Genomic DNA, 72,089 nt, shown 5'->3' on the forward strand with positions numbered 1-72,089 from the left:
CCCATGACTTCTTTTTCTAAGGGACCCTCTCATCTGAACCCAGGTACAAGACTGGGTTTTATTTGTATCCCCTTTACCATTGTTACCATTGCTCTGAAATGGGCATTGGTTCTTCGTAAGTATCTGTCTAGGAGGTAGGAGCTAGGGATATGGAGATCAAAATAGGGAAACCTAGAAAATAGACTCCATTCATCAGAAGAATCAGGCACCTAGTGGTTCAACAGGGAGACTACTTGCTGCTTCCTCAAGAGTAGCCCCAACTGTAAGAGGGAGTTCTGGAAACAGATGACCTGTGCTTCCATGTCCTGTCTGGATGTTCAAGAATAGGAGTGGACTGAATAAAACAGTTCTCCTAAAGGTAAAAAGAAAGTGGGAAGAACATGAAAGAAAAATTTCCATCATTTGTCCTGGGAAACTCTGGTCAAATTGAATTTCAGAAAAATTCCCATAGTCAAGTGAGGAAGTATTAGTATTGACTGAGCCCTTAGAAAGTCTGGGGCTCAATAGGACCAACCTGAATGATGACTCTAGCAGCTTACTAATTCCAGATTCCCAGGCAGGGTCTGGAGGTATAACTATTTAGTTCCCTCTGCAGGAAACTGCAGGTGGTAACGGCATCAAACCTCAAATGAGTAGGCACCATGAGGGCCAGGTTATTTCTTTTCCAGACCAAGTCAACAATTGTTCCTTCCTTTCTACTTCTCCCTCTCCATATCTCTCAAGTGGGAAGAATGATTCTAATGATAACAACTACATTTATTTCAAGGAGAAAGTGGCATTGCATAAATACCTAGTTGTTTCCCTATTGCCATCTCTGCAATTTTCTATCAATGGAGGAATTTTGTTATTATTCAAGAAAGTGACATTTAATCAGGGAAGCAATGACACAGGAGGCGTTACAAAGAACAAGTCAAAATCTCATACTTTTTTTCTCAATTCACATTTCCCTCATGCTCATCACTTATGACCACACTGAGAAGAGTGTGCTTTTTTTATGCAGCACCACAAAGACTTTCTACAAAGGTGAATTGAGCTTAATCACTGGTGCTCAGAGCTCAAATTATATTTTTAGAGACACAGTCTTTTCTTCCTTCTCATCGAACTATCATCAACTCTTCCACTCATCTGGAACTTTAACATCTAAAGAGCCCTCACATGAGTTAACTCAGAGCACCCCCAACCCCAGCATGGCTTGACCTTTCAGAATGAAGCTGGATCTGCATATGACAAAGCCAGTCATGAACCTTGCAGGGTTCCTGTGTTAGCCTGCTTTGTGCTGCTATAACAGAATACCACACAATGGGTAACTTGGTAACTTGGAAATAACAAAAAGTAATTTTTTCACAGTTCTAGAGGCTAGCAAAATTGGCATCTGTTGAGGGCCTTCTTAGTATTTTACCCCTTGTTGGAAGGTGAAAGAACAAAGAGAAGATATAAAAGAGTGAAAGGGTGCAAACTCAACCTGTAATTACAAACACAATAAAAAAAATGTCATTCATCCATTCATGCTACTCTCATGATTTGATTACATTGAGACAACTGGGATAATCATGAAAAGAAAGGGAAAATGCACCAGGACATCTTTGCTGATAATATATGACCCATTAGAGGTAAGACAGGTATAATGTAGAGGCTAGGATGCCAACGAGACTATTGGGGGTCACCACAAAAGGACAAAAGGCAAACACCTCCTGAGGCCTTCACATGGTACTTATAAAAACATGGCATGTGCCTTCTTCCACTCCCACCTTTACACTCTCTGAGCAATTACAGTCGTATCACAAGGCCAGGATGTTTGTGCAGGATGGTAGTGCCAATAGAAGGAAATAAATGTGAGTCCTGGGATAAACTGATCGCTTGTTCCTCCAGAATAGGATTTGCACAACAAATATCTTTTGGAACAATTTCCCATGAGCAGTAAAAAAAAAAAAAAAAAAAAAAAAAAAAATTACCAGACCCTACCCTAGCTACCACAGCAACCAGATAAAAGGCCAGACACTTCCTTTGTTTGGGGAATAGCCTGATTCCTCTCTCAATATATGTTTTTACCCTTCTCCAAGTAAAACTCCACTCTTCACTAAAGCCTAGCCTGTATATTTATGCTCACTAGACTTAATTTCATTTCTTTTTTATTTGCACTGTAATTATCATTTTTATTTCCTGACTTTGATGGTAAGCATCTTACTCATGAAGAACACAATGTATAGAAAGAAGGGGGATCATTTCTGTTGTTCATGTCCACCAATTCCTGGAATACATCAAGAGTCACCACTTTAATCTCATATAGGATATGCACAATATTATCTTACTCTCACAGGAGAGAAAATATTGGGAAGTAAATGAGGTACTGGAGTAACTATAAATTAATTGCAGAATTATGAATGATTTTTCATTTATTCTGGAAACTGCTTTGTGCTCCCCTTACTTTCCAAGTTTTCTATATGTTCCATATTTTTGTTGGTAATAATGATGATTGTACATAATGATAGGATTCATTGTTACTTATTTTATGCTTGGTTTTATTTCTACCATCACTGAGTAAGAAGTTTTCATCTCTTGTATCAACTTCTAATTAGTCCCTACCTCCTCACCCTTTTGCGTTGAGGACTAATTTTCCAATATATGCTTTTGGGGGACATTTTAAAACCATAGCAGCTCCATCACCCAATATTTAGCTAACATAGCAGATTCTGAACCCACTTCCCAGAGGGCTTCATAGTATATGCCAGAGATATCTCACTGCATCCTTACAAAACCTGGAAGTAGTTTGTGATGGGGACTTAGGTGTTGTCAGACTAAAAAGGCATGTAGGAACAGCAGAGAAACCTGAGCCCTACTTCATAAACTTTCTGCCAGACAGATACATCTGCCCAGAAAGAATCCCTTCTCCTAATCTGGACTTGCAAAGAGATCACTTTTTCTATTTCAATCAAAGGTGCTTCAGTGTTGACAGTTTAGGTTCCTGGTCCTAGGCTTCTGACCTTGAGAATTTATAATTGTGTGAGTCTTATATGATTTGAATGTTTCCTTTAATAAAAGCCAGGAGATATTCATCCAAATATGGATAGATTATCTATCTAAAAAAAGCCAAGACCTTTTGCACAAGACTGTGGAAAAATAATCTCTAAGGAAATTCAGAAATCATCATTCTTTTCTTTATTCCTATTTCTCAGTTTTGGAATGGGCATGTCTATTTCATGTCTGCCCCACCATTATATTTTGGAAGCACACGACTTGCTTGATTTTGCATGGTTTCAGATAGAAAGTAGTTTGCCTCAACATGAATCACACCTCTGAATCTCACCCACATCTGATTTAGATAAGATTTTGGGCTGCAGACTGAGCTGATGCTGGCACAAATTAAGATGTTTAGAGTTATTGGAACAGGATGAATACATTTTGTATTAGAGAAAAGCGTGAATTTTAGGGACCCAGGGACAAAATGCTATGGTTGAAGGTTTGTGCTCCACCAGGGCTCCTATGTTTAAATCTTAACCTTCAATGTGATGATATTAGGATGTGGTCCTCAGGAGGTGATTAGAACATGAAAGCAGAGTTCTTATGGATGGGATTAATGTACATATAAAGGAGACTCCCTCCCCTTTCTACCATGTGTGGACAAAGTGAGGAGATACTATCTATGAAAAAAATGAAGACAGCCCTCACCAAATTACTTGATTTTAGGTTCTCCAGTCTCCAGAACTGCAAGAAATACATTTCTGTTTACTGCACCTTACATACATAAGACATACAGAGGCTTGTGCCTGGCCAGACATTAATGCTATGGTTCAATATACCTATTGAGCACTTCCCAGGGAACACACCGCATTCTAAATTTTAAGGTACAAGAAGATATGCTAGCTAGCTGTAGTAGTGCACACCTGTAATCCCAGGGGTGTGGGAGGGGGGTTGAGATAGGAGGATGAGTTGAAAGCCAGCCTCAGCCACTTACCAATACCCTGAACACTTGGTGAGACCCTGTCTCAAAATGAAACACAAAGAGTTGAAGATGTGGGATGTGGCTCAGTGATTAAGCACACCTGGGTTCAATCCCTGGTCACACACACAAAAAAATTATTTTTTTCTTTTTAGATATACTTTACAGCAGAGTATATTTTGACATTTATACATAGAATATAACTTATTCTAATTAGGAACCTATTCTTGTAATTGTACATGATGGAGTTTCACTGGTACTGTATTCATATATGAATATAAAAAAGTTGTATCCAATTCATTCCACTGTCTTTCTTATTCATATCCTCCTGGTCTTCCCTTCATTCCCCCTTGTCTAATTCATTGAACTTCTATTCTTCCCCCCAGTCCTATTGTGGTGTGTTAGCAAAATTGTGCTCATGGTAGGAAGTCTTGGACATCACATTCTCCACCATCTAGATGTTGTGCTTTAGATAAGAGATGTCTCCCAAAAACTTATGTGATAATGAAAGATGGCTCAGATGTGAGTTGACTGAATTATGAAAGTTGTAATTGGATTACAACTGGTTGGTAAGTTTAGGCAGGTAGTGTATGACTAGAGGAGATAGATTACTGAGGGTATGACTTTATGGTTTACATTTTACCCCTAATGATCAGAGCTCTCTATTTTCTTGTTGCAATATCCTTAGCTGCTTTCCTCCTCTATACCCTTCTGATATAATATTCTGCCTCACCTCACGCTCAGAGTTGTGGACTCAGCTGTCTATGGACTGAAACCTCCGAAATCATGAGCCAAAATATACTTTTCCTTCTATATGTTGTTTTTGTTGGGCATATTGGTCACAGCTACAAAGATGAAAAAATTGACTAAAACATTAGGTTTAAACATTGTTGGGATTTGGGGAGAAATGTTAGGATGGGTTTAGGCAGGTAGGGTTTTGTGAATGGCATGCAGATTCACAATCTAATTCAACAAAGTGGGAAGAATATAATTTAAAAAAAAAATAGAATGAAGAAGCCACTTCCTGTCAGTGGTCTTTCTTTTCTTCCCAAGAACACCTTTTTAGATACTGGAGTCCTCTCTTCTCTTTTCTTTCTATCATTGAAATTTGATATGAATAATTTACATTCTTAGTGCCTGAGCTTAGTGAAAGTATTGCTGCTCCAGGTGAATTTACCTAGTTCATCTTAGGTCTGTGCCTTTTGTAGGGTTCTAGACCTTGTATGCTGTAGTACCTGGGAGACTGCCTGAGACAGAGGAGTACAAAAAGCCTAACACAGCTAAGAGAAAGAAAGAGGGCTCAGGCTTATGGGGACACAGATTTTTCTGACAAATATGTGAGGCCCACTGCAACAAGGGAAAATTGATGAGAAGTCATCCTGTCCAGGAAACTTCAGGGATCTAGGAAAACCCTACACCCAAACAGGCCCTATGAAACTAGTGGGAAAAAGTTTGGTTGCTTCCTGTGAAATTAAACCTGTATTTTCTCTATTGCAAAGCAATTATGCTTCAGAATATTGACCCAAAATAAAATCAAAGTTATGTGTAAAAAGACTTGTGTAAGAATGTTCATAACAGTTTAATTTCTATCAGCCCTATATTGAGTTTAAAGATGTTCCTCCAAAATCTGTGTTCACCTGCAACCTCAGAATATGAACTCATTTGGAAGTAGGGTCTTTGTAGATATAGTTAAGTAAAATGAGGTCATACAGAATTAAGATTGCCCCTAAATTCAATATTCCTGGTATGCTATGAAAGCATTTTTTTTTCTTCAGAGGGAGAAAAACCATAGTAACATCTTTATTCCAGACTCCTGGGCCTCCAGAACTGTAAGAGGTTAAATTTCTATTGTTTTAAGACATCAAGTTTTCAGTCATTTGTTATAGTGTCATTAAAAAAATAATATAAGTGACAAATGATAAAGAAACCAAATATCTACCAATGTGAATAAATAAATTATGATGTAAATACACAATGGAAAACTATTTAACAATAAAACCCAGAAACTTACTAATATAAACAAACTCATATTTGTATCCCAGAGAAAACATGATGAGTGACAGGAGCCAGTCAACAATAGCACATGGTATGGTTCCATTTGTACAAAATTGGGGACAAACAAGATTAATACAGGGGACTTAAAAGTTAGAAAGGGGGTTACCTGGGAAGGGGGGCTAGAGATTTTCTGTGGTTAAGTGCTAAGAGCCATAGCCAAGTAATATGATGCATGGCATTTTTGGTTGAAAGGTGACGCCAGCAAGCCACTGAGATGATATGATTATGTTAAGATTTGCATTCATATGGATATTGGACTCCTGCTGTCCACCTCGGCCTGCTACGGGACTCCTGAAGAGTTCCCATTGGTTGGGGAAGTGCGGTAGGAGGGAATTCCAGAGGAGGAACTTCCTCTTGGGATCGGGGAGAACGTGGCGTAGGTCGATTGGCAATCTTCCCGGACGTGTACGGAGCATTGGTGGCAGTTTCAAAAAATAAAGTTTGTTCCTCGTGATTTTGTGCCCAGCCAGACTTCGGCAGTTAAGTGTTTTCTATCTTAGTATATCTTAGCATATAATGAATGGTTCTACTTACATAAAGTAGAAAATCTCCCAATGCCAGTCCACATTAGTAGAAATCTTGGTAAACCTTGGTAGGGTGTGTGATTAGGGTGTGGGAGACTTCTTGGGCAGAAGTAAAGTTCTCCTTCTCCCACTGGGATCTGATTGTAAAAATTTAACAAACTGTGAAGTTTTCTTTGTGTTTGTAACACTCAATAAAAGTTTTATATTAAATGTTGAAGGCATATAAATTACATTATTTTATCCATAACCTCAGTTTATATAACTCTATGGTGCATACTCCCATCTTTGGAATAATGTAATAAAGGATTGGTAAGAAATGTCGAAGATATTTGGGGCATCTTCTTTTGATCCAAAGGGATGTGAATGATTTTCTGAGTATCTCAAGGTATCCCAAACTGAGAGTGCTGCCTCTCAGTGGAGAGGAATATATGCCTGGAAAAGTAGCTGGGCCTGCTCTGCAGGCTGGGTGCACAGAAGTGGCTGAGGTCCGGCAGCAGGAGAGATGGGGAATGGAGGAGAATTCTGCTGCCACGAGCTGCTGAGTTCTGAGCTTCATGACAAACCTCTGATTAAGGCACAGAGGGCAGTTCAAGGTGGAGGTTCTTAAATCTGGCAGTGTTCTAACTATGAGTAAAGGGCTCGCTGCCATTCTCTTTACTCTAGGGGTTCACCGACAAAACAGAGTTGCTGCTTTCTCAGGTCAAAGGCATAAATGTTGTTGGCTGACATGGAAGGATAGGTGAGAGACACCTAGTCCCCAACCTCTGAACCCCACTTTTCCCTAGAAGTGACCATGCTAGAAGATAGGACCTACTTTTTTCCATCCCTACAACTTAGGGGGAAACGTAAGCCCCAGAGGCTCCGTAAATCAGAAGTGGTAGGTTGCCTTAATAAGTATAGCTCCAGTAGATGATGGGCCTCATGGAGATTGACAGTTTGACCTTCATGACAAATTAGGTACATATCTTAGCCCACTCTGCAGGTCAAGAAGGCAAGAGTAGAAAGTTCACTGGAACTCCAGACTCAAGATTGGCTTCTTTCTACCACTGGTCCTTCTGCGACTCTTAGATCACACTTCCTATGAGGCTTTGCTATGTGTCTGGAGAGAGGAGGGCATCAGATACCTGACGTTGCCTTCCCCTGACAACCTCTTGTTGCCCAACTGAACCCAGTCACCTCTCCTGTCTGAGGTGCTATATTGTGAACCTAAATGTCTGTAATCATTGTCCTTAACACAGACCAATTTGATCTGTCCTGCCCATACAGACACCCTCTTCTAGGTTCAACGATTTTGTTCTCTTTTTAAGACAGGTAAGAATTTTTTCTATGGGTAGGTAAATGATAGCAGCATGTAAAGCTGATGAGAGAAACTTCCAGCAGTTCTGGAGTACTATCCCACATCCCTGTACCCCTAAGACTCTGCCCACCCCCACCCTGAAATTCCAGGTTTCACTACTGTTCCCCAAGTACAATAGTATAATGAGGCCTGCTATTCATTACGTACCTTTAAGATGTGAATGTTCAAGTTGCTTATCACATATGACTATCTACTCTTAATTAGAGGGTAAAAATACACCATCTTTCTTATACCTAAAACAACAGAAGGAATTGAGTGATATTGTGCCCACTTTATGGTTGAGGACACTGAGCTGATGGAAGCTGGCATGGGTCAGAACAGGGGTAAGTCTTGTTGCTGCTCCATCCCACTCCAGCCATGGTGTCTATTTTCCATCTCTATCTGGACAGGTCAGCTTATGAATTTTTTTTATTATTATTTTTTTCATCTTTCATACATTTTATTCAAGTGAGTTATGCACTTCCATTTTTACCCCAAATACAAATTGCAGAATCACATCAGTTACACATTCACAATGTTTACATAATGCCATATTAGTGACTGTTGTATTCTGCTGCCTTTCCTATCCCCTACTATCCCCCCTCCCCTCCCCTCCCATCTTCCCTCTCTACCTCATCTGTTGTTGTTCAGTTCTCTCCCTTCCCCCCCCTTCCCCTCGAACCTCATATATGTGATTTCGTATAACGATGAGGGTTTAGGAATACTGCCACATCAATGATCATAGCAGCACAATTCACAATAGCTAGACTGTCGAACCAACCTAGATGCCCTTCAATAGATGAATGGATAAAAAAAAAATGTGGCATCTATACACAATGGAGTATTATGCAGCACTGAAAAATGACAAAATCATGGAATTTGCAGGGAAATGGATGGCATTAGAGCAGATTATGCTAAGTGAAGCTAGCCAATCCTTAAAAAACAAATGCCAAATGTCTTCTTTGATTTAAGGAGAGCAACTAAGAACTGAACAGGGGGAAAGAGCATGAGGAAAAGATTAACATTAAATTGAGATGAGTGATGGGAGGGAAAGGGAGAGAGAAGGGAAATTGCATGGAAACGGAAGGAAAAGCTTATGAATTCTTTATACTGGGTTTGAGCTCTATCACTATGGAATTCTAGGCCTTTTCTGTTCTGCCTCTTGTTCTAAAGAGAAATTGAGACAAATGACCAGAGATTCAGAAAACTTCTGCTTTAGGCTGAAGGGAGGTCAGTGGGGAAAACAGGGGTGGAGATCAGACTTTGGGAAACTCAGACCCCCAGTGGACCCCCAGAGATTCATTGAGTCCTCTAAACTTGCTCAGTGGGGTCTCCCAAAAAATGGAGACATGAAAATCTACCTTTCTCCCTCCTCCTGTTTAAACAACTTTATTGAGGAGACATGTGGTGGCCTTAGGCTTCTCCCTTCTGTGGAACCATGTGAACATGATGCTTTCAAGTGGGAACTGTTATAGAACTAGTAATGACCTTATGGAACATGTCATCTAACACACTTAACTTCATAAGAATAAACTCAGCCTCAAAAAGGTCGATTAACTTGCCCAAGGTCCAACAGTGATTTAATAGTAGAGCTATTATAGCCAGGTACCGATTGGATGTCCTGCCATGTCTTAAAGATGTCTTCCATGTACTCCTTGGATTTTTCTTCTGATCATTAAACTTGTATAAGCTGGATAAGAGTGAAATGATCAAAGTTTTATGAAAATATGTCTAGTCCAGGTATTTACCCTGGACCATATAATGAAGACCAGGGATAAGAATCCTGTCACCTTCCAGAAAGCAAATATCAGAAAAAGAAAAGGAACTTTTTATGGTGTCTGAAGGCCCCCTAAGCATCTCAAGTCTTGTTTTGGAAGCAAGAAGGGTTAAAAATCTTGAAAGGATTTCAGTGGAAAGAAAAGCTGCTTCCATGCTTGGGCAAAGAGCCCTCAGCTGGAGATCCCCTGTGCTTTCAGAAAATAGATCACCCAGGGGTAGAAAAGTGTTATACGGAGGGTTCTGACCTATGATGGTAGATGGTTTGACTTACAAATTTTCAACTGTGCAAAGGTGAAAGAACTATACACAATTTTGAATTTTTTCTTTTCCTGAGCTAGCAATACATTCTAGGATATTCTGTGTTGCTAAGCAGCCAAATTTATAAATTTTACCTATTTATGATAATTTTATCATAAATAAACATTTATAAATACATTTATAAATAAATGAATATGATACATATTTATACTATTTTCAGTTTACAATAAGTTTATTGGGACATAACTCCATCGAAAGTCAAGAATCATCTATATTTTCCATAAAGAGAAATAGTACAATCCATACATAAGTCTCTCCTTCAACTCCAGGTGGTGCTGCTTTTTATTTACACTTCAAATTTGCTGGTGATTTACTCTCTATTTTGCAAGTACACCCCTAACTTGCAGTCTGATGACCATGCCGATTGCTGACTGCTTTCTTCCAGAGGCCCATGTCAATTGGGCTGCTTGGGACATTCTTTTTTTTTAAATTAATATATTTATTTTAATTAGGTATATATGACAGCAGAATACATTTTGATTCAATGCATGCAATGCAGCACAACTTTACATTTCTGTAGTTGTGCACGATGTAACATCACACCATATGTGCAGTCATCCATGTACCTAGGGTAATGATGTACATCTCATTCCACCATCTTTCCTGCCCTCATGCACCCTCACTTGTTTTATTTATAATATTCATGGGAAAATATTTAATTTTGCATCGTTAAGAAAAATGTTAGCTGTAGGTATTTTGTAGGTGCTCTTTATCAAATTGAGAAAGTTCCCTTTAATTCTTATATTTATGAAAGTTTTTGTCAATATGAATGAGTAATGACTTTTGCCACATGTGCTTTCCTACATCAATTGATGTGATCGTATATTTTGTCTTTAGCATATTGATGTGATTAACTTTTGAATATTAAATAAACTTTTCATCCATGAAATAATTCCCACTTGGTCATAGTGTATAATTATTTGGGGTACTCTTAACTTTATATTCCATTTTTTTGTTTAAGAATTTTTGTGAGCATGGGACATTAATCTGTGTTTTATTTTTGTATATTTTTGTTTGATTTTGATAGCAGGGTGATAGTAGCTTCATAAAATGATACTGGAAGTTGTACTGCCTTTTCTATTTTCTGGCAAATATTGTATAGATTTGGTGTTAATTATTTTAAAAGTTGTTGAAATTCTCCAGTGAAACAATATGGACCTGGATAATTGAGTGAAGGGGAACTTTTAAAATTGCTATTTCAAGCTGGGCATGATGGTGCAGGCCTGCAATTCCCAAGGCTGTGGAGTCCAAGGCCAGCCTCAGCAACCTAGCTAGACCCTCAGAAATTTAGTGAGAACCTGTCTCAAAATTTTTATGAAGATTAAAAAGGAGGGTTCTGGGCTTCGAGCTCAGTGGTAAAGTGCATCTGGGTTCAATTCCCAGTACCAAAAACTACATGCACACATACATACATACATAAAATTGCTATTTCATTGCCCTATTATGTATCTGAATATTCACACTGAGTGTACTTTATTAGTGGTATGATTTTTGAAAAATCTGTTCAATCTATCTGAATTGCAAATTTGTGTGTGTAGAATTGTTCATAGCTTTCCTTATTATTCTTTTGACATCCACAGCTATCAAGAGATATAGTGCTTCACTTCTGATATGGTAGTTTGCAACTATTCTGTTTTTATCAGTATCTTTAGAGATTTATTAGTTTATTAACTTTTAACAGTGCCACCTCTTACATTCATCACTTTCTCTATTGTATTTTATGCTTTTAACTATTTTCTTTTTGGATTTCCTCACTTATGTTTATTATTTCTCTTTTTTCGGCTTCCTTGGAGTTTATATTATCCTTTCTCATAGTTCTTGAGATGGGAGTTTAGACTATTAATAATAACTATTTTGCATTGTTTTAAATTTCCCTTTCAGAACTATTTTGTGCATCCAAAAATTTTACTACATTCTATTTTCATTTTCATTCCATTTGATGTATTCTTTATTTTTAGTTGTGTCCATTCTCTCTCTCTCTCCTTTCTCTTCTCTTTCTTTGTCAGGCAGGCATACTGAGGGGCAAACCCAGAGACACTTTACCACTGAGCCACTGAGCCACATCTCTAGCTCTTTGAGACAGGTTTTGGCTAAATTAAGTAGGTCCTTACTAAGCTGCTGAGGCTAGCTGTAACCTACCTCAGCCTCTGAGTGTCTGGGATTACAGCATGTGCCATGATGCCCAGCTTGTTTTTCTCACTGACCATAGGTGCATTGAATTGTGCTTAATTTTCAAGTATTTGGATTCATTATCTTTCTTGTTACCTTCCTGTGATTGATTTCTACTTTTATTGTCCTTTGTTAGGAAAATACAGTCTATGTGATTTAATATATGTGAGGCTCATTTTATGAACCAGAATAGAATCTATTTTGTCATATGTTTTTTGAAAAGCACTTAAAAAGATTGTGTACTCTGCTACTGTAGGGAGATGCATTCAATAAATGCTGATTAAATTCTGTTGGTTATTTTGTTGAGTTTTTTATGTTTTTTTAGTTTTCTTGGTGTAAAAAGTGACTTTTTATTAAAAAACCAAAAATTTTAAATACTATGTTGTGAATCCGTGAGTCTTATTTAAACCATTCCTTATGAATGTGGCAGGGCAACAATTTTTGTTTCTTTCAGTTTGGGGCTTGCAATAGAGTTGTTATTTTCTAAAATATTTTTTAAATGACAAGAATGTTCCTTGTTGTTTTAACTAGAAAGTGGGGCTCTTTTATTTTAAAATAATTTAATTTTTTTTTTTTATTTTAAAAGTTTTGCATTCTTTGTTTACATTTGGTTTGCCAATATTTTCACCACTAAATCTGGGATATATGGTGAAAAATGAAGACCTAAACTCACCAAAATATTTTTTCCTTGGTTCATGAAATTCCCAAACCATTCTTCCTTTTTCTCTCTAATTGCTTATATTTGTTTCATACAAAGTTCAGGGCTTAAGAGAAGAGGGTGTACATCTATTCCATATTCTTGCATTTTTATTCTCTGCTAGACAGTTGTTTCTTTCAGTGCCATTGCTTCTTATGCCCAGGGATCGCTATTTCTGGCTAGTCCTTTCCTGGACAGACTCCACTTCAATATTTTCTCTATGGGTGGTTAACATTTCAGAAATATTGCCATAAAAATTCCAGCAAGCTCTTGAGGAACACAATGTTTGAGTATGTGCATTACTCAGGTTCATGCCTGTCTTCAGCTATACTGCCCAAAACAAGCTTTCTGGTATTCTTAATTCTTAATTCTAACATCTGCAAATCGGGGATAATCATAATTCATAGGCTTTTTGTTTATGCTAAGTGAGATATTGTAAGGGGATACATGCAGGCCATGATTTATACATTTATAACTACTGTTGTGGAGAGAAAAAAAAGCATCTCCAAGATTTTTTTTTCAATGAAAGAAAACCATTATATGTTTCTAATAATTCCCTCTATTATTTAAGAATCCCCATCCACATAAAGAATTTTTAATAATACTGTGTGTATAAGAATTCTGTGATGAGTAATATAGGCAGCGCCCTGGCCTCACTGAGCTTAAATTTTACTGGAGGAAATATACAATTAATAGGTAAACAAAAAGCTAAAAGAGATTGTCATTGACTGTGTTAAGTATTGTGGGAGTTGAAATGCAATAGTTAATGAAATAGACTGGTGGTGAGGAAGAAAAGTTACTTCACATAGAAAATGAAGGAAGAATGAAAGAATCTAGTCATGCAAAGACTCTCAGAGAACCTTATATTTTCAATAGGAAGAGCCAGTGCAGACATCTTAATAAAGATCTTGCATTCCTGAATCAACAGATCTTTTGGGGAAATTGTCAAATGTTTCAGTTTCATCTCCCAGAAGAAAAATATATGTTAGATAATGAATTGTGGATTTGTCAATTGAGAGCTAGAAGTTGAAAACTTTGAAATATATTCCTAAGCTAATAAAATACTTTTTATGTCTCTTATTCCTTATAATTATGTCCTTTTTCTCTTTATCCTCATATTTCTTTCACTAGCAAGCAGTACTAATTGCCATCTATCTATGCTAAGAGGTAGGAAAATCATTCACTAGCAGAAATAACCCAGAAAGTGGTATTTAAGTGAAAAATAAAATTCAATGTCCATGGAAAGTGAGAATAGATGGTTGGTTTCATTTTCTCAGAAATAACACTCAGATGACTGCACACTGTCCCTGTCCTGATAATGCAGAGATGGCTTTCATAATCTATAATGAAAATTTAGTGTAGTTCAGACTGAGAAGTTGAAATTGAGAATAGTAGAGCCAGGAGGCTATAGGTAGAGCATGAGTTACAGACTTACTGGATTTTTTTTTTTTAATTTTTCTGCACATGACTCAGAAAGTGTTATTTCAGCTTAGTTTTTTCTACCTGCAAATGGTTCCTACCTTAATTTACTTGATGCTTGAAAATGAAATCATGCAGTTTCAAGAGAATATCTGTCTAAAAGACATGGCTGAGTCAATCTCTTTACCTTCACACTAAAATGGCAAATGTCTCGTGCTTCTAGCCCTATGCTCCCTCATCACGGATGTGCCAGGCAGCAGCATTTAATAAGCCCTGACATCCCCCTGATTGTTGAGTCTTTTAAATATAGCATTCCAGGAAAACCATTATCAACTGATTCATGTAGGCTCTAAGTACAAATTATTCACTATAGCTGCTTTATTCCTCTATTCCAAATTCTAAATTTCTCCCATGAATCCTACTAAAGTTGCTTCATATTTAATATGAGGAAATCATATGAGTTCCTAAATGGCCTCCTTGAGAAAACTTACTTGACCAAGAACTCATATCAAAAACGTGTGGAAAGAAATTAATTGTGTTAAGAAAAATACAAAACAAACTAAAACTTCAATTAGGATGATATTTCTTTATCCTACAGAAGTACTTTAAATCTTGGACAGAAACTGGGGAGGCAAAAACTTTTCAGTACACATTTCTCATTCATACCAAAGTGGAGGCTGGGCCTTGGGTCCTCGGATAAAGCCTTAGAAATGAAAGCCTAGGCAAAACCCATAAGGAGGCAATCTCAGAAGTGAAAAAGAAAATTACTGTGAACTTCCAAGGGAGAGGATTTGTTGATTCTAAGAAGGCAGGTTTTCTGTTTGTTTGTTTGTTTGTTTTTTATGAGAATAAGGGTGGATATGACATCAAGAGGTATAATTCTGCTGGTGACTTTCTTTGTAGATACCACTTGAAGAAGTAATGTAGATGTGATTGTTTAGTGGGTCTGAAGTTAGCGCTGGGAAAGGGAACGTTATGAAGATGGCTCTCCTTGTTCTTTTGTGAGTTGTCTGAGTCCAGTGTTAGAAAAAAGGGTCATAAATTTAATAAATGCCACATATTCCCTTCACTGAAACTCAATCCTCTTATGAACAATCAAATTAGTACAAATGAACTAAAGGGCTATGTGTTTGAATCTTCCTGTAGAAAGATCATTTTGCTGTACAGAGTATCAAATATTACTAATGTAAGTAGTGTGCTAGTTCAAAGCTAGAGCTTCTCTATCAAATATTTTCTAAAAACTTTAAAATCTGGAGACAATCCTGGAGTTTTTTTTCAGTTTTTATAAAGATATAAAGATGACTTCCTGAAAACTACCCCACTAGTTAGTGATTAAACTAATACTTAATCCAAAGTTTCTTGAATCCCACTCCAGTGTTCTAAGTAGTGAATCAGATTTTCAGGATCCTTTAGCACAGAGCCAATACCTATAATATAAGAGAAGAACAAAAGCCTGGAGGTTATCTCACAAGACTAGGGAAATATTCCTTCTTATTTAAGCAACTGTCACTCTTCCATTAGATATAGCTCTCTCCTAACCCCCTTTTTATACCTGAAGATGTCCTCTGGGAAAGAAAACTCAAGAATGTTCTATGTTTTTATTTTTATTTTTTGAGACTTCACCCAGCCCCTGTCCTCATCTCTAACATGTATTGTAGATTTATTATCCTCTAATATCATTAAATAAAAAAGTGAAAGTCATTGCTGTCAAATATCCACCCTCCTAGCACACTCAGATTTCATACTCAGAGACAGCACTATCTTAATCTGTGGATCAATATTTCCCACAAATACAAGAGATACTATATTGCATAATGAATGGTATTTGGGGGATAGAGTTTTTATTCTCTCACAAGCATTCTAACTCCCATTTTGAACTATCTTTTCCAAATACTCAGCATGAAACCACATGGTCAGGTCTAAAATGCAATATTCATGTTTTACTACAAAGTTCTAAGTCCAGATTTTCTAGGCTTTTAGGGTTGAATGCAACTTGCTTGGTCATAGTTCAGGACCCTGGCTTACTCTGACCATCTTAGGTCAGAGTCAACAATGTTCAGGAAACAACTGTTTTTCCATTACTTAAGGTCTGGGCAAGAGTCTGGGGAGTCTAGGAAAGCATTTGGGAATAAAAACAACAGGAAGAGAGAGAGAAAATTTCTATACATGTGAGTTGTTAGAGCGAAAATTCTTATGATTATCAAAGGGTAGCTTTTGTTATCATATAATACATGTGAGTTGTTAGAGCGAAAATTCTTATGATTATCAAAGGGTAGCTTTTGTTATCATATAACACATTACTTGTCTGCACCTCAGGATTATAGGAAATATGACAGAGAAGAATTGTGATGCAAGGGCTGGGAATGTGGCTCAAGCGGTAGCACGCTCACCTAGTATGCGTGCAGCCGGGTTCAATCCTCAGCACCACATACAAACAAAGATGTTGTGTCCGCTGAAAACTAAAAAATAAATATTAAAAACTCTCTCTCTCTCTCTCTCTCTCTCTCTCTCTCTCTCTATCTCTCTAAAAAAAAAAAAAAAAAAAAAAAAAGAATTGTGATGCAGGTGGATTTCCCAGTCTTCAGAATAATGAGCAATTTGTCTATAAATTGCCCATTCTAAGGTATTTTATTGTAGCTGATTAAATGGTCTAAGATAGAAATTGTTACCAGTAATGGTATATTATTCTAACAAATGGTTAATGGAATTAAGAAGTGAGGCCTTTGAGAGGTAAGTAGGTCACCTTCACAACAAGGTTAATGCCCTTTATAAAAGAGCCCTGAGACTTTGATTGTTTCCTTTCCTCTTCTACCGTGAAAGAATACAGAAAACATGCCTTCACCAAACATCAAATCTGCTAGCATCTTGATTTTGGACTTATCAACCTTGAAAACTATGAGCAATAAGTTTCTGTTGCTTATAAATTATCCAGTTAAAGGTACTTTTTTATAGCAACTCAGACTGAAACATGGGAATATCCCAAGTAGGATTAGTGGGAAAAGAAGTTTTATATATGTCAAAAGGAAAACAAATCATGAAAAGAAGTATTCATTAGGTTTTCTTCTCAAATTTTAGATTTTTTTTATGTGTAGAGCCATTCCAGTGACCCTGACTATCTCTCAAGATGGCTCCTTCTGTACCTCTCAACATCATTAGAGATGCCATTTATGATTGGTAGACAGCTGTCGTAGACAGACTGATGCCTTGCCCATACTTCAAAACTTTAAAGAAAGAGTTCAGATTCCTTAAGTGGACCCAGTTCTAAGGTCTAGCATCTTTTTCTCTCTAAAAGGTTACATGTTCTTTTTTTTGTCTGACTTGACCTAAATTCCTTAAACCGAAATTATTCATTTTTTTCTGAATATGGATATAAGATAAGCACAGTGATAGAAATAATGCTCAGCTGTTCTGGGCATATGGTTTAGGTATTAGTGTGAGAAGGCTATGGTTTAAGAACTGGCTTTGCTATTTATATCCATCAACTGTAAATAAAAAATAGCACATAATTTTTATGGTTGCTAAAGCCTCAAATAAAATAATACTTATGGAATCACTCTTTCATCTGGAAATCACAGATGGGAAATATTTTTTGTTATATAATTTGACCTTTTTATAGGAGTTCTCCTAGACTTCAGAGCCTTTCCAGGATGGGGAATGCTTCTTCCTAGCTGAAGTCTTCTTAGGGAGCATCCCTGAGGATTCCCTGCAACCTTGTCATTTCATTGACCCTTTTGATGCAAGAACATTGACATATTTTGATACAGCTATTTTCAAGCCTAAAGGACTCAAAAAAAAGTCAAACTTTCAAAATTCATTCATTTTATGTTGGTTATACTGCAGCCAACAGGGTAAAATAAAATATGGAGAGATTTTCTGGGTTCTGCATCAAGGAATATTGAAGTAAAAAGGATTTAGGACAGCAGAACATCCTTGTGTGATGTAGGAAAATACAACCCATTTTCTCTCAATACCAAGTGACTTTAAGGAGCATAAATTCTTGGCAGCAGGACAAGGGTCAGAGTGAGAAATTACTGGGATCCCCCTTGCTCAGGCTTTGTACCCCATTCATTTTCCTTTCTCAGAAGAATTGCTTCAGCGTACAGGATGCCTTTCCATCTGCCCCTCCAGATCCAACCTTGCCCTTGCTTCATTTTTATGGTGTACTCTGAAATTGACCTGAATGAACTGCATTGATGGGATTCCTTGAACTCTGGTTTCCAAGAGGATTCTACATGAGAATTATTGGCTGAATATCACTGGGAAGGTGGAAGATGTGGTCAGCACACTTGCTCCTGTTTCCATTAAAGTGTGTACCTCCTAATAGGCAGCCCTTCCTCATGTTGTTCTCTCCTCCAGTTGGACACCTCCCTTTGGCCTTCAGGCTAAGATGTGGAAGTCAGGCACTAAAGTCCAGCTGTTGTTAATCCCAAGGATTCTATGTTTTTTGTTTTTTACATAATAGTCTACACCACCAGCACCATTATAAATAGAACCTTTATGAAAGTTTATGGGAGTGACGTCTTTTCTGCCTGATCCTCATTAATTCCTAAAGATGACCTCCTTTGAGGTGGAATTGTGGATGTCATTTTGATTCCGTGGACTGAAGAAGGCAGGGTTATCCTGGGAAGAAGGGAAAAGGGTAAATCATACTACATATGGCCACTGTCAATACTCGTTTTCCTCTACTCCTTCCTTTTCCTTTCCCTCTACCTCCTCCTCCTTTTTCTTGTTATTATAATTATTTGTTATACCAACCTGGCATTTTCAGTTAGCCATGGCCATCCCAGTAAGGTAGGAATTTTAGCCATGGAATTAATTTAATTCTCAAACATCTGCATCTCAATCCTGACTTTTTATCTTCTGGTGACCTTTCAGAGATGATTTTCATTTTCTCCAGACTTCTGTTACCTTGAATACTTCCAAATCAAGAGGCAAAACTTATTATTTACCCTTTAATGAAATTAGTAGGTATTTAAATATAGGCACAGATGACCTAAGCTCTGACATAAGGAAAACAAACAAACAAAAAAACCCCAGCAAGTTTCTATTTTTCTTTATTTTTTAATTTAAAGCTGAATTTTTGTTGGGGAAGTTTATCTGTTTTCTGATGACTTGTGCTTAAGTGAGATTGAGATATGTAAACTCTTTTCCTCTCACTTATTTGTGGGTGGCAGTATTCACTGGAAAGCCATGTGGTTAGCTTAGTGGGAAGTTAGACAATATTTAATCTTCTCCTGAATGGCCTTTAGCATGAGGAGTATTTTCCATCCCAGCTGACTCTCAACCCTGGCAGTGGCTACACTTTCTTCTTTTTCTCATTCAGTTGCTTCTCTCAGAGAGAGCTTTCAGAGACCTCGAGACCTCTACCTGAGTCTAGTTTAGCTCTCTAACATTTTCCTGACTGCATGCATTTTATCTATTATATTTATTTGTTTAGTGTGTCTTGTCCACTAGAATGAAGTAGTTAGGATTTTGATAATTTGTTTGCTCCATTATTCTAGATGAATTATCATATCCATATAGATATGCTAAAAGTCCTCAATTTACTCCCCAAGATTCATTCTCCTGCCTTGATATGTACACCAGCATTTTCTTATGGGTATGGAACAGTGGGTACATTTTTGGATGGGTTTGGCTTATGTGTAGTTTAGCCAGGAGGTTGAAGGACGCAGGAGTATGTATCACCAATTTCTACCTCTGTGTTCTAGTAACACTCCCTCTTCTTCTATCCTAGTAGAAGTTACAGCACTCCCCCCTTCATATCACTAGCCCCAGGAAAATGTGTCAGCTCTTACTGATGTTCATAAATTGAACCCAGGCATTTATGAAACAAACTTTTTAAAAAATATTCTCAATTTACCTACTTCCTTTATGCTTGTGCCCTGGCTGTTAGATCCTTTATTTTGCACATGAAAAATATGTTTTGAATGTTTTCTAATAAATAGAAGTTAGGTATGCAATGGAAAACTTATTTTGTCACATCTGTAAGTTTAAAGTAATATAACAAAGGGTGAAAGATTATTTTAGATGATAGAAAATATTGACCTGCAATAAGTTCCAAAGTTTTTCTAAAAGTTTAGAAACATGGGTTTAATCCTCAAAGCACTTTGTACTTTAACAGATCAGGATGTAGAATAAAATTAAGATTTATTAAGAAGCTCTTAAATTTATCCCTCACTTTAGTGATTTATATGTTGTCCACATGACTATTTTCATTCTTATTCTGTAACCTTTGTCCTTTGGTACCTAGATAGTCTCATCTCAGTTCCTTATAGTTGAGAGAATACCTTGTTTCTACTGTTACACTTTATATCATCTGACAACCCCCAGTATGTGGGATTCTTTGGTGTTAATTTCTGCTTGGTTAACAGCTAGTCACCTTTTGTACACTAATGACATTAATGTGTCAGTTCTTTTACTAAAGTGGGTTGTAATGTATAAGGCACCACTTCTTGAACTGGGATCTCAGCAGATAATCAAGTTAAGCATCACTACCACGTTACTTGAGGAAATGCAATGGTGTAGTATCATCTGTGTCTAGAGGGAGAATAATACACTGAAAGCATCATCCTTCCTCCCCTTCATTTTGGGGATCTCTCAGTGAGCATATCAAGTTATACTATATTTAAATGTGAAAATTACTGCTTCCTGAGAGAACTCTGGCATTAAGGTAATTGTGAATCTCACTGAGTCTGCCTATAAATAAATTAAAAACAGGTAGGACAAAAAGGCAAAACAAACAAAGAAAACCAAAAGCTTAAGAAATGTCCAAGAAATCAAATGCCAGTATCTCCTCAAGAATCCCAAGGTATAAGCAGGTGGGGTCTGATTTCTAACAGCTAGAAGATCTGTATAAAAGAAAGTGGAGGGGACCATGGTGGGTCTCTAATATAGCTGAGCTAAGTGAGCCCACAAAAGTCAACCATCATGGGTCACTGCAGAATAGTAGTTAAAACTGGGAGATGCTCAGCTTCTGCCTGTTCCAGAGTTCACACTGTGGAGCAAAGCATCTGTGAAAAGTCAGAAACATTTTAGCAGGCTGTGCTCTATGAACTCTGAAGAAAACCAGGTGATTATATATATTCCAGGACAAAACTAAACTGAGCTGGAGATACAGACCAAATGGAATAGTACAGGGGAAGTGGGGGCAAAGAAAAGTAATGACTTACACAAAAATGAGTTATGGAAATTGTGCCAGGAAAACACAGAAATGTGGGTTTATAGCTTTCAAAAACTGCACTGACAAAAATCACCACCATGTGATTTTTGGCCATGATGGAGTAAATGGATTGGGTCTTGCCATTCCTTTATAAACAGAACATAATTTGAGAGAAAATATTTTAAAGAGTAGGCATCAAAGACCCTTGAGACTGACCATTGATCATTCCACCTTCTTACTGGGCATTTTTCTCCAGGGACACAAAAAAATAAAGCCTAAGAAGAATGGGTGAGTGGTCTCTCACTGAGCTCAGGAATTTAGTATCAGAACTCCAGGTTACTATAGTCCCTGGAAATTGTGAGGTAGGGCCTCCAAAAGGAGGATACTATATACCATTGAGGGCTCAGGAGTTGGCACAGGGACTCACAATTAAGCAATCCAAGAAGTTCAGGGAACTGTCCACAGGTAGGATGCAAGCAAACAAAATCACATCTATGCACATCATAAACCACTAAAAACCAGGGTAAAAATAAATATTTTTAAAGTTATTTTTTTTTGGACCTTAATTTTTTTACACAGATTTTTCTTCTTTTAATTGATATTTTTTAGAAAATTAAATGACAGCAGAATGCATTACAATTCTTATTACACATATACAGCACAATTTTTCTATCTCTGGTTGTATATAAAGTATGTTGACATCAATTCGTATCTTCATAAATGTACTTTGAATAATGATGTCTATCACATTTCACCATCCTTGCTAATCCCCTGCCTCCTCCCTTTCCCTCCCATCCCTCTGCCCTATCTAGAATTCAGCTATTCCTCCCATGCTTCCCCTCCCTACCCGACTATTAGTCAGCCTCCTTATATCAGCGAAAACATTTGACATTTGTGTTTTAGGGATTGGCTAACTTCACTTAGCATTATCTTCTCCAACGCCATCCATTTACCTGCAAATGTTATGATTTTGTTCTCTTTTATTACTGAGTAAAATTCCATTGTGTATATATGCCACATTTTTTTTTATCCATTCATCCACTGAAGGGCATCCAGGTTGGCTCCACAGTTTAGCTATTGTGAATTGTGCTGCTATAAACATTGATGTGGCTTTGATACTTCTTTGTTAGTATGGTCATTTTGATAATATTAATTCTGCCTATTTAAGAGCAAGGTAGATCTTTCCATTTTCTAAGGTCTTCTTTGATTTTTTTCTTTAGGGTTCTGTAGTTTCATTGTATAGATCTTTCACCTCTTTTGTTTTGTTGATTCCTACCTATCTTATTTCTTTTGAGGTTATTGTAAATGGGGTAGTTTTCATCATTTCCTTCTCAGAGGATTTGTCACTGTTATACAGAAATGCCTTTGATTTACGGGTTTTGATTTTATATCCTGCTATTTTGCTGAATTCATTGACTAGTTCTAGAAGTTTTCTGGTGGAAAACTTCTGGTGAGTCTTCTAGATATATAATCATATAGTAAGAAAATAGTTCTAATTTAAGTTCCTGTTATTACTAGTTTTTCTAATGTTTTGAACATGAAAGGGTGCTGTATTTTGTCAAATGCGTTTTCTGCATCTATTGAGTCTATTGATGTGATGAATTACAGTTATTGATTTCCTTATGTTGAACTAACCTTGCATCCCTGGGATGGATTCCACTTTATCATGGTGCACCATCTTTTTGATATGTTTTTGTATTCAATTTGCCAGAGTTTTATTGAGAATTTTTGCATTTATGTTTATTAGAGATATTGGCCTGAAGTTTTCTTTATTTGAAGTGTCATTGCCTGATTTTGAGATCAGAGTAATATTGGCCTCATAGAATAGTTTAGAAGTGCTGCCTCTAAAAAATTATTTTATACAGAGACAAAAAAACAACAAAAAGCTGACTTCTTATTGTAAATTATGGAGATCAGAGAAAAAATAGAAAAACATCTTTAAAGTTCTGATCAGTCAACTGCATTACTTGGGGTTGGGAGATACGTATGTTTGAGGTTGAAGGCTAAAGACAAAAGTAAATGTCATATGCACCAGTTCTGCATAGCATGCAATAAAACATATAACACAAGTTGACATAGATGAAAGTTTCTTACCATATTGTACCCAGAACATTAGCTCCTTCTTCCAACCCAGTGGAAAGAAGAATCATGCTTAGAACAAAGAAGTCAATGGAATCAATTTTGCATCAATCCCAGTAATCTTCCTTATCAAGATCATTGTTGGAAGAAGGTAGGTAAGAATCTGCTCAGATTTACCAATGCTTACTGCTTACATGGCTTGATATGAAGTTTTTTTGTTTGTTTGTTTTTTAATTTTCTTTGAAACACAACACCCTCATCATTATACAAAATACATGTATGAAGATGTGAAAGAAAAAGAAACACAGCAATATATTCATATGTATACAAATCTGGATTAATTTTGAAAAATGAGTACATCCCTTTGACCACCACTCAGAAAAAAGAAACAATATTACCAGCAATTTAAATTGAATTTCATGAAAAATCCTTATGTTCTTTTTAGTCATTAAGGCCTTACCCAGAATGACAGTTATTCTGAACTTAAAATCACATACTTCTTTCTGAGTTTTTATAATAAAGAATGTATCATTTATATTCCCAGCTTTCTTTTTTTCTCATAATGATGTATTACCGATTATCCCATGTTGACATATTTGTAATTTATTCATTCTCACTGATATATAGTACTCTGTTGTCTGCACAGGTCACAAATTATTTACCAGTTCCTCTACCAATGGACATTTGAATTTTTTCCAGCTTTGAGCTATTACTAAAACTGCTGTTGGTGTTTTGCATATCTTTCAGTATACCTATGCAAATATTTCTGTTGTTCATATATGTAAATATGGAACTAATGATTGTGATAGTGTATTGTACATTTGGTTTTAATATATGCTATTAAATATTTTTGTGAAGTACTTTTACAAATTTACAATTCAAAGTGTAAGATATGGAGACTTCAATTGTGTTGATTAATAATAAAACACATGTAATAGAAACTGTTATTGATTTTTCTGTTATTTCACTTTAGCCACATTGATCACTGTGGAATAATGTCTTGTTGTGCTTTAAATCAATATTTCCCCTATGACTAAGAAATTTGAGCACCTTTTCATATACATACTAGTCATATGGGTAAATTTCTCCTGTGAAATCCTCATTTAAGACTTGAAACACTTTTTTTTTTTTTTTGCTGTGTTCTCTGCCTTTTACTTACTGATTTGTAGAAATTCTTCATATATTTTCTTAAAGTCCCTTGCTCTGTGTGTGTGTGTGTGTGTGTTTGTGTGTATGTATATTCTCTCCTTATTCTGTATGTTAAGCATTTTCATTATAATGTGACTTGGTGTATATCAGTTGTGATTTTGTATGTTTGGTGTCCTATAAGCCACTTGTATTTAATTTCACAATTAATCCTACATGTTTGGAAAATATTTTGATATTATTTCATTGAATAGATAGTTCATTCCTTTGGTTTATGATAGTTCATTCCTTTGGTTTATAACTCTATGCCTTCCTTGACCCCAATAATTCTTAAATTTGGTCTTTTCTTGTTATCCCATAATTTTTGGATGTTCTGCTCATGGCTTCTTAACATCTTCACTGAGTGGTCACCTTTATTTGTAAGATTATATATTTTGTCTTCATTATCTGAGGTTCTGTCTTTCAAGTGATCTAATCTGTTGGTGATGCTTTCTATTGAGTTTTTACTTTGGTTTATTGTTTCCTTCATTTCAAGGATTTCTTTTTCTAGAATCTCTATCTCCTTATTGAAGTAATCTTTCCCTTCCTGTATAACAAAGGTGTCCCAAGATGGAGGTGGACATTTTCAGAGTTGGGGCATCTGGGTGGGCTGGGTGGTGTCACTGGGCGGTGTGCTCAGAGATGCAGCTCAATGGCATGCAGTGCTGTGGCAGGCAGCTGTCTCCAGACCCTGTCCAGTGTCCCCAGGTACAGGCTATTGTGTAGGGGACTATACAGTGGCTGCAGTGTCCCAAGATGGAGGTGGCCAGGGGAGCCCCACATTGGTATGAGGGTCCACATGGGAGTGGTGACTGGGGGTCCTACACGGGTGAGTGGCCAGGTGTCCTGCACAGGCACTGAATGCTGGGAATCCTGCTCAGACACTGGGGCTGAGGGTCCTGCATGGATGACTACAGATCACCACTTTATAATATAAGAATATATTTGTTTAATTTCATTAAAAAATGACAAAATCTTTCCAAGTGATTGCTTTCAACAAGAAAAGCTTGTTCTTTTCTGTTGTTTTGCTTCATCAGTAGCACTAGTTGTATTATATTTAATTTTTATTATTCTTTTATTTTATTTTATTTTTTTCATCTTTCATACATTTTATTCAAGTGAGTTATGCACTTCCATTTTTACCCCAAATACAAATTGCAGAATCACATCAGTTACACATTCATAATGTTTACATAATGGCATATTAGTGACTGTTGTATTCTGCTGCCTTTCCTATCCCCTACTATCCCCCCTCCCCTCCCCTCCCATCTTCCCTCTCTACCTCATCTGTTGTTGTTCAGTTTTCTCCCTCCCCCCCCCCTTTCCCCTCACAACCTCATATATGTGATTTCGTATAACTATGAAGGTTTCCTTCCGTTTCCATGCAATTTCCCTTCTCTCTCCCTTTCCCTCCCATCACTCATCTCAGTTTAAAGTTAAACTTTTCCTCATGCTCTTTCCCCCTGTTCAGTTCTTAGTTGCTCTCCTTAAATCAAAGAAGACATTTGGCATTTGTTTTTTAAGGATTGGCTAGCTTCACTTAGCATAATCTGCTCTAATGCCATCCATTTCCCTGCAAATTCCATGATTTTGTCATTTTTAGTGCTGCATAATACTCCATTGTGTATAGATGCCACATTTTTTTATCCATTCATCTATTGAAGGGCATCTAGGTTAGTTCTACAGTCTAGCTATTGTGAATTGTGCTGCTATGGTCATTGATGTGGCAGTATCCCTATAGTATGCTCTCTTAAGGTCCTCAGGGAATAGTCTGAGGAGGGAGATAGCTGGGTCAAATGGTGGTTCCATTCCCAGCTTTCCCAGGAATCTCCATATTGCTTTCCATATTGGCCCACCAATTTGCAGTCCCACCAGCAATGTACAAGTGTACCCTTTTCCCCACATCCTCGCCAGCACTTATTGTTGTTTGACTTCCTAATGGCTGCCAATCTGACTGGAGTGAGATGGTATCTTAGGGTGGTTTTGATTTGCATTTCTCTGACTGCTAGAGATGGTGAGCATTTTTTCATGTACTTATTGATTGATTGTATGTCCTCTTCTGAGATGTGTCTGTTCAGGTCCTTGGCCCATTTGTTGATTGGGTTTTTTGTTATCTCATTGTTTAATTTTTTGAGTTCTTTGTATATTCTGGAAATTAGGGCTCTATCTGAAGTGTGAGGAGTAAAGATTTGTTCCCAGGATGTAGGCTCCCTATTTACTTCTCTTATTGTTTCTCTTGCTGAGAAAAAAATTTTTACTTTAAGTAAGTCCCATTTGTTTATTCTTGTTATTAACTCTTGTGCTATGGGCATCCTATTAAGGAATTTGGAGCCTGACCCCACAATATGTAGATCATAGCCAACTTTTTCTTCTATCAGGTGCAGGGTCTCTGATTTGATATCAAGCTCCTTGATCCATTTTGAGTTAACTTTTGTGCATGGCAAGAGAAAGGGATTCAGTTTCATTTTGTTGCATATGGATTTCCAATTTTCCCAGCACCATTTGTTGAAGATGCTATCCTTCCTCCATTGCATGTTTTTAGCCCCTTTATCAAATATAAGAAAGTTGTAATTTTGTGGATTGGTTTCTGTGTCCTCTATTCTGTACCATTGATCCACCTGCCTCTTTTGGTACCAGTACCATGCTGTTTTTGTTACTATTGCTTTGTAGTACAGTTTGAACTCTGGTATCGCTATACCTCCAGATTCACACTTCCTGCTTAGAATTGCTTTTGCTATTCTGGGTCTTTTGTTATTCCATATGAATTTCATGATTGCTTTATCTATTTCTACAAGAAATGCCGTTGAGATTTTGATTGGCATCGCATTAAACCTGTAGAGAACTTTGGGTAATATCGCCATTTTGATGATGTTAGTTCTGCCTATCCATGAACAGGGTATATTTTTCCATCTTCTAAGATCTTCTTCTATCTCTCTCTTTAGGATTCTGTAGTTTTCATTGTATAAATCTTTCACCTCTTTTGTTAAGTTGATTCCCAAGTATTTTATTTTTTTTTGAGGATATTGTGAATGGAGTGGTTTTCCTCATTTCCATTTCAGAAGTTTTGTTGCTGATATACAGGAATGCCTTTGATTTATGTGTGTTGATTTTATATCCTGCCACTTTGCAGAATTCATTTATTAACTCTAGCAGTTTCTTTGTAGACCCTTTTGGGTCTGTTAAGTATATTATCATGTCATCCGCAAATAGCGATAATTTAAGTTCTTCTTTTCCTATTTTTATGCCTTTAATTTCTTTTGTCTGTCTAATTGCTCTGGCTAGTATTTCAAGAACTAAATTGAATAGAAGTGGTGAGAGAGGGCATCCCTGTCTAGTTCCAGATTTTAGAGGGAATGCCTTCAGTTTTTCTCCATTTAGAATGATGCTAGCCTGAGGCTTAGCATATATAGCTTTTACAATGTTGAGGTAAGTTCCTGTTATCCCTAGTTTTTCTAGTGTTTTGAACATAAAGGGATGCTGTACTTTGTCAAATGCTTTTTCTGCATCTATCGAGATAATCATATGGTTCTTATCTTTAAGTCTATTGATGTTGTGAATAACATTTATTGATTTCCGTATATTGAACCAGCCTTGCATCCCAGGGATGAATCCTACTTGATCATGGTGCACAATTTTTTTGATATGCTTTTGCATTCGATTCGCCAGAATTTTATTGAGAATTTTTGCATCTAAGTTCATTAGAGATATTGGTCTATAGTTTTCTTTCTTTGAAGTGTCTTTGTCTGGTTTTGGGATCAGGGTTATGTTGGCCTCATAGAATAAATTTGGAAGAGCTCCTTCTTTTTCTATTTTTTGAACTCATATCGAATAAAGTCAACTTCAAACCTAAGGTAATCAAAAGGGATAAAGAAGGACACTATATACTGTTAAAAGGAACCATCCACCATCAAGACATAACAATTATCAATTTGTATGCACCAAACAATGGTGCTGCAACGTTCATAAAACAAACTCTCCTCAAGTTCAAGAGTCAAATAGACCACAACACAATAATTATGGAGGACTTCAACACACTGCTCTCGCCATTGGACAGATCCTCTAGACAAAAGCTGAACAAAGAAACTATAAAACTCAATAACGCAATCAATAACCTAGACTTAACCGACATATATAGAATATATCAACCATCATCAAGTGGATACACATTCTTCTCAGCAGCACATGGATCCTACTCAAAGATAGACCATATATTATGCCATAGGGCAACTCTGAGTAAATATAAAGGTGTGAAGATATTACCATGCACCATATCTGACCATAATGGAATGAAACTGGAAATCAATGTTAAAAGAAGGAAGGAAAAATCCTGCATCACCTGGAAAATGAACAATATGTTACTGAATGATCAATGGGTTACAGAAGATATAAAGGAGGAAATCAAAAAATTCCTAGAGATAAACGACAATACAGACACAACATACCAGAATCTATGGGACACAATGAAAGCACTTTTAAGAGGGAAATTCATTTCCTGGAGTTTATTCCTCAAAAAAAGAAAAAACCAACAAATAAATGAACTCACACTACATCTTAATTTTTATTATTCTAAAGTGTATGCAGTAGGTGGTGGGAGGGGAACAAGCACAAGAGACTGCATAGATTTTTTATTCCTTTTTAAAAAATAAACTTCTAGAAAATGTAAAACTATTGATAGAGTTCAGCAAGTTAAGGTTTGCCAGGGACTGAAATTGTAGGGGAGGTACAAAGGACTTTGAGGAAAATTTTAGAAATGAAGGAAAAAATTTATCATAAATATGGTGATGATTACATGACCAACTGCATTCTCAAAATTCATCAAATTGTACAATTAACATTTTTAACTGCATTGTGGGTGAATTATTTCAAAATAAAGATAATTCTAAATATCAAAAAGCCTCAAAATTGTTTTCTACTAATATACAGAAATGTAATTGTTCTTTTTCTAAAAAAAAAATACTGAGATGCCATATTTTTATTCAGTAGTTCTATGTATTATTTTGATATTTTTTAATATTTATTTTTGCTTAAACAATAATATGACAATACAAGAAAAATGAAGATGGTTTTACTTTCCAATCATTATGACATTTTAATACATAATGCTTATTTAATTTATTCAATATCTCATGCGTTTAGCTTTGATTAACTCTAAGGGTTTAGGTACCCTTACTATTGCCATTATGTATATATAATGTGTAAACCTTATAAAAATGCATAAACTAATATACATATGTATATATACTTATCTATAATGAGAAGAAAAATATTAATTGATTTGGTGAGGCAATGCAACCTTAATTTCCTCTAAATCAATTAAAGTGCCTATTTGTTCAATAGTGTATGCATATTTTTATAAGATTCAGACTTTTTTCTTATTTACATTTTTATTTCCATAAATAGTATATTTTCTTTTTGGAAGATATAGAACCATTACAAAAATATATCAGAGAAATGTCTAACACCTCATAAATTCCCTCCTGTTTCCCCTTTGTAGAACCACCCTTTCCCCCCAGGCAACCACTATCTGCTTGACATTTCTATAATTTGGCATTTTCAAGAATATCATATTAATGGGATTATACATTATTCCATTTTTAAAAATCTGGATTATTTAATGCAACAAGGCTGCTGATTCCTTGGGTCTTCCCAACTCATGAACTAAATTTCCCTGTAACTGAGGCTGATAGGAAAAATGGAAAGAGCCTGGGACTAACAGCAATTCCCAGTGTTTTGAGTTTCTACCCTGTTTGTTTCCCTGAATAAATGCATCTCAATTTGGTGCATACCGTTGGCCAATTTCCAGAGTACTGAGTGGTTAATTCTGACAATTGTGTCAAGTTTTATCATTGCCTTTTTAAAAATTAATAGACTTCATGTTTCTGAGAGGATATAGGCTTTCAGAAAGCACAAAAATATTTTATAGTATATTGCTAACATATTCTGCAATAATGTATTAACATGGGCAATTGCAACAAATGGATGAGCTGATATTAATACATTATATTGTGGAACAAAATCTGCACCCTGTTCTGAGTTACTTCATGATATATAGAACAGTAGTTTTAGGCTATGCCTAACCATGAGTTATTTCATTTTATAAAGTATTGGTTTGCTCTGAGTTACTACATTTTGAGTACAAGTGCAAAGATATAATGATTCTACACCTTGTATGTACAAAATAAACAATCACCATCTGCTCAGCCCAACCATAATGCACAAATTGATAAATATTTTTTTCTTGCCAACTTATCAACGTAAATCAGGAACACCTGAACACATGGGCATCCCAAATCATATCTGAAACACGAGATCCAGGAGCTTATCAACCTTACCATAAGAAACCCCTTCTCCTAAAATTCATAAAAGAAATCTTCCCCAAGGATGGATATTGCAGCACACTAACCTGGTCACTCATCACAAGTCTTATCAAGGAAAATCACCACAATGATGGACTTTTAGTTCTCTGCCTCTGGGATTCTACTCAGCAAGCTTTTTTCTGCTCTGGAAGATGCATGATTTACTTCAAACTGACCCCTTAGGCTGATACTTTGAGCTGACACTGAAAATGAGGTCTGTCTGAACCCTAACAACTCAGTGGAAATGGTTCATTATCCAAAGTACATGTATGAAGATAGGAATTGGTGTGAACATACTTTATATACAATCAGAAATATAAAAAAATTGTGCTCTATATGTGTGATATGAATTGTAATGTATTCCACTGTCATTTATTTTTTTAAAAATCAACAAAAAAGTAAATAAAAAACACTTATCTGACCACCTACAGTGAGTCTTTGTATCTGTACTTTGCATTTGCATCTGCTATTTTGCCTTTATTCTTGGCCCAGCATACTGTTACCCTGTGGCTACCTTAACCCTCTCTTAGTCTTTCTGATATATATATATATATATATATATATATATATATAGAGAGAGAGAGAGAGAGAGAGAGAGAGAGAGAGATATGCATATATATGTATGTATATATATATATATATATATATATATGTAGATATATAGATATAGGTGTTTGTGTAAAGTATTATGTGCAACTTGAGTATTAACAGCATAAGAAATTGTGGTTGAAATTAAAGAACCTATGATTTTCTGGTTTATCACTGCATAAAACCCTTGAGTTTTCCATGAATTACAATGATAAAAGTGATACAGCTTGTGAATTTATTGTTATTCAATAAATTCTTGCATTGTGGAAAGACCCAAATGTGTTTGGTCTAACTTAATGGCATAGCTCACTCATGACAATCACTCATTAAAGTCCATAGCATACATTAACAGTCACTTCTCTTTTTATACATTCTATGGCTTTTAACAAATGCATAGTGACTTACAGCCACCATTACAGTATTATACAGAATAGTTTTCCCACCCTAAAATTGCCCTATACTCTACCTATTCATATATTCCTCCCTTCCCTCAAACCTTGGCAACCCTTAAGACTTTCACTGTCACTATAGCTTGACCTTTTCAAAGTATGTCATAGAGTTAGAATCACACAGTATAAAGCCTTTTCAGATTTTTTTTGATTTAGCAATATCCATGTAGACTTTTTCTCTACACTTTTGTGACTTTTATCACTGGATAATGCTTCATCAGAAGGAATACCATATTTTGTTTATATATTCATCTATTGAATGACATATTGGTTGCTTCCAAATTTAGGTAATGATGAATGAAGCTGCTATATACAATGAAGCTGCTATATACATGCAAGTTCTGATGTTTGGTAGACATGAGTTTTCAATTTATTTGCATAAATACCAAAGTGCAATTATTTGATGATACCATAAGATCATATTTAGCTTTGTAAAAAATTGCTAAACTGCCTTCCAAAGTGGCTGTATCACTTTGCATTTCTAGCAGCAATTAATAAGAGTTCCTGTTGCTTCATATTCTCACCAGCATCTGGCATTGGCAGTGTTTTACTTTTCAGACACTCTAATCGGTCTGTAGTATCACATTGTTGTTTTAATTTGTATTTCTCTGATGACAAATGATGTTGAGCATATTTTTTTATTCTTATTTGACACCCATATACTTTTGGTAAAGTGTCTGTGCAGGTGTTTTGTACAATTGAAAGCTGTTTTTCTTACTTTTTTTTTTTTTTGCACTAAGGATTGAACTCAGGGGCACTCAAACACTGAGCCACATCCCCAGCCCTATTTTGTATTTCACTTAGGGACAGGATCTCACTGAGTTGCTTAGTGCTTAGTGCCTCACCTTTGCTGAGGCTGGCTTTCAACTTGTGATGCTTCTGCCTCAGCCTCCCAAACCGCTGGGATTACAGGCATGCGTCACCATGTCCATCCTTCTTATTTTATTGTAATGACTTCTTTAAAAAAATTTTTTAATTAGTTATACATGAGAGTAGAATGCACTTTGATGCAATTATATGTAATGGAGTATAGCTTCTCATTCTTCTGGTTATACATGTAGAATCCCACTGGTTGTATAGTTATTTATGTACCTAGCGTAATAATACCTGATTCATTCTACTATTCTTTCTACTTCCTTACCCGTTTCTCTCCCTTAACTCCTCTCTACCTAATCTAAAGTTACTCTACTCTTCCCTAGCCACCCCCCTTAATTGTGAATTAGCATTTGCATATCAAATAAAACGTTCAACTTTTGGTATTTGGGATTGGTTTATTTTCCTTAGCATGATACTCTCTAGCTCCATCCATTTACTGGCAAATACCATAATTTCATTCTTCTTTAAGACTGAGTAATATTCCACTGTGTGTGTGTGTGTGTGTGTGTGTGTATAATCACATTTTTTTGGTATCCATTTATTCATCTATTGAAGGGCACCTAGGTTAGTTGATTTATTTTAAGAGTTCTTTTTTGTATTCCCTTATCAGATACATGTTTTACCAAATACTCTTTCAGTTTGTGGCTTATCTTTTCTATCTCTGAAAAGTTTCTTCTGCAGAGCACAGGTTTTAAATTTAATAAAGTCACATTTATTGATTATTTGTTTGTGGAGGGGATTTTCTGAGACCCTTATTCACCCATCACAGATGTCTGCATGCCATTTCTTAAGCCATAATATGTGTCAGACACTGTACTGATCAGCATATATTCCTCATAATGTTAAACTCTCCTAATATCATTGTGTAGCTGATACAGCTTTAAACATCCATTACACTATGAATTTAAGACTGGTAAAATTGCTCAAGGTTACAAAGTTAAAAATGTACTATCAATATTAAAATTTAAACAGACTGACCTAAGAGGCTGCTTACCTACCCACAGTGCTGTATTGTTGACTGGAAACTCGGAAAGTGAACATCAGCTTTAGCTTGCCTTCTAGCCATGTGCCTTTCCTTTACTACAATCCCTAATGTTTCAAATTAACAATTCATTCAGCAGTATGACTTTAGCAAGTCCTTGCTCACATCTAACTCCAGTGTGCCTCCTTGTCACTCCCAATGATCCTACCTATGTCTAGCTAAACCTACTTCACTGTATTCTCTGTACACTTAGACTGGAATACAAACTCTTAACTACATCTCACAGGGTTCACATTAAGTTGGGCCAGCCTGCCTTTTGTACCTCTTTGCTATCATTATTCCCCTTATTTACAAGTTTTGGTCCCGCTGCTATCACTTTCTGTGTAAATATAACCAGCTCCTAGTTACTGCAGACTTTGGTACTTGCTAATCCTTCTTTTCAAAAATATTCTTCTCTAATAACTGTAAATGATTGTTTCCTTTCCATCGTTCAAGTCTCAGCATATAATTCATTTTATTATCTATTCCTTGTTTATCTCCCTCCTGCTTTGTTGTTGAATTATTTTATTACTTTTTCATTGACCGGGGTTCTCCTGCTGTAATATGTACCTGTATTAGAAATGTATTTTTTTGGCCCTGTACACTTAACGTACTGTAACTTTTATTGTTTTTTAATCATTACACCTATATAATCTAGCTATCCATCTATCTATCTAAAAGTATGTCATCTATTTATCATTCATTCATCCATCCATATATTTCTCTTATATCTTCTTTTAAATTAGTTTTTATTTACATATGAGAACAGAATGCATTACAATTCTTATTATACATATAGAGCACAGTTTTTCATATCTCTGGTTGTATACAATGTATATTCACCAATTTGTGTCTTCATACATGTACTTTGGATAATAATGTTCATCACATTCCATCATCATTTCTAATCCCATTCCCCCTCTCTTTCCCTCCAACCCCTCTACCCTATCTAGAGTTTGTCTGTTCCTCCCATGCTCCCTCTCCCTACCCAATTATGAGTCAGCCTCCTTAAATCAGAGAAAATATTCGGCATTTTTTTTTTTTTTTGGATTGGCTAACTTCCCTTAGCATTATGTTCTCTAACTCCATCCATTTACCTAAAAATGCCATGATCTTATTCTCTTTCATGTGGAGTAATATTACATTGTGTATATATGCCACATTTTTTATCCTTTCCTCTATTTAAGGGAATCTAAGTTGGTTCCACAGTTTAGGAATTGTGAATTGTGCTGCTATAAACATTGATGTGGCTGTGTCCCTGTAGTATGCTGTTTTTAAGTCCTTTGGGTATACCAAGGAGAGGGATAATTGGGTCAAATGATGCTTCCATTCCTAATTTTCCAAGAAATTTCCATACTGCTTTCCATATTGGCTGCACCAATTTGCAGTCCCATCAGCAATGTATGAGTGTACCTTTTTCCCCACATCCTTGCCAACACTTATTATTGTTTGTCTTAATAATAGCTGCTGTTCTGACTGGAGAGAGATTAAATCTTAGAGAAGTTTTGATTTGCATTTCTCTAATTGCTAGTGATTATGAACATTTTTTAATATATTGTTGATTGATCATATATCATCTTCTGAGAAGTGCCTGTTCAGGTCCTTGGCCCATTTATTGATTGAGTTATTTGTATTTTTAGTGTTTAGCTTTTTGAGTTCTTTATATACCCTAGAGGTTAGTGCTCTATCTGATGTGTGAGGGGTAAAGATTTGCTCCCATGATTCACCTCACAGATTGTTTCTTTTGCTGAGAAGAAACTTTTTAGTTTGATTCCATCCCATTTATTGATTCTTGGGTTTAATTCTTGTGCTATAGGAGTCTTATTATGAAAGTTGGGGCCTAATTCTACATGATGGAGATTAGGGTCTATTATTTTTTCTATTAGATGCAGGGTCTCTAGTTTTATCCCTATTTCCTAGACCCATTTTGAGTTGAGTTTTGTGTATGGTGAGAGAGAGGGGGTTTAACTTCATTTTGTTGCATATGGATTTCCAGTTTTCCCAGCACCATTTGAAGAGGCTATCTTTTCTCCAATGCATGTTTTTGGCACCTTTGCCTAATATAAGATAATTGCAATTTTGTGGGTCAGTCTCTGTGTCCTCTATTCTGTATCATTTGTCTACCAGTCTGTTCTGGTGCCAATACCATGCTGGTTTTCTTACTAATGCTCTGTAGCATAGTTGAAGGTCTGGTATAGTGATGCCACCTATCTCAGTCTTCCTACTAAGGATTGCTTTAGCTATTCTGGATGTCTTATTTTTCCAGATAAATTTCCTGACTGCTTTTTATATTTCTATGATGAATGTCATTGGGATTTTGATCAGAATTGCATTAAATCTGTATATTGATTTTGGAAGTATGGTCATTTTGACAATATTAATTCTGCTTATCCAAGAGCAAGGTAGATCTTTCCATTCTAAGATATTCTTTGACTTTTTTCTTTAGAGTTCTATAATTTTTATTATATAGATCTTTTCACCCCTTTCCTTAAGTTGATTCCCAAGTATTTTGTTTATTTATTTATTTGTTTGTTTGTTTCTTTTTGAGGCTATTGTAAATTCGTTAGTTTTTGTTGTTTCCCTTTCTATGGATTTGTCACTGATATACAGAAATGTCCTTGATTTATGGGTGTTGATTTTATATCCTGCTACTTTGCTGAATTCATCTACTAGTTCTAGAAGTTTTCTGGTGGAACTTTTAGGGTCTTCTAAGTATGGAAAAATATCATCAGCAAATAGTGCCAATTTGAGTTCTTATTTTCCTATGTGTATCCCTTTAATTTATTTTGTCTAATTGCTCTGGCCAATGTTTCAAAAACTATTTTAATAGAAGTGGTGAAAGAGTGCATCCCTGTCTTATTCCAGTCTTTAGAGGAAATGCCCTCAATTTTTCTCCATTTAGAATGATGTTGGCCTAGGGCTTAGTATAGATAGCCTTTTTGATGTTGAGATATGTTCATGTTATCCCTAGATGTTCTAGTGTTTTAACATACTGTGGTGCTGTATTTTGTCAAATGCTTTTTCTGCATCTATTGAGATGATCATATGATTCTTATGTTTAAGTCTATTGATGTGATGAATTATATTTATTGATTCCACATGTTGAACCACCCTTGCATCCCTGGGATGAATTCCACTTGATCTTGATGCTTGATCTCCTTGATATGTTTTTGTATTTGATTTGCCAGAATTTTATTGAGAATTTTTGCATCTATGTTCATTAGAAACACTGGTCCGAAGTTTTCTTTTTTTGTTGTGTCTTTTCCTGGTTTTGGAATCAGGGTGATATTGGCCTCATAGAATGAATTCAAAAATGCTCCCTCTTTTTCTATTTCCTGAAATAAATTGAAGAGTATTTGTATTAGTTCTTCTTTAAAGGTCTTATAGAACTCGGCTGTGTATCCATCCAAACCTAAGCTTTTCTTGGTTGGTAGACTTTTGATGGCATCTTCTATTTTTTATTTATTTATTTATTTATTTATTTATTTTTATTGTTGGTTGTTCAAAACATTACATAGTTCTTGATATATCATATTTCACACTTTGATTCAAGTGGGTTATGAACTCCCATTTTTACCCCGTATACAAATTGCAGAATCACATCAGTTACACTTCCATTGATTTATATATTGCCATACTAGGGTCTGTTGTATTCTGCTGCCTTTCCTATCCTTTACTATCCCCCTCCCCTCCCCTCCCCTCCCCTCTTTTCTCTCTACCCACTCTACTGCAGTTCATATCTCCCCCTTGTATTATTTTTCCCTTTCCCCTCACTACCTCTTATATGTAATTTTGTATAACCCTAAGGGTCTCCTTCCATTTCCATGCAATTTCCCTTCTCCCTCCCTTTCCCTCCCACCTCTCATCCCTGTTTAATGTTAATCTTCTTCTCATGCACTTCGTCCCTACTCTGTTCTTAGTTACTCTCCTTATATCAAAGAAGACATTTGGCATTTGTTTTTTAGAGATTGGCTGGCTTCACTTAGCATAATCTGCTCTAATGCCATCCATTTCCCTCCAAATTCTATGATTTTGTCATTTCTTAATGCAGAGTAATACTCCATTGTGTATAAATGCCACATTTTTTTTATCCATTCGTCTATTGAAGGGCATCTAGGTTGGTTCCACAGTCTTGCTATTGTGAATTGTGCTGCTATGAACATCGATGCAGCAGTGTCCCTGTAGCATGCTCTATTTAGGTCTTTAGGGAATAGACCGAGAAGGGGAATAGCTGGGTCAAATGGTGGTTCCATTCCCAGCTTTCCAAGAAATCTCCATACTGCTTTCCAGATTGGCTGCACCAATTTGCAGTCCCACCAACAATGAACAAGTGTACCCTTTTCCGCACATCCTCGCCAGCACTTGTTGTTGTTTGACTTCATAATGGCTGCCAGTCTTACTGGAGTGAGATGGTATCTTAGGGTGGTTTTGATTTGCATTTCTCTGACTGCTAGGGATGGTGAGCATTTTTTCATGTACTTGTTGATTGATTGTATGTCCTCCTCTGAGAAGTGTCTGTTCATGTCTTTGGCCCATTTGTTGATTGGGTTATTTGTTATCTTATTGTCTAATTTTTTGAGTTCTTTGTATACTCTGGATATTAGGGCTCTATCTGAGGTGTGAGGAGTAAAGATTTGTTCCCAGGATGTAGGCTCCCTATTTACCTCTCTTATTGTTTCTTTTGCTGAGAAAAAACTTTTTAGTTTGAGTAAGTCCCATTTGTTGATTCTAGTTATTAACTGTTGTGCTATGGGTGTCCTATTGAGGAATTTGGAGCCCGACCCCACAGTATGTAGATCGTAGCCGACTTTTTCTTCTATCAGACGCCGTGTCTCTGATTTGATATCAAGCTCCTTGATCCATTTTGAGTTAACTTTTGTGCATGGCGAGAGAAAGGGATTCAGTTTCATTTTGTTGCATATGGATTTCCAGTTTTCCCAGCACCATTTGTTGAAGATGCTATCCTTCCTCCATTGCATGCTTTTAGCCCCTTTATCAAATATAAGATAGTTGTAGTTTTGTGGATTGGTTTCTGTGTCCTCTATTCTGTACCATTGGTCCACCCGCCTGTTTTGGTACCAGTACCATGCTGTTTTTGTTACTATGGCTCTGTAGTATAGTTTGAAGTCTGGTATTGCTATACCACCTGATTCACCCTTCCTGCTTAGCATTGTTTTTGCTATTCTGGGTCTTTTATTTTTCCATATGAATTTCATGATTGCTTTCTCTATTTCTATAAGAAATGCCATTGGGATTTTGATTGGCATTGCATTAAACCTATAGAGAACTTTTGGTAATAGGGAACCATACACCAACAAGACATAACTATCATAAATATATATGCCCCAAACAATGGTGCAGCTATGTTCATCAAACAAACTCTTCTCAAGTTTAAGAGTCTAATAGACCAACATACAATAATCATGGGAGACTTCAACACACCTCTCTCACAACTAGACAGATCTTCCAAACAAAAGTTGAATAAGGAAACTATAGAACTCAATAACACAATTAATAACCTAGACTTAATTGATATATATTGAATATACCACCCAACATCAAGCAGTTACACTTTTTTCTCAGCAGCACATGGATCCTTCTCAAAAATAGATCATATATTATGTCACAGGGCAACTCTTAGACAATATAAAGGAGTGGAGATAATACCATGCATCTTATCCGATCATAATGGAATGAAACTGATAATCAACGATAAAAGAAGGAAGGAAAAAACATGCATCACTTGGAGAATGAACAATTGGTTACTAAATGATCAATGGGTTATAGAAGACATCAAGGAGGAAATTAAAAAATTCTTAGAGATAAATGAAAGCACAGACACAACATATCAGAATCTATGGGACATATTAAAAGCAGTTCTAAGAGGAAAATTCATTGCTTGGAGTTCATTCCTTAAAAAAAGAAAAAACCAACAAATAAATGATCTCATACTCCATCTCAAAATCCTAGAAAAAGAAGAGCAAAACAACAGCAAAAGAAGTAGAAGGCAAGAAATTATTAAAATCAGAGCTGAAATTAATGAAATCGAAACAAAAGAAATAATTGAAAAGATTGACAAAACTAAAAGTTGGTTCTTTGAAAAAATAAATAAAATCGACAGACCCTTAGCCATGCTAACGAAGAGAAGAAGAGAGAGAAATCGAATTACTAGCATACGGGATGAAAAAGGCAATATCACAACAGACACTTCAGAAATACAGAAGATAATCAGAAACTATTTTGAATCCTTATACTCCAATAAAATAGAAGATAGTGAAGGCATGGATAAATTTCTTAAGTCATATGACCTGCCCAGATTAAGGCAGGAGGATATAGACAACCTAAACAGACCAATATCAAATGAGGAAATAGAAGAAACCATCAAAAGACTATCAACTAAGAAAAGCCCAGGACCGGATGGGTATACAGCAGAGTTTTACAAAACCTTTAAAGAGGAACTAATACCAATACTTTTCAAGCTATTTCAGGAAATAGAAAAAGAGGGAGAACTTCCAAATTCATTCTACGAGGCCAACATCACCCTAATTCCTAAACCAGACAAAGACACTTCAAAGAAAGAAAACTACAGACCAATATCTCTAATGAACCTAGATGCAAAAATCCTCAATAAAATTCTGGCAAATCGGATTCAAAAACATATCAAAAAAATTGTGCACCATGATCAAGTAGGATTCATCCCTGGGATGCAAGGCTGGTTCAATATACGGAAATCAATTAATGTTATTCACCACATCAATAGACTCAAAAATAAGAACCATATGATCATCTCAATAGATGCAGAAAAAGCATTCGACAAAGTACAGCATCCCTTTATGTTCAAAACGCTAGGAAAACTAGGGATAACAGGTACTTACCTCAACATTGTAAAAGCAATCTATGCTAAGCCTCAGGCTAGCATCATTCTGAATGGAGAAAAATTGAAGGCATTCCCTCTAAAATCTGGAACAAGACAGGGATGCCCTCTCTTACCACTTCTGTTCAACATAGTTCTCGAAACACTGGCCAGAGCAATTAGACAGACGAAAGAAATTAAAGGCATAAAAATAGGAAAAGAAGAACTTAAATTATCACTATTCGCAGATGACATGATTCTATACCTAGCAGACCCAAAAGGGTCTACAAAGAAACTATTAGAGCTAATAAATGAATTCAGCAAAGTGGCAGGATATAAAATCAACACGCATAAATCAAAGGCATTCCTGTATATCAGCAACAAATCCTCTGAAATGGAAATGAGGACAACCACTCCATTCACAATATCCCCCCAAAAAATAAAATACTTAGGAATCAACCTAACAAAAGAGGTGAAAGACTTATACAATGAAAACTACAGAACCCTAAAGAGAGAAATAGAAGAAGATCTTAGAAGATGGAAAAATATACCCTGTTCATGGATAGGCAGAACTAACATCATCAAAATGACGATATTGGCATCTTCTATTTTGTTACTTGAAATTGATCTGTTTAAATTGTGTATAGCATCCTGATTCAATTTGAGCAAATTATACTACTCTAGAAATTTGTCAATGCCTTTGACATTCTCTACTGTATTGCCATACAAATTTTCAAAATTATTTCTAATTATCTTCTGTATTTCTCTGTATTTCTATAGTGTCTGTTGTGATATTTCCTTTTTCCATCCCATAGGTTAGTTATTTGAGTTTTTTCTCTCCTCTTCATTAGCATGTCTGTTAATTTTATTTATTTTTTCAAAGAGCCAAGTTTTTGTTCTGCAATTTTTTCAATTGCTTTTTTGTTTCAATTTCATTGATTTCAGCCCTGATTTTAATTATTTCCCTTCTTCTCCTCCTTTTGGTGTTGATTTGTTCTTTTTTTCCTAGGGCTTTGAGATGTAATGTTATGTCATTTATTTGTTGACTTTTTCTTCTTTTAAGGAATGAACTCCATGCAGTGAACTTTTCTCTTAGAACTGCTTTGATAGTGTCTCAGAGATTTCAATATGTTGTATCTGTGTTCTCATTCACCTCTAATTTTTTTAATCTTCCCCTTAAAGAAGCAGCCCATTGTTCATTCAGTAGCATATGGTTTAATCTCCAGGTGTTGAGTGTATTTTATTTTTTATTTTATCATTGATTTGTAATTTCATTCCATTATGACCTGATAGAATGCAAGATAGTGTCTCTACTTCTTTGTATTTTCTAAGAGTTGCTTTGTGGCATAGTATATGGTCTATTTTAGACAAGGATCCATATGCTGCTAAGAATAAAGTACTCTATATATGTCAGGTAAGTCTAAGTTATTAATTACATTATTGAGTTCTATAGTATCTTTGTTCATCTTTTGTTTGGAAGATCTATTTAGTGATGAAAAAGTTGTGTTAAAGTCACCCAAAATTATTGTGTTGAGGTCTATTTCACTCTTGAACTTGAAAAGAGTTTTTGTTTTGTTTTGTTTTGTTTTAATCAACATAGACCCTCCCTTGTTGGAGCATATATATTTATAATTGTTAAGTCTTCTAGGTATATGGTTCCCTTGAGCAGTATGTAGCACCATTCTTTATCCCTTTTAATTGGCTTTCCTTGAAGTCTACTTTATTTGATATGAGGATGGAAGCCCCTGTTTGCTTCCATAGTCCATGTGACTTGTATGATTTTTCCCACCCCTTCACCTTCAGTCTGTCAATGTCTTTTACTATGAGATAAGTCTCTTGGAGGCAGCATATTGTTGGGTTCTTTTTTTTTCTTATCTTTTTTTAATCCAATCTGCTAGTCTATGTCTTTTGATTGGTGAGTTCAGGATTATTATTGAGGTATGATTTGTATTCCCAGCTATTTTTGGTATTTAACATAATTTTGTTTCTCCTCTGGTTGAATTTTGCTTTAGTGTAATACTTCCCTCTACTGATTTTCAAAATTATTTTCCATTTCCTCTTCCTCTTCTTCTTATTTTGCTGAGGATGTTCTATAGTGCAGGCTTTCTAGTTGTAAATTCTTTTAACTTTTGTTTGTCATGGAAGATTTTTATTTCATCATCAGATTTAAAGCTTATTTTTCTGTATATAAGATCCTTGCTTGGCATTCATTTTCTTTCAGATCTTGGTATATGTTGTTCCATAATCTCCTGGCTTTGAGGGTCTGGGTTAAAAAAATCTGCCGAGATCCAAATTGGTCTCCCCCTATATGGGTTCTGATTTTTCCTGTCTTGCAGCTTTAAGAGTCTATCCTTATTCTGTATACCAGGCATTATCATTGTAATGTGCCTTGGTTTAGTTCTGTTATAATTTTGTACATTCGGTGTCCTGTAAGTCTCTTGTATTTGGTTTTTCAACTCATTCCTCAAGCTTGGGAAATTTGCTGATATTATTTCATTGAAAAGATTGCACATCCCTTTGGTTTAAAACTTTGTGCCTTCCTCTATCCTAGTATCTCTTAGATTTGGTCTTTTGTTGCTGTTCCATAATTCTTGGATGTTCTGTTCATGGTTTCTTACCATCTTCACTGTGTGATCAACTTTATATTCTAGACTGTACACTTTGTCTTTATTATCTGACATTATTTCTTCCAAGTGATCTAGTCTGTTAGTTATGCTTTCTATTGAGTTCTTTATTTGATTTATTGTATCCTTCATTTCAAGAATTTATGACTGGCTTTTTTTCAGAGTCTCTCTCTCTCTCTCTTGAAGTAGTCTTTTGCTATCTGTATTTGCTCTCTTATCTCTTTGTTGACTGATCAATTTTTGCCTGTATTTGCTCATTTGTGTCATTCTTTAATTCATAGATCAGTTTTAGTTATGAACCTTTTGAACTCCTTCTTTGACATTTTATCAACTCCACTGTCCATGGGTTCTGTATTATAGTATTCTGGTTTGTATGGGACATTGGGACACTTTCCTCCATTGTTTTTTTTTTTTTTTTTTTATGTTATCTATGTGTCTTCCCTTCTTGCAGTGTGGAACTGATATATTACAGTTTTTTTCCCCCTATATTCTTGTAGTACTCATACAGATTGTCTGTACCTCACCTTGATGTTGTGCTTCCAGACTTTACTGGTGTCCCTCAATGTATGATACTGCATCTAAAGTTGGTGGTGGCAATAGCTGAAGTAACTTGTGATAATAGTTAAGGTGCCCCAAGACGGAAGCAATGTCTTAAAGAGATGGGCCTGAAAGCCTGCACCTCACACTCCCTTTGGGATGACTTCTCTGAGATGCAGCTGCTTCTAGGCCTTGTCTGTTGTCAAAAAGTTCCTACTGCATGGAGAAGGCTATGGCAATGACTGCAATGTCCTAAGATGGAAGTGGGTTAGGCTTAGGCTTCCAGGTTTGGGGGCAAACCTGGACCTACTCTGGACCTGGGTCTTGCATAATCGATGTGAATTGCTCTGAACCAGAACTGGACTCCTGCAGTAGTCTATAGGTCAGAAGAGGTGATCCTGTGCCAGAGGCTGGGCTCAGGTGGGTGCCTGCTAGTGGAGTGGTGGACAAATGCCTACTGTTGAGCCTGGGTCCTGCATGGGTGGTGTGGGTGGATCCGGGCCACAGGGCTTGACCTCCTGCAGTAGTCTGCTGGTTGGAAAGGGTGATCCTGTATCTATCTATCTCACATCTTATGTTGAATTCTTTCAACAGTCTTGTGAGATAAATTACACTTTTTTAGAAATTCAAGTGTTGGATCTCAAGTTTGACTTAACAATGCAGAATTTTTTACCTGTTCAATGCTATTATCAGTGAGCATAGCACATAAAACTTTCCTTTTCCTACAACTCTTTTAGTAAATTCAGTAAAGTCAATTTTACAAACAAATATTGATCCCACAAGATGGCACTCATAATTTAAAAACTTGCCATTAATCAGTTTCAAAAGGGATCATAACGTATGATGCATATGAGAGTCTGTATAGTTTTTCTTTCAACATAAATCTCTTTAACATCCATGAGTTGGGCTCAAATACCTGTCAATTTAGAGAGAGGGTTGGGAGTGCAAAGTTATCATGTCATGAAAGGCAGTTTCTCTGGCCTGGCTAATGTGCTGGCCATTGTCTGACTAGCTCTTTAATTCTTCTACCCTCTGCTCAAAGCTGTAAGGGAACTGGCTTATCATCCTCTTGCAGGAGTCCCTAAGGTCATTTCTGCTCTCTGAGCCATTTACTCCTCTGCCTCTTGACTAGGTTGGCTTTGAGAAGGTATGGGAAGAAATTGTTGGGGTTGTCTCCGTCTTTATTTCATCCCCTTAGACTTGGACTTTTGGAGCCTGGTACAGAGAGAGACATATTCTGAAGTATAGTGACATGGGATAACACTGCAGGAAGTGAATTATTTTTCCTAGTTTTCCAAACCAGCTTTTGTGTTCTCTTTTTGAATTTTCAGAAAGAGTATTTGGATATTGTCTAAATTACCTAGTGACTATATCATTTCAGGCTGGAAGATAAGTCAGTTTCTTGCAACCTAATGAAGGGTAGGGTAGAGCTAGGGATCATTTGAAGCAGGTCCTTGGAGAAGGGGCCCAGGACACTATATACCTCATGTTTATGAAGTGATAATTCAGGTAGCAGGCACACTTAAAGATGCCAGGAGCAGAGCCACTCTAAAGATCCTTCCTCAGAAAAGGTACTTCTCTGCAGCATGGAATTTTCTGTTATACTCAGATGCAGAATGATAGAAACATTGAGCTCACCAGGACAAGCAGAGGGTCTCTGTTTTTCAACACTGTCACCAGCTACTTTGATATGTAGGCTCAGCTTGTACCTGCTGCTAGGAAGCTTCCCTTGAGTCTAAGCTCTCTGTGCCATTGGTGGCATGGGATAACCTGGTTGCTCTTCCCTTTAAACCATGATTTCTCTGCCATGTAAGCTGGCCTGTGAATATGGTCTTATCTTTCGCATGACAGATTTCCTTCACTATACATTCCCTTTCTTTAGTTGAAAATTTTCTCAACCTTCAAGAGTCAATTGAATTGCTATTTTCTTAGTCAGTTTTTTTCCTGATATATGCAATATAGTGTTTGGTACATAATATATCCTTAGTAAGTATTTGTCAAATGACTAGTTGATGGGAGATAAAATACATATACAGAATTTAAGATACAGGTAGTAGATGCTATGAACTTTCTCAAGTTCAGGCCTTTTGATTCTAAGTCCAGTACTCTTTGTACCAGAAGATAATCCACTAACAATTATCATCATTATTGGGTGCAGCCACCTTCTCCTTCCTATTTTCAAGGTATTAGAAACATGTCTTTGTCCATCAAGAAGCAATTCCACATAAACTCAAGAAAGTTTGTCTTTGAAAATTCATCTTGGCCTAGAGATGAGAAACCTGAGCCAATTCAATATCTTCCTTTGAACATATGCGGCTGTTGGTTCCAAGCCTGTCTTGCCAGCTCTCTCTGACTCTGAAGAGAAATGGATCAAAGGAGCTGCATTTAAACTGCTGCAAGCTCAAATTCAACCATTATATGTGGTCCAGGAGTCAGGGACTATTCCAGGCATAAAGGCAATCAATTAACTCAGAGATTTGGTTTAGACTTTGAAATACACTGACTGAAATAGTCACCCTGTTTTGTTAAATTTCGCTATTAATATTGTAAAGCCTGTTTCCTTCTCTCCATTCTCACTGTCTTTGTGAATTTAAGATCTTTGTTATGCCTCACCTGGACAATTGCACTTGCCTCTTGGAGGTGAAGTGTTCCTGGGTCTGGAGGCACCCCATTTACACCATCCCACTCAGTGTCAGCTTGACCTCTATTAAAATGCAAATTATCTTCTAACAAAAGCCATCAAACTCTACATTGTCCATAGAACCCTGTCCTAGGTCTAAGCAGGGATTATGGGCTTTATTAGCTCATTTCAACTCACACTTCTTGCTTCTTCTGTGGACTTTTCCTCTATTTTTTTCTTTTGTTTTTACCATATCTATGCCCACTTTTCACTAACTCCTGCATATTCATGTTCTCATGTTCATCCAAGCTTCACTTTACCCTTGGATGGAATTCCTGCCTTCATCATTTACCTAGCAAATACCAACTCACTATGTAAAATTTACTTTTGATTGTCAGTCAGCAAGTTAGATATATTTATGAAATACAATGTGATGTTATGATATTAAAATATATATGCAAATGCATTGTGGAACGAGTAAATTGGGCTAATTAACAGTTAAAATTGACTTACTTAGTAATTTTGAACTATCATTTTGCAAGATCAATAGGATATTCACCTTTGATATGAAATTTTCACTATACCCCTCCCACACTCCAAGCTATACAAATTCCCTCTACCACATTTCCACTGAAGCTCTAACCACAGGGCATCCTGAAACTGTAGGACTGAAAGCTTGGTGAATTGGTTTTGTTGTAGTATAAGTCATAATGTTGTTTGTATACTCTGAAACAGAAGAGGATTTAGAGGCATGTTACATCAAGTCTTTGGTTTCCCAGATTAAAAAAACTGACTTGTTTATGTACTCATAAATTTATTCATTAATTGAACTCCTGCATGCCAAATATTTATTGAGAACCGGTTGCTGAAGTGTTGGGGATTCAGGTGGAGGAGACCAAGTATGAGGGATTAAAGAGCCAAAAAAAAAAGGGAAGACACAGGGGAACTCTATGACTTTCTGCTTGCTAAAAAGCAGGATAGAGATTTACACACACACACACACACACACACACACACACACACACACACCTCTTTTATACCTTATTCTCCTTTTCTCTCCTAAAATCAGGATGTAAATCCACCTTCACAGTACTTTTTTATCAGCTCAGAAATGATCTCAGAAGAATCTGGGAACAGACATCCCTCCTTTTCACAACTTTCCTGCTTTTGGAAGACTGAGACTGCTTTCCATTGTCTTCTCACATCTCTAAAATTTACTGTATTAAGTCAGAGTTTAAGTCACCGCTTTGAGTTATTTTTGAACTAAAGCTTCTCCTTCATGATGTGTGTTGCACACATTGAGAAACTTGCTTGTTTTTCTCTTATTAATCCATCTTTAGTTTTAGAAGTCTGCTTCTTATGAAAGTGAGGAAGAATTTTGATTTTCTCCCCTTCACAGGTATAAATTAGGTAGTAAATAAAATGGAAGCAGAGGTGGATGATGAGAGATAAGTGGAAAGGAATTACATATGATAATTTTCAATAGCAAATTAGTGATAGGATACAAAGTACCAGGAATCGAATGACTTCAGTCACCTGTGTGACAGGTGGTTAAAGATGGGATAGAGAGAGAAGATGGGATGGGAGGGGAGGGGAGGGGGGATAGTAGAGGATAGGAAAGGTAGCAGAATCCAACAATTACTAATATGGCATTATGTAAAAATGTGGATGTGTAACCGATGTGATTCTGCAATTTGTATATGGGGTGAAAATGGGAGTTCATAACCCACTTGAATCTAAAGTATGAAATATGATATGTCAATAGCTTTGTAATGTTTTGAACAACCAATAAAAAAGGGGGGCTCTCTGTATCTGACCTCAGAACTACCAATGAAAAAAAAATGCACCAAACAAAGTAAGGAGAGATTCTTGGAGGAGAAACCAGCAAGTGCCTAGATGTTGAATGGCAGGGCCTAACATGTCCTAAGGGTAGCACAAAGCTACCTTACGCTTGGAGTGTGGTAAGCAAAAGAGAAATACGGATAAGAGGAGGAAAACTGTGGATTTTGCGGTCTATAGCAAGTATTTTATTCTACAGTACAGAAATGCAAAGCCATCCATTAAACCAAAAGTGAGGATATTTTATAATTTTTTTTGATCTTATGGATTTAGAGGGAAATTGTTGCTTAGCTGTGGTTAAAAAACTCGTACTTCAAACCACTTGTAAATTTGCTTCCCTGACCAGGCACATACTCCTCAATAGATACACCTGTAGGCTGACCAATCTATGTCAAGCTCTCATCTCAGACATCACCCAGTCATGAATGAAAGGACATTAATTAATAAACACACCTTTGTTTGGAGAGGAAAAAGGGAGATGAAGCGTGATATCTCTTTCCTGGCCCAGCATAAATGTTACAGTGAACAGTCCTGTGACAAAAGAGAGTTTAACAGAGAAGACTATAATAAACTCATTTGATTAGAGCTTTACATGAAATGGGAGGATTAAAGACCCAAAGATCTGGGGGAAGCTAACTTAATTTATGCTTAGATTTGACAAACCAAGGAAAATTATATAGAGATATGACTGAACATAAAGGCTGTGAGATAATGAAATAGACTGAGCAGGTAGACCATGTAGTGCCTGCCTGCTCAGATTCTTAGACCCTCAGTTGTACCCTTTCTTCCCTCCAGGTTTGTAACAGTAATGAAGTTCTTGACTTATTGATGAGAAATGGGTACACAGGAAGTAGAGGAAATTAGAGTCATATTTTTAGGCTGTATGGCTGGCTTTAGGGAAAAGGTTTCGATTTCTATGGCCCACCTTGGGGAAGAGGAATTCTAGTTTTCATAACTTGGGGAGAATGAGGGTTGAACAATAAAAGGTGCAGGAGAAGTTCAGAAAGAGAGTTCACTTCTGAAGACTTCATTTTGGGGTATTATTTTCCTAGCCGTATCACCTCTGGGCACCAGCCACTTCCCACTCAGGTAACCACCTTCCCTGGATGATCCTTTATAAGATCAACTAATCTGTCCAAAAAGAATATGGCTGACTATTATAGCTCTTCCTCCTTGTGGTAAGTAGTAAATTCAACTTTGTTCCTTTGTTTCAGGCATCATCCTTTGACAGTTCTGGAACTTTCTCCAAGATCATTTTGAACTTCTAGAATTTGTTACCACATAACTCTTCAGATAAGATCAGTTGGCTTAGATCTTTGTATGGGGTATTTAACCCTAGGTCTTTTCATTAGCTAATTAACAGTTTGATTTAGAAGTATACTACTAAGTAATCAACCTAGGTCTTTGATTAAAGCAGGATTTTTCAATCTCAGCACTACTGACATTTTGGGCCGGAAATTCATTGTTGTGCTTCTGTTCACTGTAAGATATTTAAAAGTATCCTTGGGTCTACTCACTACATTCTAGTAACACCTTCAACTTCAAATGTGATAAACACACACACACAAAAAAAAGATTATCTCAGGGCATAAGTTAAATGATTCCTGGGGTATAATGTTGCCCTAGCTTATAAATTCCTGACATAAGTTTACTAGACTTTTTGTTTTAGAGATATAAATTTGGTAATTATTTTTAATAAGCAAATATTTTCTGGCTGTTTGTTTTTGCTTGGTCTGTATGATAAAATGTGACTTCATGTGGTTTTTGTTTTATCTTGGATTATTATATTTTTGATGAATGATTAAGAGAATATTCCATGGGATATATACACTTGTAAATGTCCAGTTCCAGGGATCCAAGAATTAAGAAATTAAACCTAAAACATATTCTTTATGTTATTCAGATTTTCATTTCTGTAAACAAAATACCTGATAAGAAGGACTAAGAGGAGGAAAAGTTTATTTTGGATCACGGTTTCAAAGGTTTAGTCCATGGTTGGTTTCAGAGGTTCAGTTCATGGTTGACAAAGTCCATTGCTCTGGACCCAAGATAAGGCACCACATCACAGCAGAGGAACTTGGCAGAGAAGTATTGTTGCCTTCACAGAAGCCAGGAAACAGAGAGAGAGAGAGAAGCCAAAAGTTCACAAAGAACATCCATCTTTCCAGGGCACACACACTCCAGCCATGCCCCATCTGCCTACAGCTAAAACCCAGTTAGTTTAAGATGAGCTTATTTGGTTACAGCTCTTATAAACCAATCATTTCACCTCTAAACATTTCTACATGAACACAGGATATTTGGGGGACACCTTATGTTCAAACTGTAACATTAATTAATAAACAATAGTTCAAACTTTGCTTTGGGTAGATAATACAATTTTCATGTGGGCACACACACACACACACACACACACACACACACCCTTCATCTTGTCAGGTTGTGAGAAAAAAATTACTAAAAGTCTATATATGGGGTTAACCATATAATAATTGTGTAGCTATTTTCTATCCTCTATTTGATTCAGAAATCAGAAACATCACTCTTAAGCACACGCTATTGACTAGCCATAGTGTCTTTTTCTTGTTTGTTGTTGCTTTTTTGATCCAGACCTGTAAACTTGTTCGTGTCAGGCTTTGTGGGCTAAACAATCACTGGAGGCAGCTATTTAATTCTGTGTTTATAGCACAAAACAGCTACAGCTATTACATAAATAGAGTTCTGGCTGTGTTTCAAAGAATCTTTATCTACAAAAATGGGTGGCAGGTGAGCTGTGGCACAAAGAAAATAATTTACTAAACTCTGGTCTATTTTGGATCCTTATTCCTTCCAGAAAAATCTTCTGCTTCCTTTATAAGGTTGCAGTATAATTTTTATGCTGTACTTTGTTCATAAATGGTAAAATAAATAATAAATAACAAAATAAACTTAATGTAACCATAGTAATTACAGATAAAATTTGAAATATAGCAATAAAAAATTAGATCATTACAAGAAGTTCCAAAATATTATAAAGTAAAACACCAAATATCCAATAGTCAACTTTTTAATTGGTGTACTGGAATCTCGAAATCCTAACTCCCAGATGATCTACCTCAGAAATTCTGTGACCTTATAAAATCTATCCTCACTGCATCTATTTCTACAGAATTTAGAATTTTGTTAAAATTTTGTTAGGCTATAGTAAAATTAATTGGGAAGTCAGAAGAGATGAGATTAATAAACCATATGTTTAAAATCTTAAAAGCAAAAAATAGTTTTTTAAATCCTTTTAAATCAATAAAAATAGAAAATGACTACTATTATAGACAACATAAAATAAAATCTGTGCAAAGAAACTGTGAGTATATCATATTACATAGGGAAAGGGGGGCTAAGTTTGTAGTGGAATTAAAATTTGCTAAATCAACTGATCTTTTTTTTTTAGAAGTTCAAACATAATAATTTATTTATTTTTTTAATTTTTATTGTTGGTTGTTCAAAACATTACATAGTTCATGATATATCATATTTCACACTTTGATTCAAGTGGGTTATGAACTCCCATTTTTACCCCGTATACAGATTGCAGAATCACATCGGTTACACATCCACTGATTTACCTGTTGCCATACTAGTGTCTGTTGTATTCTTCTACCTTTCCTATCCTTTACTATCCCCCCTCCCCTCCCCTCCCCTCCCATCTTCTCTCTCTAACCCATCTACGGTAATTCATTTCTACCCTTGTTTTTTTTTTTCCCCTTTCCCCTTACTTCCTCTTGTATGTAATTTTGTATACCCCTGAGGGTCTCCTTCCATTTCCATGCAATTTCCCTTCTCTCTCGCTTTCCCTCCCACCTCTCATCCCTGTTTAATGTTAATCTTCTTCTCATGCTCTTCCTCCCTACTCTGTTCTTAGTTACTCTCCTTATATCAAAAAAGACATTTGGCATTTGTTTTTTAAGGATTGGCTAGTTTCACTTAGCATAATCTGCTCTAATGCCATCCATTTCCCTGCAAATTCCATGATTTTGTCATTTTTTAGTGCTGAGTAATACTCCATTGTGTATAAATGCCACATTTTTTTATCCATTCGTCTATTGAAGGGCATCTAGGTTGGTTCTACAGTCTAGCTATTGTGAATTGTGCTGCTATGAACATCAATGTAGCAGTATCCCCATAGTATGCTCTTTTAAGGTCTTCAGGGAATAGTCTGAAAAGGGCAATAGCTGAGTCAAATGGTGGCTCCATTCCAAGCTTTCCAAGAAATCTCCATACTGCTTTCCAAATTGGCCACACCAATTTGAAGATTTTAGAGGGAATGCCTTCAATTTCTCTCCATTCAGAATGATGCTAGCCTGAGGCTTAGCATAGATAGCTTTTACAATATTGAGGTATGTTCCTGTTATCCCTAGTTTTTCTAGAGTTTTGAACATAAAGGGATGCTGTACTTTGTCGAATGCTTTTTCTGCATATATTGAGATGATCATATGGTTCTTATCTTTAAGTCTATTGATGTGGTGAATAACATTTATTGATTTCCATATATTGAACCAGCCTTGCATCCCAGGGATGAATCCTACTTGATCATGGTGCACAATTTTTTTGATATGTTTTTGTATCCAATTTGCCAGAATTCTATTGAGGATTTTTGCATCTAGATTCATTAGAGATATTGGTCTGTAGTTTTCTTTCTTTGAAGTGTCTTCGTCTGGTTTTGGAATCAGGGTGGTGTTGGCCTCATAGAATGAATTTGGAAGTTCTCCCTCTTTTTCCATTTCCTGGAATAGCTTGAAAAGTATTGGTATTAGTTCTTCTTTAAAGGTTTTGTAAAACTCTACTGTATACCCATCCAGTCCTGGGCTTTTCTTAGTTGGTAGTCTTTTGATGGCTTCTTCTATTTCCTCAGTTGATATTCATGTGTTTAGGTTGTCTATATCCTCCTGACTCAATCTAGGTAGATCATATGACTTAAGAAATTTATCGATGCCTTCACTATCTTCTATTTTATTGGAGTATAAGGATTCAAAATAATTTCTAATTATCTTCTGTATTTCTGAAGTGTCTGTTGTGATATTGCCTTTTTCATCCCGTATGCTAGTAATTTGAGTTCTCTCTCTTCTTCTCTTCATTAGCATGGCTAAGGGTCTGTCGATTTTATTTATTTTTTCAAAGAACCAACTTTTAGTTTTGTCAATTTTTTCAATTGTTTCTTTTGTTTTGATTTCATTAATTTCAGCTCTGATTTTAATTATTTCTTGCCTTCTACTTCTTTTGCTGTTGTTTTGCTCTTCTTTTTCTAGGATTTTGAGATGAAGTGTGAGATCATTTATTTGTTGGTTTTTTCCTTTTTTTAAGGAATGAACTCCAGGCAATAAATTTTCCTCTTAGAACTGCTTTCATTGTGTCCCATAGATTCCGATATGTTGTGTCTGTGTTTTCATTTATCTCTAAGAATTTTTTAATTTCCTCCTTGATGTCTTCTCTAACCCATTGATCATTCAGTAACTTATTGTTCATTCTCCAAGTGATGCATGATTTTTTCCTTCCTTCTTTTATCATTGAATTCCAGTTTCATTCCATTATGATCAGATAAGATGCATGGTATTATCTCTACTCCTTTATAATGTCTAACAGTTGCTCTGTGACATAATATATGATCTATTTTTGATTAGGATCCATGTGCTGCTGTGAAAAAAGTGTAACTGCTTGATGTTGGGTGGTATATTCTATATATGTCAATTAAGTCTAGGTTGTTAATTGTATTATTGAGTTCTATGGTTTCTTTATTCAACTTTTGTTTGGAAGATCTGTCCAGTGGTGACAGAGGTGTGTTGAAGTCTTCCATAATTATTGTATGGTGGTCTATTAGACTCTTGAACTTGAGAAGAATTTGTTTGATGAACATAGCTGCACCATTGTTTGGAGCATATATATTTATGATTGTTATGTCTTGTTGGTGTATGGTTCCCTTGAGCAGTATATAGTGTCCCTCTTTATCCCTTTTGATTAACTTTGGCTTGAAATCTATTTTCTTTGATATGAGTATGAACACTCCTGCTTGTTTCCGAAGTCCATATGAGTGATATGATTTTTCCCAACCTTTCACCTTCAGTCTATGTATGTCTTTTCCTATCAAATGCATCTCCTGTAGGCAGCATATTGTTGGATCTATTTTTTTTTTTTTTGATACATTCTACTAGCCTGTGTCTCTTAATTGGTGAGTTTAAGCCATTAACATTTAGGGTTGTTATTGAGATATGGATTGTTCTTCCACTCATATTTGTTTATTTATGTTACTTAACATGGTTTGTTTTTCCTCTTTGATTATTTTTTCCCCTTACTGTACTACCTCTCACTGTTGGTTTTCATTGTTATTTTCCTTTTCCTCTTCCTATAATGTTTTCCTGAGGATGTTTTGAAGAGATGGTTTTCTAGCTGCAAATTCTTTTAGCTTTTGTTTATCGTGGAAGGTTTTAATCTCATCTTCCATCCTGAAGCTTAATTTTGCTGGATACACAATTCTTGGTTGGAACCCATTTTCTTTCAGCGTTTAAAATATGTTGTTCCAGGATCTTCTAGCTTTCAGAGTCTGTGTTGAAAGATCAGCTGTTATCCTGATTGGTTTACCCCTAAATGTAATCTGTTTCCTCTCTCTTGAAGCTTTTAAAATTCTCTCCTTATTCTGTATGTTGGGCATCTTCATTATAATGTGTCTAGGTGTGGGTCTCTTATCATTTTGCACATTCAGTGTCCTGGAGGCTTCTAGAATTTGGGATTCTGTCTCATTCTTCAAGTCTGGGAAGTTTTCTCGTATTATTTCATTGAACAGATTGCTCATTCCTTTTGTTTGGACCTCTATACCTTCCTGTATCTCAATGACTCTTAAGTTTGGTCTCTTTATGTTATCCCATATTTCTTGGATGTTCTGCTCATGGTTTCTTAAGAGTCTCGCTGAGCTGTCTATGTTGTTTTCAAGTTGAAATACTTTGTCCTCATTGTCTGATGTTCTATCTTCTAAGTGTTCTACTCTGCGGGTAGTATTCTCATTTGAGTTTTTAAATTGGTTTATTGCTTCCTGCATTTCTAGGATTTCTGTTTGTTTTTTATTACCTCTATCTCCTTGTTTAGTTGATCTTTTGCTTCTTGGATTTGTTTATGTAATTCATTGTCGAAGGGATCTTTCATTGTCTGATTTTGCTGTCTAATGTCTTCCTTGAGACTCCAGATCATCTGAAGCATGTAAATCCTGAATTCTTTATCTGACATTCCATCTGCTGCAGCTATTACCTCTTCTAAAGTTGAGTTGATCTGCATTGCTTGTGGTCCTTTCTTTCCTTGTCTTTTCATACTGCTCACTTTTCTTTCTGCTTGGTGAAACTGTTGTGTTATTGAATTTTCCCCCTATATAATTATATTGCTCTTGTATAGTTGCAAAGTCTCCCTTGAAGGGGCGGGCGGCGGCTGTGCTCCTCCTCCAATTGGTGTGATCTGTCTGTCATGCCGGCGGGCCGCTGGGCCCCTTCTCCAGTTCGTGTTGTCTGCCTACCTTGTGGGCAATGGCTGGGCCCCTCCTCCAATAGGGGTGATCTGTCTACCATGCTGGCAGGCCGCTGGGCCTGTTCTCCAGGTTGCAGGTTTGCCTACCTTGCAGGTGCGGGTGACGGCTGTGCCCCTCCTCCAATTGGGGTGATCTTTCAACTAGGCTGGCGGGCCGCTGGGCCCCTTCTCTGGGAGTCGCGGTCTGCCTACCTTGCGGGCAGCAGCTGGGCCCTTCCTCCAATTGGGGTGATGTGTCTACCACGCCGGCGGGCCGCTGGGTCTATTCTCCCTGTCAGTTGCAAGTCTGCCTATCTTGCAGGTGCAGGCGGCGGCTCTTCCTCTCCTCCAATTGGGGTGATGTGTCTACCATGCCAGCGGGCCACTGGGCCTGTTCTGCCAGTAGGTCGCAGGTCTGCCTACCTTGCAGGCGCGGGTGGCAGCTCTGCTCTGCCCTTCCTCCAATTGGGGTGATGTGTCTCAAATCAGCTGATCTTAAACAAGAGAGATTTTCCTGTATTATACCTTTGAGCATGTTCCCTAGAGTTTCATTTGCTAGAAACTTGGTCCCAAGTAGAATGGTATTAAGGTGAAAGAAACTTTAAGAGATAAACTGACTGGACATTAGATCATTAAAGACACCATCCTCAGAAGTGATTAATGTACTTCTTGCACTTTAATATTGTTTTGCAAGAAGTGGCTTTAGGGGAGAATATCTTTCCTTGGCATTTCCAGCTTCTAAAAACTACATTCACTCCTTAGTTGATTGTCCCTTTCTCCATCGTTCATCACCAACAACTCTGGGACCAATCTTTCTCACACTGAATCAGTCTCTTAAGAGATACTGGCATCTCCCTTGAAATCCTGTTCTGATGAGATGCTGGCCACTCAAATATATTTCCATCTTTATGATGCCATTTGATGCAGGGCCCTCACCAGAAATGATAATGTGTAGGAGCCATGCTCTTGAACCTTCAGAATTGTGAGTTAAATAAATATCTTTTCTTTGTAAAGTTTCCAGCCTTAGGTATTTTGTTATAGCATCAGGAAATAAACTACGACAATCTGGGTAGGACATATGTAACCACAAATGGCCTTCAATTGGAAGAGAGAGGAAGATTAGTCAGTGTCAGAGTTATTCATTGTGATGAAGATTGACCCTGAAATTACTGGTGTAGTAAATGGAGGAAGGGACCACTAGTCAAAGAGTAAGAGCAGATTCTGGAAGCTGGAAATGCCAAGAAACAGATTCTCCCTTAGAGTCTACAGAAAAGGAGAAACAAAGCCCTAAGGACACCTTTACTTTTAAGTAGTGAAACATATTTTTAACTCTGAAGTATAAAATTGAATCACAGGGTAGTAAGTTTGATTATATTAAGCTATTACATTTGTGGTAGTTTGTTAACAGCAGATAAAGACCCTAACACAACTGTATGGAGAAATTTATTTTTTAAAGAGTGGCTTAAACAAAAATCCCAAACTGTAAACTAAATAAAGATAAAATTTGTGCTTCAGAAAACTTTTTTTTGTGGAATAGACTTCACAGTTAAAATAAACAAAACCTTATTCTCTTTTCATAAGGCTTATATATTAAACAGATTATTTAGTTCTAAATAACTGATGCATCTAGACAATTGCAGGTGGTCTTAAAAAGTAAACAAGCTAAGAAAATAACTTATGGCTTTCTCAATAAAATAACCAGATGATATTCTCTAAAATTTGAGAGCTGCTGTATAAGAACACATAAATTTATACAAAGACAGCCACTGGGTAAAAGTCACATTTTGTCTAAATAACAGAAGCATAAAAACCTAAGATATGTTTGATGATACTGCCTCAAGGGAGACATTTACACCCTACAGTTCCATGTACTTTCTCTAAATTGCAAAGAGAACTGTCTATAATTACAGATATACATTAATACAGCTTTCTTGTTTACATCTTATTACATCTATTTTTAATCTCATGACTATAAAATATCAAATCCTTCAAACTAAAGTTACATGGAAAACAAAAATGCAAATTGGCTTGTCAAAAATTTCCAAAACTATAAAAAGAGAAAAATTTTGTAGTGCTAAATATTCCCCACTGCCCCCCACCCCAACATAATAAAAATTTAAAGGTGTTAAGTTTTAAAAGGTCTAAGGGAAAGACATGACCAAAATGTTGAACTAAGAGACTCTGAACCCTCATTCACTGACCCTCGATGCAAAAAAAAAAAAATGGCTGAACTGACTTACAGAAACTCTGAGGAGCAAAGGTCTTCTGCAACCCAGTGAACATCCCTCCAAATGGAGGAAATCCCCTGATGCTTTCCTGGCACACACACTACACTGGTGCCATTTGATCCGGAGGAGACGGTTGTCCAGGACTCAGGTCCCTCGCTGTTAGACAGAAAACTGAATCTCCACAGCATACCCTGTGCTGGCACTTCACAGGCCTCAGTGGTCAACCCTACCACAGGTTAGTGTTCTTCCCTTTAACACCTGAAACTCAACTGTGTTATTCTGGTGATGGGCTATTCATTACTGGCTGACCATAGCTGAATAGATAGAGGAAATGCTGTGTGTGTCAAGGATGAACACGGACCAAGAAAAGCTGTATAAAGGCATTTTTACAGCTTTTATTTTACATTTTTAAAGGGAGCTTTCTGAGGTCAACCCAGCAGGAAGTTAGCAGTTTGCTAGGAGTAACCCATAGCTTGTCTGGTCCGGGCTGAGAGACTTTCTCCAGAAGGGCCAGAGTTTTTGTTTCTGCAGCCTTATTTCCTCTCCCTAAATCCTGACATCTCCATGGTTATAGAACCCACACCTGAAAGACCTGTAGGGCTAGTGCCTGAGTTTTCATTCCATACCTTCCATGCACTAAACACACATACGAACACAGGTATAGGGACAGAAACACACATAATATGCATACAGAACATGCACATGAACATACACATATTCCCTCTGTTCTTACAGGAGTCACTGTCAGTGTAGCTCCCCCCACCCCCGCTCCAGTTACACCCAGCCTCCTTAGATAGCTGGGCTGCACTCTTCTCTCCAACTCTGGTGGGGATTCCTTCTTGAGGCTGTATCCAAGTCCCTACAGACCATCTTATTCTGACCTCATGTAGTACTTATATCCCCACCCCGGTCTCTGACACCTGTCACTGACTTGATGAATATTTAGTCATAATCCAGGGATTGCTTCTGTAACATGAGTCTATCTTCCTTATATCTGCTTCCCAAGTCTCTGAATTCCAAAGGCTGTTCCCCAGTAGACCCATCTTAACTGCTGGGAGGGCTAATCCTCTACTCTCTATTATTTTAACTGTACCATTCACTGCCCTAGGCTCATCAGAAGACAGATTACCTTATGAATTCTTAAAAGTATACATGGAAATATCAGAGTTATCCTTACTATATTATTCAGTCAGTTAAGAGTGCTTGGGGAAAAAAACATGAAATAAATCTTTATTGTAAGGGCATCTTTCATTTCTTGCAAGTGATTAGCTGTCACTGAATCATCAATTTCATTTTGTTGTGTCACTGAGACTAATTCTTCTAATTAAAGACAAACCATAAAGCTAAGCAAACTGGTCTAATTCTGTGGAAAGTGTTTTTCAGTCTGCCCCTGTCCAACCATCTTAAATGTGCTAGATCAGCAATCTCCAGGAGTTAAAATTCTCAGGATTGTGGATCAGAGATTGTGTGATATCAATGCCACCCATCCAAGGATATTCCAGCTCAATAGCACCCACTCAGTTTTCTTATGCCTGAGTCCATCGAGAATAAGATCCTCATTGGCAAGCCTTCCCTCCTGCTTAGTGCAGCTCTAACTCCTGCAGAGAGAAGATTGCAAAAGGACCTAGTGGCTTCCCACCCTGCTCTGTTTCAGCAGCCCAGGGGAAAGCCACAGGCCCCATAGCTTCTGGACCAAGGCATAAGCAGGGACTGTAGGGGATATGGGCCAGGAAGGAAGGAAGTCCTTGAGCTGTAATTTTTCCTTTTGAGATTCCTTCTCAATCTGAGACCTCATCTTCCAGGTTCCAGCTGCAGACAGGAGGTAGAGGGAGCAAGACTGAGAGTCGATAAAGGGAGGGAGAGGGGGCTGTGAGGTTTATTAAGAAGCAGCTGGGTGAGAGGTATTTACAAAGAATCAGATGAGGTGAGCTAAGAGAGAAGGTGATAATGAGCTCAGACAAGCAGCTCTGTGGCTTTACCTGGAGGCAGCATCAAGTCTATAAGGCAGATAAAGTTCAAAAGATAAGAATAAAAGCTGAAATGGCATTGCTCTTTCCCTATAAGTGATCTGCAGCTGAGATCTGACATAAGTGGTTGGTCTCATTGCTTTCTTTCCTCTCCTTTCAGACAAGCAGGGCAGCAGCCTTGGGAGCTGTGGGGGGTGTTTTTGGGGGGGCCTGAGCATAGACATTGAGTGCTGAGCAATTGGGGGGGGGCAGTGAGGGTAGTATGCAGGGTTCTTTCTAGCCTTTATAAAAGGTCACTGTCATTTGATTCTATGCTACCACCCCTTCTGTGTTCTCTCTTTCTACCAGAGTATGACTCAGTTGGTGGAGTCAAACTGTGCATTTGACACAGACACTTTAGGGTCTGCTGCTGAAAGAAATGCCTAGTTATTGATGACATTGAAATTAAACTTCCTGGGTTCTTCAGCAATCCCTGCCCTTGCTGGAAGCTGGAGGACCAGGTAGAAGCTCAGAGTTCTTAGCAGCTTCCCATAATTCTGAGCTCCTAATGCTGCCTCTGGGAGAGAGCACTTGATCCATCTTCCCAGCTTTCCTCTGGGATGAAAGAACCAACCTAATTTGAGAGAAAATGGCCACCTTGGCGACATGTTCAGAGACCTTCAGAAAGCATTTAGGAACAAAATAGTTCATCTCATAGAGCTTTCTGCTGCTTCTGAGCAGAAATGGGGGAAGGATGGTGGAAGCAGCAAGGAAAAGGAAAAAAGGAATGAGAAACAGAATTGTCCTAGACACAGTGTCTCCTGCTTACATAAGATCATCATTGGCAAGCCTCAAGAAAGCTGCCTGTGTTTTTATTCCCCCAGAGGACAAAGCCTGCACTGGAGATATAACTGCTTGCTCAGACTGAAACCAGGATCACTTGGTGATCGGTTAGGAAATGAGTCCATCATCAGTTGCCCTCAGCTAAGCTGGGCAGGACAATTTTAAGTAAGGGTCAAGATGGAGAGGCATAAAACCTGCCAAGGCTCTTCATCTATAAGGATGCAACATCATTACCATCTTAAGCTTGGTTTTAACAGACTAGCCCTGTTTATGAGCAGGAAAAGCATCTCAGATAGGCTTACAAAAGAAAAAATGTCGAGTAGGCTCCCTGTCCTCTAATTTCTCTGGGACTCAGACATGGGGCTTTTCTTCTTTTTCTTAGCCTTTTTTTTTTTAATTGTAATTGCCATCCTCATGCCCTGGTTAACTTGGTCAAGGAAAGCACTGGCAATATTTTGGAAGTCAGTAAAGAGACTGTTGGCACATTTTTAACCTCAAAAGGCCATTTGAGTACCAGGAGTTCTGAAATCATGTGAGAAAACTCTGTACTTGTTGTTGTTGCTTTAAATCAACACACTGAAACCTCAGTAGCACATCCTGACCTAGTGTTAAGGAGATGTAGTAGAGAATAAGACATACTTCATCCTGACTAGCACATCCTAGTGTTAAGGGTCAGTTTCCTATAGTCCATGGGATTCTAGCAGGCTCAGAGACCAGGCCATATCAGTGATGCCATTAGGCCTGGCAGGGACAAGGACTGTCCTCTGTGTAGATAACATTCTTCCTTCTTGTAGCAGAGTTGTGCAAGTTGTATTCATGTAACTGTTCATGTGTATGTGAACAGGTGGGAGCATATGAATATGTATGCATGTATGAAATTGTATGTGAATCCCTGTGTACATGTGCATGCTATTTATGCAGGCCCTGAAGTTGATACTGTCAGCCTTATTTGCTATATTACTTCTACACACAGACACTGTCTTAAGAATGCTATCTTATATGACTTTAAGAGCCCTGAGAAATTTAATATGGGATCCTTGCATGCTCTCCTCCTTCAGGAACACAAATTCACTGTAACTCATCTAAAATTTGGTATTTGAGGGGTGAACCTTTTAAATGAAGCCAGGCAGGAAAGGAGGGGGGCGGTGATTATCCTTTCTTCTGGTTGTGGCACCTGGAAGTGGAAACAGATGGCCTTGAAGGAAAAGGGCACATGATGTAGCCTGTTATGGAATCAGAAATTATTGAGAGGTGACATTCTCACTTTACACATTGAGGGGAAAGTCCCACATAACACTTTTGAAGTGTTTCCTCAAGTCATATCATTAGTTTGGAGCCGTGAGAGCTAAGAATTCCCTGAGGACTTTGTACAGTCATTCTCGTTTTGTGTGTGTGTGTGTGTGTGTGTGTGTGTGTGTGTAGAGATATCCCTCAGCTCCAGGTGCTAACTTTTCATGCAAAAATAATTGTTAGCATTTGAGATATAATAAAATACATAAAATCAGTTACATATTTTGTTCTCTCATTTTGCTCCTTCCTTTCATCTACCTTACACTTATTTGACATCTATAATTAGCTACCGCACTGGGTATTGAGTATGTAGTAGAGAATAAGACATACTTCATATACCCCAAGAATTCATCATCTGGAGTGGGGGTATGAATATAAAACAAATAAAAACATACATATCTAAAAATTGCAGCATCTATTTTACTGTAAAAGAACAGGAACTATGAGAGAGAATCCTAGGGCAGATCTAATTTAGTGTGTGTGTTTATTGGTTTGTTTTGGAGGATAGGTAAGCTATTAGGATTGGCCTCTCTGAGAAGGTAGCATTTATTCATTCTTAAAACAATGTTTAGCAACTGGTTTTGTGCAACTATGCCAGGTGTTCAGATATAGCTGTGAACTAAACCTATTAAATTCTCTATCTTCAAGGAAATAGCATTTCTTGAAGAATATAATATAAACAAAGCAAATAAATAAATATTACCAAATATTAGAAGGTGATAGCTGCTCTGGAGAAAAACATGCTAATGTCTATCCAAGATGCCCAGTACAGAAAAAGGGATTCATGGAGACAGGACCATCATCTTATGTAGGATGAAGGCACTGTGGAGAAGCAGTTGGTGAGTGCTAAAACGTGTCACCCTGTTTCTCTTCAGGAATAAAGGACTCACAATTCCTGCCCCTGAAAGATTACTGGCTGGCATCTTTTGGTTCTTGGGGACTGCCTCAACTGAAAATACTCTGCAGGCACACTCAAATGTGATATGCAAGGACAGTGGGGGGTGAAAAATTCTCCAATGAAACGAGCTTAAGGTATTGCACCCAAAGATCTGCTTTGTGTGGAAAGAGAATGGACCTCAGGATAATATATACATAAGCCTAAGGATAGTGGTGATTGACTTGGCCAACTATTTAGGGACAGGAAATAGAGGACAATTAGCTCTTGAGGGAAAACATACAGATAAATACATGGGATTGGGTGCCATCTGGAATTTCTCCTTATAACATGCTAATGTCCATCCAAGATGCCCAGCACAGAAAAAAAGATAAGTAACCAGGTTGACAGTGGATGATATAAATTAATATTATTGCCCACCTAGAGCAGAGTCATCATGGTAGCAGGGACAGAAGCAATGCAGGTCTCAATGTTGTGGTTTCCAATACACCAAAGCTGATACAGCCACTGCTACTGCCAAATACCCATATGGCTAGCAACTGAGACCAACTCTCAGTGTGATTAATTGTGATTAACACTCATCATGCAGGCTATCTACATCATTGGATCCCTTCAATCTTAGACAAGTCATCAATTCATTCTGATCGAATATACACATATTCCATGTATATATTGGTCTTCCCTGCCTGAAGAAACTCAGAGAACAACACTACCCAGCACTTATGAAATGTTTGATTCACTGGTACAGGATGCCATGCTTACATTGAATTATATTAAAATATTTACTTTCTAGTAAAGAGATGTGAGAATGGAATCATGACCATGGATGACATTGCACATATCATCTACCATACCACACAGAAGCTACTGGGTGAACAGTGTTGTAAGGACCTGCTTAAAAAACATTAGAGTCATTTTTTATAGGAGAACAGGGCATCATCTTTTGGTATGCAGTATACTTATCAAATCAAGAATATTTGTATAATTCTGTGACCCCCCAACAGGCAGAGAAAACTGGCTTACAGAACAGATATTCTTACACTCCCAGTGACTCATTTAAGAAATCTCTGCTTCCTCTTACTGAAGCTTAAGGACTCAGGAATTTAACAGTTCTGGTCCCTAAAGGAAGACCTTTCCCAAGGACATAGCAATAATCATATTGAACTATAAGGTAAAACTGTCATTTAGTACTTTTGATTTCTTATTTTAATGGCCTAGCAGGCAAGAACAGTAGCCACTATCTTGTAGATCATCAGAAGAGGCATAGCTATCCTTGTACAGTGAGAAGAGGAAAAAATACACTCACCATGTAAGTTATCTACTTGGACAGCTTTTCTTGCAAGATTTGATGGCAAATTATAAAAGTAGTAACGCCAGCCTCAAGAGTGTATATAGATCAGGCACTCAAACCTTTTATGAGGTAAGCTACCAGGACCAGTGGAAGTATTAACGGAGAGTAAGGAGACTCTGGAATAGAAAAAAAAAAAAAGTAAAAATGATGAATGTCTGTTGTAGTATCAACACCATATTCAGTATTGGATCTTTCCATTTATCTTCTCATTTATCTCCCTGGGGTGTTTTTTTTTTTTTTTTTTTTTTTTTGAGATGGAGTCTCACTAAGTTATCAAAACTGACCTTGAACTGTTCCATCCTCCCAAGTAGCTTATAGGTGTGTACCACTGAGTTTAGCTTTTTATTTTCCAGTTTTAAGTTCCCTCCAGTACAATAGTCTCACCAGAATCCAAGAGGAGTTGCACCAAGAAATTATATGCAACAGGAAGACAATTGATGTGGCTTATGTTTTAACAGAATTATTTTCTAGATTCTGTATGAAGAGTACAGAGAAGGGAGGTGCAGGCAGAGGCAGAGGGTTCTAAGATTAGCTGAAGTTTGTTGAGAAGAATTATCAGGGGAAATTTCACAGAAGAACTTTTCCCTTCTTCATTAATTTCCTTCACATACTCTGCCCAATTCCTTAGGATATAGGTGAGAAAAATGAAAGCCCTCTTTAGTTACATTGTGGGTTAGAAGAACACATATAGCGGAGGACTACTCAAATGCAGAGTGGTGGCTACTTATGATAAAAATGTAGGGTCTGGGACCAAACTTGTCAAGACCAGTTTGGTCCTCATATTAACAGATAGAGGATGGCTTTTTAAAGAGCCATTTTTTTTAGAGATGATAATGACTTCTAGACCAGAGCAGGTGGGGTCAAAGTTACAGATCTGTTGATCAGCAGCCATATGACTTTGGGCAAGTTTCACAGTCTCTCTGAGAACTAAATTTATGAACAATAAATGTGAACAAAAAACTTAGCTTCTTCAAGTCTTTTGTAGTAATGGCATAATTTGGAAAAAAAGTAAAATTTTTAAGACATTATAAAGAGTTATACCATTCTAGAATATTCTCCTTCTCTTTCTAGTCCAAGACCCTAGAAACCCCCAAATTTAAAAATCTTGAGAATTTTCTTCTTGAACTTGAGGGAAAATAACAAAAAGAATAACAACAACAACAACAATAATAATTTTAGTGTTATATTGAATATGAAGGAGAATCACTGAGATTCTGATAAGGTCTAAGCACACAGAAGATGATGATTATGGTCCAGTGGAGAAAGAGGATATTCAAGTCTTTTTTAAAAAACTTGTTTAAATTACTACAAGAAAACCTGGGTTGAAAAAAATCACCTTATATTAGAACAGTATGAGGCCATAGAGAAGATTACTGAGACAGTTTATAAAGTCAGAGCATTCATAAAAATAAAAATAGATGAAAACAATTTCCTTGAGGTAGGAAGAAGGAAGGTGATCGCATGCTGTCCACACCTGGACTAAAATTCCCAAAAGCAAAGAAAACAAACAAATGAAAGAAGCAGAATGACTTAGCTGTGTACCTAGTTTGCTTCAATTTATTTATAGGAGGTCTAAACTTTACTTCAACAAAACACTTGAAGTGTTTTATTGATTAAAGACAGTTTCTAAGTTTACATTAAACGTAAAGATGCAAATAGATCCAAGAACTAATGCTTCTCTTCTTGACTGCAGAGAGGCCAGTTGGCTCACCTGGGGACTTGGTCTTGACAAGTTTGGTCCCAGCACAATAGTGTGGCAGGAGTTCCTCACACCCATGAATTCTCGCACACCCGGAGATTGTTCCTTCTTCACCAACAGGATGGCAGTTCATGTTAAACTCTTCTAAAATGTTTCTATGAAAAGATGAAGTCTTTATCAGATTCCTCAATGACTCAGAAGCCCTGAAAGCTTTTCACTGTTTTTATACACCTTAGACCTTATCCCTGGATGCAGGAGAATCCCTATGAATGGTTTCCTGGGTGATTGCAATTTCCCCTTTCTAAAGTGGGATTGGTTCTGCTTGGACTGACTTACCTCACTCTCTGCTGCACCAGAGTTCTGGGAGAATAATTATAGGAAAGCCTTTACCCAAAATGGGTAGGGTAAGTAGGTTAAATTCTTTAGTAAAGGTGCTGTTTTCACAGAACAATAGCCAGAAGGCTATAAAGGATTAAATAAAATGTAGGGTCTGGGAGTATAACTTTGTAGTATAGCACAACCAGGAAAGGTCCTAAATTCAATTCCCAGGACTAGTGAAAAAATAAATAGATAGATAGATAGATAGATAGATAGATAGATAGATAAAAGATGAAGGCTGGAAGACTGTACTAATGTAAAAGATTCCAATTCACATAGCCAAGGATGGGGGCTTTAAATTCTACTGAAAAGTCTGTTATGTTGAGAAGAGGTCAGAAATTACTGAAAATAAAATAGTTCAATTTAGCCAATGAAGATAGAAGTGGAAAAGAATTAGAGGGAGACAATGTAGATGGTATCCAAGTAGTGACTAGAGATACACTACAAAAAGTGACTTTTAGGCTATTCTGAACCATTGAGCTTCTAGAACTATGTTATTGTTTATCTAAAAGGGCAGGGTTGAAGTAAGTGATTCACCCTTTTCATGCCTGGATCCTGCTCTAATTTTCATAACACTGAGAGCATAAAAAAAACTATGAAAAGTCTTCAGGTAACAATCCATTCTTCTCTTTTTGGAAGAACCAGAAATATAGCACCATATGCTCTGATTTTAAAATGGTTCAAGAGGCTCCTCCTAATGTTGGCCCACTTTCGACTGATATAAAATCTTAATTTCAGTTAAATTTTCCAATGACCTAGTCCAGTGGTTTTTATACTGAAATGCAACAAAATCAACTATAGATTTTTTTAGCAGACATCTGTATTAAACTATAGGTCTTTTGAATCAGAATTTCCCTGGCTGGAGCTTAATAATATAAGTATATAAACCTCCACAGATGACCCTTAAGCATATCTGATGCTGAGAGCCTGAAATCTCATCCAAATCCATCTATTGAAAAGTCATACTGTGATTCTGGTTTTGTCCTTGGTGGTAATACTGAGGAGTGGAATTTCCAGATCATTTGATAACTCTATTTTCATTTTTTTTTTGAGGAAACTTCACACTCTTTCCCATAATGGCTATACCAATTTATATTGTTACCAACAGTATCTAAGCTGTATACCCTTGGTCAACTTTTGTTTTAACATCCTAACAAGAGTGTGATCTTATCTCATTATAGTACATATGTGCAAAATAATATTATTCAGTCATAAAACAGTAGTTCTTGCCATTTGCTACAACCTAAATGAATCTGGAGGACATGGTGCCAAGTAAAATAAGTCAGACCCCAAAATAAAAATACTGTATAATTCCACTTATATGTGAAACCAAAAATAGTCAAACTCAGAAGCAAAGAAAAAATGGTTGCTGCTAGGGACTGAACATTGGGAGAAATGAGGATGATGCTAGTCAAAGAGCCCAAACTTTCAATTATAAGATGAGCAAGTTCTGGGGATTTAAATTTCAGCCTGAGGGATGATGGATATGTTAATTTGATTGTCATAATCACCACACAATGCATATGTGTATTGAGTTATCATTTATGTTCCTTGAATGCATTTCATATTTATCAATTAAATTTCTAAATATAAATATGCATTAAACATAGAAATGTACAGAATATTGCTCTTTTGAGACTTATATGACTTTCTTTAATTCATTTCTTATTCTTTCAAAGCATGCTTGGATTGAACTGATTTGGCTAATTTAGTCAAAAAGCCCATATGACTTTATTTTAATGTTGTATATTTTATAAGCAAAGGAAGACCCTGCATTGGAGAGAGAGAACACCTTCTCCCACCTACAAAGTATTGTTAAAGGGCAATCATTGCTAAGGCCAAGCCTGGGGAATGGGTAGAGAGGAAGAATGAGGAAACAATTACTTTGTCTTCCAGCTGGAAACCTCATAAAATAGGATGCCATTTTTTACTTATACATAAGTACATTAAGCAGGTAGACATATTAGAGGATGCTGCAAGAGCAAATCTGAAGAAATGCATCATTTCTGACAAACTGAAAACCAGTAGTTAAAAATATTTTCTGAAAAGACAGGAGAAAGTATGGCAAGAAGGCTTTTTATACTAAGCCTTTAAAGCATTAAATAACTCAGATAGGAGATCTCTGCATATCTCAGAAGGTTAGTTATTCCAAGATAACATTGCTAGTGAATTTATACTTTTTCCTAACATGGAAGCCAAACTAAATATTAACAATTTAAGGTGACAAAAAGAATCTTACTGTACCTAAAATTTTGTAATTCTTTTTATCTTGCTCAAAACTGTATATCAGGGACTCAGGTTGCTAATTTATCACTTGCAGTGAAATCAAAATACTCTTTAATAGTGTATTTCCTAGCCTAATGGCCTCAGGGTCCTTGATTGGGACTTATGTCAATAGAAACTCCAAGACAGGGGTTTGAGTTAAACAGAAGGGAATTTCAATGGGTTGTGTAAATCAGGAAACTGGGAAGCTGGAGGACAAAGAGTTAACTGGCTTATGAAGGATCTTGGGCTATTCACACAAGTGATCTCCTAAGAGGAGGAGAGAAGGACTGGTCATGGGGCAGAGTTTATCATATTCTCATATTTTTTATGAAACATGCATCACATGTTCTACCAGGAGTGGAGATTTTAGGTTTTAGCATTATTGTTATAAATTTTGACAACAAACTGGGTTTTTTTATTTTCCCCTTTGAGAGTTATGGAAACAATTATAAGACTAAGTGGTAATTTAGAGTTTATTCCTGGCCAAGAATAGAAGAAACAGGGACAAAGACTCAGATCAGCTTCTCAGCCTGTTGGGGTCAAGACACAGAGGAAAAGATATAGATATAGGGTTAAAGAAATGAGAAGGGATAGGCTAATAAGGAGGAGGAATATTCATTTCTTTTCTGGAAATTGGCAGAACTTTTCTGGGGAATTCAGGCACACCACCTGCTTGCAGAGAATCAATGGATAGGATTGGAAGACCACCACTCTTAGTTTGGAGCTCTTTCTACCACAGGATCTGTACTGGTCCAGCCACCTAGCCTTAATAATGTCATGTCACACCTCAAGCATCTCCAAGGACTTTTACTACAGGAAGCTCTTTGCTGTTAAAAAAAAAATGCCATTTCTTCTAAATGTTTTGAAAAGGTCTTGGCAGAGACACTTTAGTAAGCAATACATTTATATCAAATTCTGAAGGGGGTAAAAAAAATGGCAAGCAAGAGCAGGGTAGTAAGAGAGAGAAAAACAAACAAATAAGTGACTGCTTCTGAAGAGACTAAATCTGTTCAGAGTTTTCATCAAATTGCCCTTTGCCTCTGGGGTTAATTTTAGTGTTCCTGGATTCCAAAGTTCCAGCTACAGTTATAAGCACACTGCTTATAACCTTTCTTTTTATTTATTTTTAATACATTTTATTGTGTATATTTGAGGTTTACAACATGATATTTTAATGTAAACATAGATAGTAAAATGGTTACAATAGTGAAAAAAATTAACATGTCTGTCATTCTACATGGTTACTGTGTGTGTGTGTGTGTGTGTGTGTGTGTGTGTGTGAAGAACAGCTAAAATATTCTTATTTAACAAAATGCTTCTAACTTTTCCTAATTGACTGAGGACAGGAACCTCTCATTGGAACTCTGTCCAAATCTTTGAAGAATTCAGCTGGTCCACGTGAGATGGTCCTGAAGTGCTGGTGGTGGCAGTGAGCATCTTCCAAACACAAAGGGAGCATCTTTTCTGGAGAATCAGTGTTCAGTCACCACCCGGTGAGCATCTTCAAGGTCAAGAGGGTCCTCCCTGAGCTATAGAATTGATAACAGTTATGTGTCAGAGGGCCATACTCTGCTTTCTATGCATTTCCTCACTTACTTCCTATACCAGTGCTCTGCCCAAGGGGAAAAACAGGCTTAGAATACTTCCAAAATATGGTCAAGTACATGGAGCTAGTTTTGGAAGAGATGGGGCCAAACCCAGTTCTATCATATGACCCTCGGAAACTAAAGATTGTCTCTATTCTGAAGGATTATTGAAAGCCCCATAGAAATTCTGAGGATAAACAAATTAGCGTCAGCAAGCAAAGATGTCCAGTGTTGTTACACATCAGGAAGAAAAATGTGAGCTCTAAGTTAACTTGATCCTTTGTTCCCAAAACAAGCTTCTACCTACTTTAATTGGTTATTCAGCTGGAAATTTTTGCACTGAGAGTTGTTTTTAGAGGAACTAGCTTCTCTGATGGGCTGATCAAATGATTAGAAAGATCACATGGATTTTGTTTCCTCCACACCAAGAATGGCCCTAACTCTTTAAGCCCCATTAAATTTAATTTAATCATTGCCAGTTTGTGCTGGTATTGTGTTTTATGAGCACATTTACCAGAAATTGAAAGCTTGACAAACAGGGGCTTTTGAAATAAAAATAAAAGGATACTCAGATCTAATACTATTGCCAAAATGGGAAATAGAGGTCATTTGGTAACAGTGTGCATGCTAAATGTGATTCTGAGGACTACTGGTATTTATGAGAGATGGGGCCCATGGGAAGGGATCAACTGGTCTTGTCCCAGCTTTGGAGGACTGTTGGGATGTTTTTGGAAACCTATTTTGACAGAAATCTTGAGTTGGTATGGCCTTTCTGAAGTTTGCTGAGAAATTTCCAAGTAATTTAATGCAACTTTTAGCATCCAAAGCTCTGGTCTTCAAGTTTAAGCCTAATTTTCACACATCATTACTGCAAAATGACAGAAAACAAGCAGTAAGTTCTTCACCTCATGTATGCCAGTGAGGCCTTATTCTCTCTGGATGTACTGCAGAGGAATGGCTAGCTTCTTTCTTACATCTAATAACTGCAATATTAAGATACAAAGATAAGCAACACATGACTGAGATACAACAATAGATTTAATATCTAGAAAAGGTGTAGACAAGATTGCAAATTCATAATATGTGAATATCACTTAAAATTGTTTTAAAAACTAGTCTTTAAAGTTAAAGCAAAGCAAATTTTCAAAATTGAGTGTTATTTATCAGAAATATTGTTTTTTTGTACTGTGATATGCAGGCAAAAAGTAGTCTGTAAATAATAATAAATGGGAAAAATGAATGCTGTTGGAAATATGTTGAATTCTGGTGAATTATTCTCTCTGCCCTTAGTCTAGCAGGACTTAATAACTACCTACCTGGAAGACTGGGAATATGGCTCGGAATAGAACACTTGCCAGGCTTGTGTGAGGCCCTGGGTCTGACTTCTAGCAGCACAAGAAGAGAAAGAGTATATAAACACATCATTGAAATCCTATTCTCCCTCTTCCAAGATGGGTAAACTTTGTCTAGTAAGTTAAGTTGTGCTCGTCAGCTTTTTTACTGTTGTGACTGAAAGACCTGAGAAGAACAAATTTAGAGGAGGAAAAAATTATTTGGGTGCTCATGGTTTCACATCTCAGTCCACAGACTGCAGGCTTCATTCCTTGGAGATCAAGATGAGGCAGAATATCACAGTGGAAGAGTGTGGTAGAGGAAAGTGGCATAGGACA

The sequence above is a fragment of the Callospermophilus lateralis genome, chromosome 2 (genome assembly GCF_048772815.1).
Source record: "Callospermophilus lateralis isolate mCalLat2 chromosome 2, mCalLat2.hap1, whole genome shotgun sequence".
NCBI classification, from domain to species: Eukaryota; Metazoa; Chordata; class Mammalia; order Rodentia; family Sciuridae; genus Callospermophilus; species Callospermophilus lateralis.